Source organism: Neoarius graeffei, chromosome 9 (genome assembly GCF_027579695.1).
Source record: "Neoarius graeffei isolate fNeoGra1 chromosome 9, fNeoGra1.pri, whole genome shotgun sequence".
Classification (NCBI taxonomy): domain Eukaryota; kingdom Metazoa; phylum Chordata; class Actinopteri; order Siluriformes; family Ariidae; genus Neoarius; species Neoarius graeffei.
Genome location: NC_083577.1, coordinates 45,855,334 through 45,916,281, shown reverse-complemented (window position 1 = coordinate 45,916,281; position 60,948 = coordinate 45,855,334). Strand labels below are relative to the sequence as shown.

The following is a 60,948-nucleotide window of genomic DNA, read 5'->3' as shown; positions in this document are numbered from 1 at the left end:
GATGAGATTTTGAAGGAATCTTGGTATAGTGGTTAGCGCTGTCGCCTCACAGCAAGAAGGTCCGGGTTCGAGCCCTGTGGCCGGCGAGGGCCTTTCTGTGCGGAGTTTGCCTGTTCTCCCCGTGTCTGCGTGGGTTTCCTCCGGGTGCTCCGGTTTCAGTCCAAAGACATGCAGGTTAGGTTAACTGGTGACTCTAAATTGACCGTAGGTGTGAATGTGAATGGTTGTCTGTGTCTATGTGTCAGCCCTGTGATGACCTGGCGACTTGTCCAGGGTGTACCCCACCTTTCACCCGTAGTCAGCTGGGATAGGCTCCAGCTTGCCTGCGACCCTGTAGAACAGGATAAAGCGGCTAGAGATAATGGATGAGATGAGATGAAGGGATCTTTGCTCAAACTTCAGTCTTTTAAAAATCTTCTCTTAATGTGTAGCTAGCATAAGGCTTTTGTACAGGATGTAACCGGGATAAAACTTGTATGTGTTTGTGGATCTCACTAGCGTGCTCGGTTTTACTCATGATGGTTACTGGGGCCAGACTGGTAGAAAGAACCCGCCCACGGAGGGAGGCGAGGCTCCGCCCCGCCCCTCCTCCACTTTAACCAGAACGGCTCCCCTCCTGCTCTCCAGAGTTGTATGTTAAGGCGAGGTCTTTACTGTAATGCTGTTTTTGTAGCAAGTTAAGACGGTTGGGTTTTTACCTTACACATATACAAAATGGATTCCGGCGTAGAGAGAGCGGACCCTGGGGACAGCGAACAGGATGAAGAAGAGGATGTGTATGAAGTGGAAAGGATTATTGACATGCGAGTGGAAGATGTGAGTGTGGACGACTGGCTCGAGCTAGTTGGCTAGTCCCTCTCCTGCTAGCTCAGGGTGCCATCTTGTTAGCTGGCGCAGCAGCTCTTTCAGCAGTGAAAGCGATGAGAGAAATAAGCTTTGCGTTACAGTTTTTCTTGCGGAAAAGTGATGAAATTGCATGGATGCGCGAGCAGGTGAAAAACAGGCTGACTTTTCTATACCGAATTGTTGCTAAGACTTGCTTGGTGGAGTTAGCTTAGCCGACGTAAGCTTGGCTAACTTTCCTAGCGTTAGCCGCAGGCTAGCTTCAAGGTTCACTTCATTGCTGACTGGAAGCCGCAGATTATTATGGAAACAACTATGCCGTGCCTATTTTTGGTTCTTTGTCCGTTCTTTGCGTAGTTTAAAATACGCAATACTTGGCCTTTTTTTTGTGAAAGACATGGTTTATTTTGGTTATGATTTGAGGTAGAAAAAAGGTAAAAGACTTGAAACGTCTCCTGCTTTGCCAACTCTGTTGACTTGAGTGACCTGCCGTGAGGGAACAGTGCCACAGAGATCGTTTAGGGAGCAGTAGTAATGCTATGATATGATATTTACGGGGTGAGTGAACGTAACACTCGTAGTAAAGTACTTTTCCTGTCCTGGTCGTGTTTGTTTTCGGCTTGTAAAGCGATGTAAGCGGAGAGTCGCAGCTGCACTAATCTAAAGTATGCAAAGCATCAGACAGCACATGCATCAGTCCACGGATTAACTACCTCACTGTTTGTTTTATTAAGTGCAACAGGGTGATTCAGCACTCTCTCAGATGAGCTCTGAACCCCACACACATCTGTACATGAACCAGATGTGGTGTATTTCTACCTGAGGGGTGTGTGTTTAGGTAGGCCTGAGATTTCACTGGACATTAGAGACCAATTTAGGAGGCTTTAGCTGTTTTGAAGAGTCCTACTGTAATCTCTTGGTCTCAGTCTGTCTCTCAACATTTTCCCTTCCTGTTGAGAGGCTTTATGAACTGTCTGGCATTGATGGCGATCACATTACAACTTGACACAATACCGCGGAGCAGAAGTGCTCTGTCCAAATGGTAGCTGATTGCTCGGAGCCTGTGCCCTACTTCACAGCAGGCCTTGTTCTTACTTTAGCTGCCATGTTAACATTTTATGTGTAACTGCATTGTGCACTGCTGTGTCTGGTTATTGCAGTGTTTCCCACTTTAGTAACAGGCTGACACTCATGTGGGTGTGGGAAACTGGCGTCTGGATTTTGTTTTTGCTTGCTTTTTTTTTTTTTTTAAGTGTATTGTGTATGCTGTGCTTTGTATCAATTTAGCTTGGAAAAGAGTGAGAGATGGAAAGGAACAGGAAAAGAAAGCTTGGCATGAGAGTTATGTCAGGATCAGACTACACACCATCGGCCTGATTTTGACATGATTCCAGCGTCGGGTATGAGTATGAATGACAAATGGGCTGTGTAATGTGATAATCGAAGAGCAGAAATGTGGCATCTGGGACGCCTAACAAAATGTCCAGCATGTCAATTCTTTGTATTTTCTTGCCTACGTTTACAACGTTTTTCCTTGGTGGCCATGACTTGATTTCTGGACCGTCCTCCCTGATGACACACAAGGACGTGAACAATGAATGGTCGGGGTCAAACTTGTAGTGTTGCCCGTCTCCTGACCAAGACATGGCAAGAATTTATGGCACATGACTGCCTAATCTGACATGACATGACCATCGTGAAGGACAAAAATATCATGTAGTCTGATCCTGGCATTAGAGGAAAGGGAGCGAAATTCAGTGATGTGAGGTTGAGAGGCTGTAAGAGCATTTGCTGGAGATCAGAGATTCCTCACTTATGTGCGTGTTTGAGCTCCTCTGGGTCTTGCTGCATGAACACTGGTGCTTTAGAGCCATGTGATGTGCCAAATGGGGCACAGTAACAGTAAAATCCAATAGTTTGCACACAGCACTGTTGTGAGTCGGTGTACTGTCCTCCCTGTTGAACCATTCTCTATATTTGCAAGCATTGACTAAGTCATTGGCACTGTATGTGTGTGCATATGACATGGGTTTGATGTAAATCAGGTTGCAAACAAACGCAACAGAGATATGTTCAAAATGAATGGCAAGTTATTTGCAGTATAGTTGCATTTACGTTTAGCTATATTATATGATAAAGTGCCCAAGAACTCATCCTCTGTCTGAGTAGTAAAAGATACCCCTAAATATTTCAAATTTTTTAAATTCTTGGTCCATTATAGCAATCAGATTTACTTCAGTGTCTGTTCAATTACAGTCTGTGAAACTGGTGGCTAATCAAAAATGTAAAAATGATCCTGCATGAGGAAATGCATCAATTGGCATACCATGTGACATAGATGGCTGCTTATGCTATCTGCTCAGTTTATCATCGACCCAGTCATTTGTAAACAGTAGTTGGGTAATGAGACAGGAGCCAATTCAGCCTTTCAAGGTTCAACAGACTGTGGCATTGTGTGACTGTGAACATGCATGACACAACACACTTTTACTTTCCTTGTTCATAAGACATTAATTCCCACAGTCAGTCCCAGGTGTGTATAAGAGAAATATGTTGTATAACTTAAGTTATACAGAAATGTACACTGAAAGAGGGAATAGGCCTGATCTGTAAGCATATCACTTTTAATTAGATGGCAGATGTTGGGGCTTACCTTTCATAATGAAAAGATGGGACTGAGTGCTGTTATTAGAGGAAAAATAATTTGAGCACCATGGAAAAGAGGCTAGTGAGATAAGCAGTAAGAGGAAACAGTAGTGCAACTGACAGGGAAGCAGAGGCCCACCCACTCTGATCCAGATGAATGCAAATCTTTGTGTTCAAGCTGTAGTGATTAGTCAAGTGCTACCCAGAAACACAGGCAGAAGAGTAGTCCAATTAGTTACTGTTACTAAGCAACATGGGGGGGGAAGAATGATGAACATCCATAACATTCACCTGTGTAACATAATGTCAGCTTAATATTATTTGCACTAATGCATTGTACAACTTTATTGTTTCTTTCATCATGTAGAATTTAAAAATGAAAACTAATGTCGCTACTGTGTGCGTTTAATGCATGCAATTTTAGTTAACTGACTCTGCCTTTGTGATTTTTACCCCGTTTTTGTTTTTTTTTAAGGGAGAGGTGCTATACCGTGTGCGGTGGAAGAACTATTCATCAGATGATGATACCTGGGAGCCCAAAGCTCACCTGGAGGACTGTAGTGAGGTGTTGCTGGCCTACGAGAGGTCCTTGGCTGAGAAAAAACTTAAGAAAGACTGCAGCATGGTGAGACTTAAGATATTTTCCCACATAGCCTTAAAAAACATCCTGTTGATCCATTTAATAGCTGATGAAACATTACACTAAAAGACAAATCTGTTGCATAATAAAACATGATTAAGTGACTTGACGTTTTGTGAACAGCGTAATATTATTGCCATTGTTTTTCCTCAGAAGCTGCCTATGAAGAGCGACCTGTTCGATGCAAACTCTGAGAGTGACAGCGATAAAGAGAGACCGAAAGAGTCCCCTAGTAAAAAAAAGAAAAAGAAGAAGAAACACACAGAGGACTCGGAGGACGAGAAGTCTGAAAAGGACAAGAAGAAAAAGAAAAAGAAGGAGAAATGGAAAGAGGACAAACCGTTGCCTGCTCCCGAGTCTGATGAAGAGGAGGACAGGGCTCCGACACCACCACCTTCTAAGAAAGAGAAGGCCACAGATTCCAAGAAGAGAGCTATTGAAAAGGAAGAGGATGACAATGATGATGCTCCTGCAAAGAAACACAAAAAAGAAAGCAAAGTGAAAGACGGAGGAAAGCAAAAGAAAGACAATGTTGATGAAAGGAAGAAAAAAAAAGTTAAGTCACAAAAAGAGATTGAGACCTCAGAAGATGAGACAGACAAGAGTGATGCACCATCAGAATTCTACACCGATGACACTTCTTCAACAGGCAACCTTAGTATCACAGCAAAACCTACAACTCCCAAAACCACAGAGAAATCCACTCGGAGTGAAAGCGGGAGTGACCGTTCCAAGGCAAAACAGAAGAAGAACAAATCTGAACTGAAGTTGCAAGGTTTCAAAGACTTGGCTCCGGACAAGAACCCCAAAAAGACAGATAGTTCAGCTCTGCTGCTCAAAGAGAGTGGCCTAAATAAGTTGAAGAGCCTGGCTAGCAGTAAGGGCAGCAGCAAGTCGTCTCGCAGTGAGGATGAGCCTGACTCCAGTGACACGGGGGCCACAGCAAGAGCAAAATACAAGGCTAAAGGTCTGGACTCAAACTTGACTCCTCCAAAGGATTCATCCGTATCATCATCCTCTACAGTCGTAGCTGCTCCCAGCAAGCCAAGAGAGGAGGAGTTGAAGGAGTCAAAGGAAGAAGCTGGAGAGAAGGGTGCTGCTCCGAATAATCTCTTTGAGAAGTTTTTGCTCAACTGTGAGGCAAAGGATCGTGTGCCTAGGAAACAGGCAGCTCACACAACACCAAAGGTCCAGGGCAGTTATTTACTTACTTGTTGACAAGTGTACTTGGAGACATTGTTTATTTAGGCTTTTGTGTCATGTTACAGAATTCAGGGAAGACTGACAGAAAAGCGAGAAAGGAGTCTCCAGTGCAGAAGCCTGAGTTTGAAAAGGCAAAGGAGGGTAAGTGGTACAGATTCCTCAAACTTTAACTCGTGTTCTAAAATTCCCCCCCACTTATTATTATTATTATTATTATTATGCTCACCTCCAGGCACTGTTGTCATGGAGACGGACGAAAGACAGGAAAAGACCACACAAGAGTCAGAAAAGAGTGACCGGTCAAATGAACCTGTGGCCAAGACAAAGGAGGATCTACAACGGGAACAGAAAGAAGAAGAGCAGAGAAGAAGGAAAGAGAGGCTTGAGGAGGAGGAGAAAAAGAGAAAAGAGCGGCTCGAGGAGTCCCAGAGAGAACGGAAGCTGAGGATGGAAGAGGCACAGAGAGAGAGACAGAGACTGGCAGAGGAGGCTCGGTTAGATCGGCTGGACAGGAGGTCTATGATGGAAGCTATGGCATCTGCTGAGTCTACTGAAGATTTGAGGTGGAAGGAGAGGAGAAGGAAGAGGCGGGAGGACAGCGAGTCTCGCCTCCTTATCACCTGCGATGACAATCAGGACTCTCAGGACCCCCTGGAACGCTCTGACAAAACGCCTGGTTTGTATTGACAGGGTTGCATCAACATTTTTATAATCGGGCACTCTTTACCCACTTCTATTGGTCTCTAAGCCTTTTTACATTGAGTTGTATAATAATAGAATATGATCAAATATTGCTTTAAAATACAGAGATTCAGTTTCAGGCTATATCAAAGAGCCTGTTAGTTGTAGGTGATATGGCAAAACATCAAATTAATAGCTTACAAATTGTGAGCAAAAGGAAACATTCAGTGAAACTGTGATTCGCTGCCATTTTGCTGTGTTGCCCAAGGCGATTATCCAGAAATAGTCCAAATTTCTCGACCAATCAGCATGCTCGATTTCTCATAATGGTCTGCATATTTATACTAAAAATGGCGTATTGCCCAGCTCTACACCTTATGGATTCATACGGACTCAGTGGCAATCTGAACGCTGTGTAATATCTTCTCGTCTGTATGCAATTGTTCTTGTAGAGTAACAGGTTTTGTTTGTATGTACTGTACATCCTGGTGCTGCACAGTGTATTGTGAATGTTGTTAATGTCTGGCCCAAAGAGCACTCGTTTAGCCATACTTAAATGCTGTGGCTTTGTGTAACAGACAGGGGCCCGCCTTCTCTCAATCTTGGCGTTGAGCTGAAGCTGGACTGGATGACACTGGAAGACTTTCAAAAACACTTGAATGGAGAGGATGAGAATCTCTCCCCGTTAGCCTTAACTCCCAGTGAGTTTTAGACACACTACCACATAGCTAATAATCTCAGATAAATATTTGAACTCTTTTTATCAACACAATTTACGCTTTCTTCTATTTTCAAATGCAGCCGAGTTGCGGGATGCCGTAAAAAATGGGAATTATCTGGCTGTGAAACGTGCACTCAGTTCCAAAGAGGACTATAATCTGGACCAGGAGGTAAGACATGGCTAGAGCATTTTAGGTTTTATGACCGAAATGTTAATCTTGAGTCATGTCACAGTTTTAGTAAACAATATGCACATCAACTAGATTGCAAACAAAATGCTGGTTAATAGAATACTGTTCTGTATTGTAAACTACAGTTTTCCTTCTGTGTTTAATCCACACCCCATATGATCATACAGTGGCTGAAAGGATATTATTTGTTTGTGCAAATAATTTTGGGCAGTATTTAAATCCTTCATATCCTGACTGTTAATGTAATTCAGGACATTAATGTTCCGGCCACTTCAAAAGAGCCTACTGCATTTGTACAAAGTGGTTTTGTTTCTCAACCTACACAAAACGCAGACCTGTTTTGTGCAACCTTGATGGGTTACTGAGAGACATTACAGGTCATACAATGTGCGGTATCGTGTTACAAAAATATAAAAAGTGTGTTTACAGTTTAAATATAGCACAAAATAAATAGAAATTCTTCTGATTATTCCCATGCTGTTTTAACTGCCCTGATGCTATCCTTACCATGCATTTTTTACAATGTATTTTCAACGTTTGTCAACGATCAGTGGAAATTAGTGTGGTTTTGTTTATTTGAGAACTTTGTAAATAAGCAGTTTGTCTATAGTATAGCTGAAAAAAAATAACATTGCTGCATTTCAGTACAGAGTGACGTTACTGTTTTCACAAAGTGCAATTCATTAACTTCTGAGATGAAGCCATACTGAAAATCTAGCTGTATATCTGTGTATTGTAATTGCTGTCTTGCGTTCAGTTGTGTTGATGACCTTTTATGTAGTGTCAGCTTCATTGCATATCCTCCATTGTTTTAAAAATCATTTAGATTAACTGCATATCTTTTTGTGGTCTCCTTTTTGTGTGTATGGGGGTCCACTCTCTGTCCCCTGCAGGACTCCAGTGGTATGTCTCTGTCTATGCTGGCTGCTGCCGGTGGACAGGATGATATCCTCCGGCTGCTGATTAAGAAAGGAGTGAAGGTTAATGGGCGGCAGAAAAATGGCACCACAGCCCTTATGCATGCTGCTGATAAGGTAATTATTGCTTTGCTGCTAAAACTGTTCTGCAGCTGTTCTGCTGCTTTACACTCGCCACAGAAGACATCTGCTCATGTCTCTCACTGTGTCTTACAATCTTATTGGGGTAAAAAGGTCTACAATAACTTCATAATTCTCTCTTCCTCCAGAATTTCCTCACCACTGTGGCCGTTCTTCTCGAGGCAGGATCTTGCTTAAATGCTCAGACTGTGGGTGGGGAAACGGCTCTTATGAAGGTAAGAATGGCAAAGAGCAAGGGAGACTCATTCCCTTATTTGCAAAGTGAGACCTCGTGATAAAATAAACAGCTTGTTTTTCCTTTTTGAAAACAGAATTGACTTGTGTGTCTGGGTATATTTCTTATGTCCTCTGGCTTTTATGAACGAGTAGTTTCACATTTATTATTGTTGGCCTCGTTAGGCATGTAGGAGAGGAAATGCAGATATAGTGCGCCTCCTACTGGAGTACGGAGCTGACTGCAACATCCTCTCCAAGCACAAAACAACAGCCTTGCAGTCTGCCAAGCTCAGCAACAACATGATGGTGTATGACCTCATCAAAGACCACATCCAGACGTGAGTGCTTTTAAAACATCGAATAGCCAAAAAAATTACATTTAGCTTTCATACACCATCAGAAATTTACTTCAGTGAATGAACAACTTATGAATGCAATTCCCAGGTTATCAACAGTGGCAGAGGAGACGATCAGAGCGTATTTCGAGACACGTTTGGCTCTGCTTGAGCCTGTGTTTCCTCTGGCCTGCCATCGCCTATGTGAGGGACCAGACTTCTCACTGGAATTCAGTTACAAACCCCCACAGCACGCACCTGGAGAGGGTAGGACTCAGCACTATGATGTCAAAGAAATGGCAACAGTATATTAGCACTGAGGCAAATAGTGAAAATATTGCTTCTTCTGTCAGGATCTGGTATCCTTCTCTTCATCTTCCATGCTAACTTCATGACTGAGATCACAGCCAGGCTCTGTGGGCCCTGTAGCGTTCATGCTGTCATCCTTAATGACAAGTTCCAGCTGCCTATCTTCCTTGTAAGTCACTTTTTATTCAAAAGTGTGCTTTTTTTGCGCCATATTAGCACTGTAAACTGTATTACCTTAACAAGAAATTGCTGTACGTATCTGTCGTCCAACTGATTGTGTTCTTTCCCTGACAGGATAGCCACTTTATTTATTCCTTCAGTCCTGTTCAAGGAGCCAACAAACTCTTTATTCGCCTAGCTGAGTCCCCCACAGCAAAGGTGAGGGCATTACAGCAGTGCCAGACACACAAACATGCAGAGCGCCTCTTGAGATAGTTATTTTAATCAGTGTCTATGTATTTCCACAGGTTAAACTTCTCATTGGTGCATATAGAGTCCAGCTACAGTGATGCCTATCCGTCCCTTCAAGGTCAAAGTTCAGCAGAGAATCTTTACCATGCTAAGAGCCAAGAGTAATTTCCCAAAACCTGTCCTCTGTGTGTCATTAGACATGCCAAGAAGAGGAGATTATTTGTATTCAGTTTAATGACTTGGAAATGAAGGCCCAAATACACTAGCCAGACTTTTATAGCAGACGTTGGAGTGTGACTTCAGGATACACCATCAAACTGTCAGTGTTCTATGAGGTTTACAGGATTCCTGGGTTGTTGTTTTTTTTTGAGTATGTACATCCAGGCATAGTTGAGATAAGCGGGAGGGATTGGCATTTGTAAAGGCTCATTTGTAAATCTTGTTTGTAAAGGTTTTTCTTGTTTTAAATACAATAATTTATCACTCCAGCTTTACCCATAGTTCATATGTTATTGCCTTATCACCTAGTACTTGCTGTGTGTGTGGAATAGAGAGCAGGTGTCAGTTGTTCTTGCTACTAGTTTTGTTTTTGTGGGACCAAGATGAGACTGGACCTTTTAAACACCAGAGATGCTTCCCTACCCACTGCTTTCCTATTCAGCTGTTTTACACTGAATTTGGATCTCTGGGGTAAATGGAGTGTAGGATCATTTGTTTAGAAAATGTACTATATCTATGAATATTGGGTTTGTTCAACAGTATAGGGGAAGTATTATCCAAGCATGTGTGTGTTGGGGATGTCTGTTTTTAGGGCTAGTATCTGCTCAGAGGCTGGAGGAACCAAGTGTGATGCCTTTTGTTTAGGACTGAACATCTTGCCTCCATTCGTCATTAGGACTAATGACCATGTATATTAGTTGATTAATTCTTGCTCATACACCATGCATTTGGGTTGTATGACTATGTTGACAGCCAAAATGAATGGAGCGAACCTAATCTGGCAGAGATAATTGTCACGCGAGTACAGATTAAGATCAAGATTAGAATAGGTCATATTGGGAATTTGTAACCACAATTGAGTTACTAGATGGGAGATTCTTCTGGAAACAGTGTGCTGGACAACATGGGTTTTTAATTTATTTCCCCTGACTGTTAAGAGTAACTTTATGACTTGTTTTTGTTTGCTACCTTACTGTGTGATAAAATGGAAGAGTGAGAGAATATCCATTTTGGCTTCCTCTTCAAATAAACTGTACATATTTCCATAACACTTAAATTGTTTTATTTTTTTAAGGCTATCATTGTGATGCAGCTGCTATATGAATTACTTTGATTTATATGAATGATTTTGCTCCTTTTCCTGAGCATGACTCATACATTTTATTTTTATATAAAATCCTGTTGAATTTGTCCTAGTTTCCTATAGGCATAACCCTAGGACATTTAGGATACAGTACTGGAATCTGTGTAAGCAAATAATATTGGCTCTTGAGTAAGTGATCACCTGGCACATCACGGACAAAAACAAAGCAAGCTTCATACTCTAACATTTACTATTTTAGTAGTTTCTTCGCCTTTCAAGACAGCAAATCTTCTCCCTCGTGGTACCTTACATGGAAATTTCTTGTGGTGTTTGAAGGACAAACTTCCAAATTCCATCCTATAAATAATGCAAGCACGCAAAGATGTTTTATATTTATTGAAGAAAAGAGGGCCACCCTGAACCTATTGCAAGTTAGTTTCTCTTTAGCACCAGAGAATCACTAATCCTCTGGGCTTGTATAGAATCTAGCAAAATCACCTAATACATTTTAAAAATGGCCATGCAATCTACTTTTTCATGTCTGTGCAATACAGAGAAAAAATAATTTACAGCCACTTGCTGTATCCTTAAGACAATAGTAGCTGAATTCTAGGTATCATTACAAGTGGAGGATTTGGTGTTAGTGTGATTAGCTTGATATGCTTGAACAAAACTCTTACACCAGGCTAAGAGAAAAATAATATATAAGAGTGAATGATGTACCATCATCCAGAGGCATGAGTTGAGCTCTTTCAATAGCCTGAAAAGTGAACAAATACGGAGCATTATAAAGATGGGGGGGGAAACAGATAGATAAATGAATGAAAATAAGAGTCATATGGGAGAGACCCATACAGTGCAACTCTACCTAGATGTCAGTTTTGATTAAAACATTCAGCATCAGGTTTTTGTTTTTTTTTATCTTTTCTGAACAAATCAAGCATACATTTCCCCCCCCCCCCAAAAAAAAAGTAACAATAACCTAACTAAAATGGTTTTCTATGATTTAAAGGATTGATTAGATGCTAAATAAGTTACTGACATAACACTTTTACCTCTGGTATTACATGGAGGAAACATGCAAAAGAGGATTTTTTTTTTCTTTTAAATATATAAAAATCTGAAATATTTGGTCATGTGGTTGACGGCATACACATTCCGACACCTTGATAATACATAACTTTACTGAACATCCCGATCAACTTGAAAGCATGAACAGTGATGTGATCACTGCAAATTTGTCAAATACACCATTTTTATATATACAGTTAATGTTCATATCAAATTGAAGAAAGTGTGATCTCTGTGACTTTAACCATGGAATGGTTTGAGTGTTTCAGAAACTGCTGATGATCTGGGGTTTTCTCACACAACAGTCTTGAGAGTTAGACAGAATGGTGCGAAAAACATCCTATGTGTGGAGAGACTGCAGACTGAAAACACCTTGTCGAGAGAGATCAGAGGAGAATGACCAGGCCTGAGTTTCCCAAAAGCATTATCATTGTGCTGCAATCATTAAATGGTAGAGCGAGCAGCACACTGAACACACTCTCCTAGTTAAGATACTCTTAGCGTTAAGAGGCTTTTGGGAAACCCACCCCAGGCTGGTTTTAGCCAACATTAAGCTCATAGTAACACAAATAAGCACTCTTTACAACCATGGTGAAAGGAAAAGCATCTCAGCATGCACAGAAACCTCAAACGTTGAGGTGGATGGGCTACAACAGCTGAAGACTACAACTGAAGCCAAAAACAGGAATCGAAACCCATCATGGGTACAGACTCACTTGAACTGGACCACTGTATCAAGTTTCAAAGTGTTTGTCATATGCACAGTAAGCAACATGTCCTCTTGCACAATGAAATTCTTAGTTCACCGTCCACCATGAATGTCAAATTACAACAATAAATAGGTGGAAGAAATAATAGAAAGTAAAGGCAATATAGTGCAAAATAAAAGTAAAAAAAAAAACCTCAGTATAGTACAAAAAAGATAATGTAGTGCAAAATAGGCAGTATGATAAAAATAAGGCAATGATAGAATGTAGCAGCGAAAAAGGGCAGTAGTGTGTAAACAGTCAAGGACAGTTTACAGGAAGGTAGTCCGTGGTTATAGACTCCTGTCAGCTGTTCAGGAGTCTGATGGCGGTGGGAAAGAAAGAGTTCTTTAGTCTGACAGTCTTACATTTCACACTACTGTACCTCCGGCCTGAGGGTAGAAGTGGGAACAGTCCATGCTGGGGGTGGGTGTGGTCTTTGAGAATGGAGGCAGCTCTCCTGTGGACTCTGCAGTGGTAGATGCTATGCAGAGAGGGCAGTGGAGTTCTGGTGATCCTCTCAGCAGTCTTCACCACCCTCTGCAGGCGTTTGCGGTCCATAGCCATAGTGCTGCTGTACCACACAGTGAGCCAGCATTCAGCAGCGGAGTGAGCGAGCACGTCTGCCTCAAGGGGCGCCATGTGCCACCATGTAACCAGTTGTAGACTGGAAAATGACCAGATGATCCTGTTCTTGACTGATAGACGTGGAACCCAATATGGTTTCTGCATTCTGAGATGCTTTTCTACTCAGCGTGATTGTAAAGAGTCTCTTTTCTATAGCATTTAAATTTGAGTTCCTTCCTAGCAGCTCAAAACAATTGTTCCTCTTACATTTCTGATTAAAAACTTTTCACCCACAGAACTGCTGTTCATTAAGGTTTTTTTGTTGATCACGCCATTCTGTGCAAACTCCAGAGACTGTTGTGTCTGAAAATCCCAGGAAATCAGCAGGTTCTGAAATAGTCAAAACCTTCCGGAACCAACATCCATGCCACGATCACAGTCACAGAGATCACAATTTGGTTGATGTGAACATTACCTGAAGATCTTTATCTGTATTTATATGACTTTATTGCATTGCACTACGGCTGCCACACTATTTACTTATTAGATAACTGTACAGGTGTTCCTATTAAAGTGGACAGTGTCTTTTCTATAGAATATGTTGTTCATGGAGAACTCAGTAAAACTGGTCACACACAGGAGCTTCTTTGTAAAAGACTCAAGGAGTCGATTCAGAGTCAGGAGAACCGACTCCTGAGTGAAATGGGCATCATTACTGTCTGTTCATTAAAATTAACCTTTAATCCTCTGCGTGTATAAATGCATTAATAAATGTATTAAACTCGAGCAATTAATCAAACATTAATGAACTCAGATATGTAAACCAGGAACCGTATTTTCCTCAGAAGTTCGGGTTGTACTTTATTTCTGCTGCCTTTTGTGTCTAGATGAAGAATGAGAGCCTCGAGTCATTTAGAAAGCCGTTACAGAAAAAGTATTTACAATAATCCGAATTTATTCATTAATAGTAACAGTGAAAGGCATTTATACACGCAGAGGATTAAAGGTTAATTTTAATGAACAGACAGTAATGATGCCCATTTCACTCAGGAGTCGGTTCTCCTGACTCCGAATCGACTCCTTGAGTCTTTTACAAAGAAGCTCCTGTGTGTGACCAGTTTTACTGAGTTCTCCATGAACAACATTAAACTCGAGCAATTAATCAAACATTAATGAACTCAGACATGTAAACCAGGAACCGTATTTTCCTCAGAAGTTCGGGTTGTACTTTATTTCTGCTGCCTTTTGTGTCTAGATGAAGAATGAGAGCCTCGAGTCATTTAGAAAGCCGTTACAGAAAAAGTGTTTACAATAATCCGAATTTATTCATTTAAATCATCGCCACATTCGGCGAAGAAATAACTATTTTTTAGTTTGAATTATATGTAAATAAATCTATAACAGAACCGCCTCCATCACTGATTCACCAGCTTTCAGATCAGTGTAATCAACCATCACAAGAAACTTGCAGCAACGTGCACGCGTCCTAACCACGAGTCATGGGCCTGTCAAAATAAAAGCTCTACAATATTCTGATGGCAGACAGATAGTAATGGTTATGTCGATGTGCTGCCTATTAACACACACACGTGTGTTTTATATATATATATATAAGCAGGATAACCTGGTTAAGCGAAAACGAAGTCTATGAGAAGAGGTGCACATGCAGTACACAGGGGACAGGATGCAAAAAAAAAAAAAAATCATGTAGTCTGTCAGATTATACCGCATAAACGGTAGGAAATTTATTTCTATTGAAAAGGCGATATATCGAAGCGTCTCTCGAGTACATTGATATGAAACCACAAAGTGGCTCCTCGATTCAGGCTTGGTGTAATTTGATCTAGTTTAATTGAGGGTGAAAATCAGCCTGTTGAACATTAAAGCCTGGAGGAGGAGAAGGAGGAGGTTTCTAACCGGGCTTTTGGAATAGACGGTAAGGTCCGAACACGTGATTCCAAACCCACAGCAAACGAGAAACTTCTCTGAAGGAGGTGCACTGCATGAGTTTTAATTTTCACTGCAGCTTCAATTTTGTACGTGTGCCGCCATATTTTGACACCTTTCTAAAGTTAAGGGCTGCAGTATGCATTGTACTCAAATTGACAGGAGTTTCACAAGCCATTAGTATCCGTGCTTTGGCCACAGGCCCTGCGCAAAGTTACTGCGTGCGTGTGTACTTCCTGAGAGAGTATGGAGCAGTGCCAGTGTTCAGATCTGTAAATAACTTACAAGCGACAGATGAACAAATAGAAGACAGACAGTGGATATAATTAAACAAACAAACAAAAATAGCACTTTTTTCATAATTCATACGAAAAATTATTCATAATTCAGGGTACAGTGTTAGAACCTTAACATCACTATAATAACCGTGTATGTGATGGACTACTTACAAATATGCCTTCTTTGGTTGGATTTCAATTTTTAAGTTGATCGGAGAGCAGTGCGCATGCGCGATAACGAGCGGCAAAGGACCTCGTTGGCAGTATCCTCCCACGCGCCTGGAACGTCCGTACGTTTTCGCGCATGCGCGCCTGAATTTATGTCAAGGCACAAAACTGGCGCTATATCGTTTCCAGCTCTCTACTCGGGTAAGAATTTTTCACTGGTGGTTTTTGATGCTATAGCTACTGGGTTTAATTGGCCAAAGTTATCACAACTGTCTGTAGTGTGTAGCTCGTGCTAAAAGGCATAATTCGGGTCACCTGCGTGGTTCTTAAATCTAATTTAACCAGGAGAGAGGCAGGCAATTTCTTACCCCGCCTGAGATTTTCTCCCCCTCTGTGCTGTGGTAGAGGGTGCTGTTGCCGCTGCGCGTCCGCGTATTGTTTCTGTAGCTCTCTAATGGCGGACAGAGACAGTAGTGCTACCCACTGAGGGGGAAATTACTGCTCAACTACCGAGTGCTCGTTACTTTCATAGCTGGTTATTGTGTGTGCTTGACCGCGTCCTCGGTTCAGAATCTCTCCTCATGACCCGGTCGGTTCGGTACATTTGTGTACCGAGGCGTTATTCGTTGATGCTCTGGACTGTATAGCGCCCCCTCAGGTAGCCACATGTAATGTCCTTTTGATTGCCCGGGGTAAAAGCTTAGGGGTAACTACTTCCGAATTAAATGTTCATCCAAGACACTAAAACTCATTCCAAGTCTTCTACACTGTGTTATTACTTGAATATCTGCTTTGCTTATTTGTAACGTTTATTAGTAATCTTCTAATATGGTTAATGAAGATACCATAACAAAGAGTCTAAATTGATCATGGTTTATGATAAATTGAATTGCTTGGACCTTTTTAATGGTCATTTGTGCACTTAATGGGTGTATAGATGCTACGATTATTCGCGAATAACTTGCGACGTTTCTCTGTAGCTAATAACAATGGCGCAGTCTCACAGGCTCTCCTCCTCCCTCCCTCCTCCACTTCCACTTCCACGCTAATCCAATGGCTGTATGCGCCAGGCAGAGAGAGGCCAGGGGTGGGAACACGGTGAACTGAAACACGGCCACACTTCAGCCTGGAAAACACACGCTTTTCACACTGCGTTCTTAAGTAGAGTCCGTGTCTTTTATTTATACTTCTGTGAGGAGGGGTGGTGTGTTGTGGTTTTTTTCCCTACCCTTTTCCGTGTTAAAAATGGGACTTGTGTAGCGCATGCTGTCGGGGCCGTGGAGCTGCGGCCCTGGTCCAGTCCCAAACCCCACAGAGCCTCGACTCGAGTGCACAGTAAAGAGTCCAGCTCTAGTGGGCCTCACTCACTCACCACCTCTTCAGACCAACCAAGAGCATTTTCTGGATTTGTCTCATCTGGAAATGCTGAAGTTAGAGAACATGGAGCAACTTTAAAGCAGGGAAGACTTCCTTAGAAACACATTGTCCAGCACCTTCCTGGTCACGTGGCATGAACGTGATGATTATCGATTAATTCTGTCCCTCGCCCCTGCTAGCACGTGTGAAGACTTCCCACCCATAGCACATGTTCCACTAACAGTAACAACAGACATGGATGGTTTTTAAACCCTGCAGATACTGAATATGAAGTCTTTTGAGTTGACTTAAATTTTGTGTAAACAAATGTACTTGAAAAATTTCGGCCATTGCGAGCTCTGATTAATTTCAGTATTTATACATTTCCATTTCTCAACATGTGGATTTTTTTTTTTAAATTATTGTTCACCTCTTTGAGCAGCATACCTGAAAGCAGGCTGAGCTTAAAGGAGATACGCAGGACCTTTATTTGTAAATAAATTTGTGAGCGGATAGTATCTCCATCCTTGACTCTTGTATGCTGCGTAAATGGGAATAAAAGATGTATATTTTTGAGAGTTAAACTCGACCACAAAGTTGGCATTGGAGCTGCCCCGCTGTGCCAGCCATGCCTGAGTACGTGACGTCACAGCAGGAACCGGTTTTAAGGCCGAGGCCTTTTACAGCTATAGACCAAAGTCATATAAATAAACATTTATGGTGAAAGTAAGAAATACCGTTACCAACTTGCTCAACTAAGACTGATTTGACGTCATTGATTGTGGGTTGACTCTCATTAAAACAGGATAGGTGTTATAATTTGTGCAATGCACATGCATGCATTTTCACTGATAAAAGGCTAATTAAATAATCAGATGAACTGAGACAATCACATTCTGAAGCAAATTAAATAATCTTATACCGGTAACTTAAACACACAATAGATAGTTTTCACTGACGTCACGGCATTCCGGGGAACGCCCCCCAGCTGCCATCTTGGAGGGCAAACAAAACGGACCATCGCCACTACTGGCTACATTATCTCGGACGAATTTATGAAGTTATATAGTCAGTTTTCTAAAATAAAGATCAATGTCGGCAAAATCAAGCAAACAGAAGTATATAGATACACATCTCACGGTATGCAGCCAAACTGGCCTTGATTGGGGGAATTGACCCCTACGAAGTGGACAAAGATGCATTTTCAAGTGTCTATGCAGGGCTGCCAAAGCCTGAAACTGCCAAAGCCTGAAACTGACTTCATCAAACTTTAAAGGCTCTCTGATATATACAACTTTATATATTCACAGCGCGCCTTTTGGCGGATGCCGCCTGAATCGCGCAGATCCAATTTTTTTTTGGGGGGGGGTTGGAGTGTCTGATTATAATTTCAAAGTAAATTCTGTATTAAAATTACTAAATAAGCAAATCCGTTACAGTCCATGAAACAGGAAGTATAAGGATGAGAAAAAAACAGTTTAAATCGGGAAGCTGTGCACATTTGCGCAGTCCTGCACACCGCTCAGGACTACAGAATAGACCTAAAATGTTTTTCGAAATGACCCTTGCGTGAGTGAAGTGACAAGTGTCAAATAGAAACGTGACAAACGAGCGATATTAAGTGTACATTACAATGTAAACGTACACTCAGCGGTTCCAGTTAGGCAGTCTCCAGAGATTGTTCACATGATGTTTTGGTTTCCAAAAACAAACTTAAACACGATTGTTTATTTAAGCAACTTATCACTTATAAAATGATCGGCGCAGACTTTGCTGTGTTTGGAAGGCTGATAATCCTTGCGGTTGATTCTCGCAAGCCATAGATTTCTCCTTTGTATGCTGAGTTTCTTTGTCTGCTCGCCTTCGTGCTCCCGTACAGTGGGAAATGCATAAAAGCTCCGCTTGACTTCATCATCTGACCTATTACGACAGCCGTGAATACAACAAGTTTGCACCATTGCTAGCTTTAAATAAATGTAAATAATATATAAATGAATGTAACTCGCGCGCTACAATGTGTGCTCAGTGATCCATACGGTAAGCTTACCCTCCAAGATGGCCGGCACCAGGGAATCCCCGACTCTGTGACATCATGTGAAAACTATCTATACAAGTTGTGTATTCATCTAAATGCAGGTAAACGATAAGTGGTGGTGGGGGTTTTTTTTGTTTTTTTTTTTATTTATCCAAATGAGAGTTGGAGCTTGCCCGTCTGTGTTCTCGCTTCTTGAAGGCCGATCTTGTGGCTGATTGTTTTTGAAACAATCTGACTTTCAATTGTTCGTTCAGTTGTTCGTTCAGTTCTCTGTTCATTCACTTCTTCCACGTAAGGGCGAGATGGCAGCGATATCCAGTTTAGAAATCAGATGGCTGCTCCACTCATTCACTTTTCTTCATACTGTGTATTCCGCCATTACTGCTCAGCTCAGGCAGTTACTAAAACCTGGGGTGGAACGGGATGGAACCGGTTTTAGCAACAACTGCGGGGAGGTCACTGCCCGAGCAATATGTCCCGTTCCGCCCCGGGTTTTAGCAACAACCCTAGGCTCACACTCCGGGAGGACTGGTGCAACTAAACTCACTTTCCTTTAAAACAAAAATAATAATAAATAAATACTTTCCTTTTCTTGTAGTTTTCTTTAATTGTTGATACTGCACCCTCTTTCAATACAGGCTTATAGCCAACGCTCCTCAACTGATGATAGATACTTTATTAATCCCAGAGGGAAATTCAAGGTATCCAGTAACACTTCCGTGTTGCACATGAGTCTTCAGTAAAATGCGCAGAGCAGAGGAGAGACCATTTCATAGGCGCCCAATGTGCCTGTGAACTTCTCGCAAAGCGCGTCCAAATCATTGCAGTTTGAACATTCTTGGGCCATGAATGCAACGTAAATCCAGCTTCTGTCATGTTGCTGCACCGGTCAGCAACACATCTACGTGGCATGGTGATAAATTAGCTCAAAATGGAGGATCGGAGCTGCAGTCGGCTCTGTGTTTTAGTATAGCGGAAATGGCGATGAGACCGATAGACTTCCTGCTGTGATGTTATGGACGTCAAGGTCATTCACTCAGACCGCTACCTATATGAATCACTTTAATCGTAAAAATTACTATATTGGATTTATTGTTAACGCTTAAAACTATTCTTGTGCCATTCTTGAGGTCTCAAGGCATTTATAAACGAAAGTGAGGCCATGGCTCTGTGTATATGCCTTAAGCTTCTAGCAGGTGGTATGATTGAAATTTTGTTGACTCACAAACACTTGTTAGATTCTAAGCAGGTTTTTCTTTTTTGCTGACACTTTAAAAGCTAGGGTAGGCAACGTTGGTGAAACCAGCAAGAGTATGCTAGATTTTGAAAGTATCCAACTTAAAAAATCCCACCCCTCCATTCAGCCCTTCCTCCAAAACGCATGAATGCGCAGTGCCCGAGTACTGCTGGAGGATGAGTCCATGAGAGCGTAGCGCGTCATTGTCATATCCAAATACCTCATGTCTCATTCACATGTAAGAAAGCACCTAGCATTGTTGTTATGAATGTAAACAACGAATGTGGCTATTGTTGGTACTCCCAACTGTTGACTAGCTCGCTTGCTTTAGCAGTAGGTCTGCAATATGTATGCCTAGCCTTGTGGAAGAGTGGTCACATGTAGTGTACAGGCAAGTAAGCCATCTAGTCCTTTCACTATGGCCAGATGAAATGATTGGATGGGATTTTTACAGCCCTGCAACTGCTGCAGATGAGTGGCTTTATTTATTAATTAATTGTCAGAGCAAGATTTACTCATTATAGTTGGTATATAAAACGAAAGAAGTAAACGATTAGCCAACATAACGTTACACGGGGCTAGCTGGTAGCCAGCCACTGTGTGATGATGGTGCTAAGGCAGCATGGTGGTGTAGTGGTTAACACTCACTTCACAGCAAGAAGGTTCTGAGTTTGAACCCAGTGGCCAATGGGGGCCTTTCTGTGTGGAGTTTGTATGTTCTCCCCGTGTCTGCGTGGGGTTCCTCCAGGTGCTCTGGTTTCCCCCACAGTTCAAAGACGTGGTTAGGTTAACCTGGGGCAGCCATGGCCTGAAGGTTGGGATGAGGTGCCCTTGAGCAAGGGCACCTAACCCCCAACTGCTTCCCGGGCACTGTAGTATAGCTGCCCACTGCTCTGGGTGTGTGGGTGTGTTCACTGCATCAGATGGGTTAAATGCAGAGGACTAATTTCACTGTGCTTAAAGGAGATACGCAGAGCCTTTATTTGAAAATAAATTTCTATGTGGATAGTATCTCCATCCTTGACTCTTGTATGCTGCGTAAATGGGAATAAAAAGTAAATATTTATATGAGTTAAAATGGACCGCAAAGTTGGCATTCGAGCTGCCCCACTGAGCCAGCCAGCCCTGGGTGCTGTACACCAAAGTCATATAAATAAACATTTATAGAAGAAACCTTTATTTGTCACATGCACACTTCAAGCACAGTGAAATTCATCCTTTGCATTTAACCCATCTGAAGCAGTGAACACATGCGCGCGCACACACCCAGAGCAGTGGGCGGCCCAGAGCGCCCGGGGAGCAGTCAGGGGTTCGGTACCTTGCTCAAGGGTACCTCAGCCCAAGGCCGCCCCACGTCAACCTAACTGCATGTCTTTGGGTTGTGGGGGAAACCGGAGCACCCGGAGGAAACCCACGCAGACACGGGGAGAACATGCAAACTCCACACAGAAAGGCCCACGCTGGGTTCGAACCCGGAACCTTCTTGCTGTGAGGCGACCATGCTAACCACTACACCACCGTGCCACCCTCATGAAAGGTGAAAGTAAGAAATACTGTTACTGACTCGCTCAACTAAGACTGATTTGACTTCATTGATTGTGGGTTGACTCTCATTAAAACAGGATAGGTGTTATAACTTGTGCAACAGACATGTACATGCATGCATTTTCACTGATAAACCGTAAAAGGCTAATTAAATAATCAGATGAACTGAGACAATCACATTCTGAAGCAAATTAAATAATCTTATACCGGTAACTTAAACACACAATACAAGTTACATGTATTAATCTAAATGCAGGTAAACAACGAGTGTGGTTTTTTTTGTTTGTTTGTTTTTAAATATATATAATCCAAATGAGAGTCGGAGCTTACCCATCTGTGTTCTCACTTCTTGAAGGCCATCTTGTGGCTGATTGTTTTTGAAACAACCTGACTGTCAGTTGTTCGTTCAGTTCTCCGTTCATTCACGTCTTCCACGTAAGGACGAGATGGCAGCGATATCCAGTTTAGAAATCAGATGGCTGCTCCACTCATTCACTTTTCTTCATACTGTGTATTCCGCCATTACTGCTCGGCTCAGGCAATTACTAAAATCCGGGATGGAATGGGATGTAACCGGTTTTAGCAACAACTGCGGGGAGGTCACTGCCCGAGCGATATGTCCCGTCCTGGGTTTTAGCAACAACCCTCGGCTCACACTCCGGGAGGACTGGTGCAACTGAACTCACTTTCCTTTAAAACAAAATATAATAAATAAATAAAATGAATACTTTCCTTTTCTTGTAGTTTTCGTTTTCTTTAATTGTTGGCACTGCACCCTCTTTCAATACAGGCTTATAGCCAACGCTCCTCAACAGATCAGAGGTTTCGTACGAGTCTTCAGTAAAATGTGCAGAGCAGAGGAGAGACCACTTCGTAGGCACCCAATGTGCCTGTGAACTTCTCACAAAATGCACCCGAATCTTTGCGGTTTGAACATTCTTGGGGCATGAATGCAACGTAAATCCACCTTCTGTCGTGTTGCTGGCGGGTTACATTAACTCAAAATGGAGGATCGGAGTTGGCAGTCAGCTCTGTGTTTTAGTATAGCAGAAATGACGATGAGACAGATGGACTTCCTGTTGTGACGTTACGGATGTCAAGGTCATTCACTCAGACCATTACCTAATATAAATTGCTTTAATTGTAAAAATCACTATATTAGATTTATTGTTAACGCTTAAAACTATTCCTGTGCCATTCTTGAGGTCTCAAGGCCATGAAAGTGAGGCCATGGCTCTGTGTATATGTTTTAAGTCTGTACTTGAGTGTCTGTGATCGATAAAGACTTCTTGTCTTGTCTTTCCCCTTTGTCGTCTTAGCCTCATTAACAGTCTACTACTTAATGAATTCATGAATGAAAGAATAATGAGGCTATAGAACTAACCTTAGTCAGATATTTGTAAGATTAGCCTACTTTTATAAATCCTTCTTTCTACACCTATTATGTGTAGACAGACAAGCAGGAAGTCAGTTTCTCTCATTTAATGCAGTGTTAAAACAATACAACTTTTGATGTTTATTAATTTTATCAGTTTGTATAAATGTGTTTTTATTTATTGCCTTGGTACTGAACTAGTACCATTTTACCATGCCGAGCACAGTACCGAACCCAAAATTTTGGGATTGAACCAACCCTAGCATATTGTACTCCTACTGTTTTATGCCACTGTTGTTTATTTCTCACATCTGGTCAGAAGGTGTTGTCTGTACTCCTACTGTATTACCAGGGTGTTGCTGTTCTCACATTAGTTAGGTAAAAGACTGTGGAGAACAGAACACTCCTTGTTACATCTGTTGTATGTATTTTGTTTTCTGACTGGTGTATTTTTAAAACCTAATCTGGTTTGTATTTGCCAGTCTGTATCTTACATATACTCGGCAACCCCCAGAAAATGAAAAGTAGTAGATCAGATTCTGTGACAGTCACGCCTTTCTAGGGGGGTCTGGGGGCATGCTCCCCTGAAAAATTGTTTTAAAAAAAAAAAAAAGTGTAAAATGGTGTCTTCTCCTGCATTCAGAGTGCCATATTTGAAGAAAATTGATTGGGAAATCGAGCCGATGTACTTCACAAAACGCATGCTTCTCACCTTGCCTCAGTACTTTGATGCTGGGATGATCCAATGACCAAGTCGCCTTGAAATTGTCATAGCGAATTATTTTTTTTCTTAGGCGTTTTCATTGTTTGCGATCACCAGTGTTTTTTTTTTGTTGGGTTTTTTTTTTTTTTTTTACACATAGTGGTGCAATTTGTTGTAACATGTGACCTCATTGCCAGTTGGCTAGAACCATAACGAGAACCAGTGGAATGGTGCAATAGAGTGATACAATTTAGATTCAACATCATTATCGTGCTGTACCGTTGACTCTCGGCTTCACTTACTGACTATTTGATGCTATGTACTTGTATCCCGTCTGCTGAAAACAGCTGAAACGAGGTCAGAAGAGTGAATCCAACTGTGTTCACTGATTTATTTTGTAATGCGCTAGTTTTTAGAACTAAAAGCAGTAGACTACTGCATGAATCGGTAGAGTTGGCCACGTAACTTTCTACTGTTGCTTCTTGTATGATGTCAGACTGGTGGATGGACCCTGCAATAGCATGTGACGTAGGCATCTGAAAAGTGCCATCAGATGCAACCTGGCAGCTCTGACTGATGTTTGATCCGATTTGACTGGTTTGCTCTGACTGATGTTGGCATACCCTTTGGTGTGCTTTCTTTTGAAGTGGTTAAACAAGTTGGTAATTTTTCTTCAACGTGCCAGTCTTACGTTTGGATATTTTTTTTCTTTTTTAAACAATTGTTTGTGCCATGAATGTTGCGTAAAATCCAGCAGTTAGCTATTATTGGTTTGTTCGTGTCTTTCAAGGAGAATACAAAGTAGACTAGTGAATAAAGTCCCTTCTGGTTTGTAAACCAATTTGGGGGGCCATGTTTGGGTTTTTTCACCCCACCTGACATTGTGTTTAGTCTAACAGTACTTGTAATTTCTCTGTAAAAACGGATCATGGAGAACTTTTCACGTAAAATTCATCTAAAATTGTTGTATTGCACCCTGCTAAGTGCCATTGTTTATCACGGTGGAAGGAAAGGAATTGTTTGTATGCCAACTCTTAACAAAAAAAAAAAACCGCACAAGATGTACATGTTGTGTGACTGAATTAAATGCTGTATGATGTAATATTGTAAGGTGTACTGCGGCATTGCTTTACCTGGCCTATGTATTGTAGAAACGCAGCGAAACAAAAGTCATGTGGAATTCAACTTGTGCCGAGGCTGTTTCTTTCTCTCTCTCTCTCTCTCTCTCTCTCTCTCTCTCTCCACCCCCCCAATTACTCTTCCGGTGCTCGCGCTTAAGTATTTCTGGGGAAAATTTTTTTTTAGGTTTTTAAAATAAGGTTAGCACTTTAGATGACACATACGGTCTTAACTACTGTAGCCAGATTGTAATAATTAGTGTCTGTCTGGTAGCTGATTTAACTCCTTCCCTAAAGAATGATTAACCAGTTGTAGCTTAGCAACTGTAACCAGGTGCAGGCACCTTCTGAAAAGCTTTGAGCATTTTACAGTATGCTGCAGCGTGTGAAGTGGAAATGAAATTTTTACTTATTTCCTGTACCTGAGACAAATGAGATGCGTCGCATCTGGATTAAACAGTGTGTAACAGTTAAACGTCAAAATCACACCTTCTTTCGGCCGCTCCCGTTAGGGGTCGCCACAGCAGATCGTCCTTCCCAATTTATGAACCACATATTTGATTTTTACACTGGATGCCCTTCCTGATGTAACCCTCCCCAATCTATCCGGGCTTGGGACCGGCACCAAGTATGCACCAGCTTGTACAACCCCAGTGGCTGGGTATTTTACCTAATCTGCATGTCTTTGAACTGTGGGGGAAACCGGATCACCTGGAGGAAACCCACGTAGCCATGGAGAGAACATGTGCAAACTCCACACAGAAAGACCCCCGTCGGCTGCGAGGTTCGAACCCAGAACCTTCTTGCTGTGAGGTGACAATGCTAACCACTGCACCACCATGCTGCCCACACATAAGTACACCTGCTTTAAGATATTCAGCTAACTAGCTAGGATGTCAGGGTAACCGATTTCTTTTCCTCGTCAACATGTTGAATTTACTCCCATGTAATTGAAGAAAAAGAAATGTAATTGCATTCTGTGTGGTAATTGGTGGAAGAACGTGGACGCATTCTAACAGGGAATTTCACGTCAAAATCCTTGTGAGCTGTAGAGTGAAATGGAGACTGGTGTGGCTAGCAGACACAGGAAGTTAGTATTTTAAACGTTATCCTTGTATATAATCATGCTGTTTAATTTCCATGATCAGCCGTGTCCTCAGACATTTTACTGCTCAAGACGAGATGCACTTTTGCTTGTCGTGGGTACTTTTGCGCTGCTATTTTGTGTGTCAAAACCCAACACATGCACTTTGGTGATCCAAAGATATTTATTGGAATATGTGTTTTTCAAGGTGCTCTTTGGACCATGGTTGCTACAGCATGTTTGCGAGTTAGGACTACCAGTCAACTTGCTGTATTATGGATGGGTGGGTGGGGGGGATAACGTCACTTGATGTTTACAGATAAATAGTGCCTTTAAGGCTAGGGTAGGTAATTTTTAATTTAGAAGCATTTTTGTTTCTTGAAATTCTCTTTACATTCTAACAGCAGTGGGGGGGAAAAAATCAAATGCTCTGACGAAATTCTGTCTGAATGAAATGATCCGATGGTCTACCTGCGTGCACGCTACCCATTTTGTTTGTTTACATTCGTTTTGTTTACATTCATTATGATGAATGTAAACAGCTCGTTCTCTCACACACACACACATTTGTGGACTTGTCCCCCAGCAGTAATCAGGCAGTGCGCCTTCATTTGTATTGGAGGTGTGGCTTTAAAGGGAGTGCTGAAGGGAGGGTTTGGGTGGGTTTTTTTTTTTTTTTTTTTGGTTGATGCATACTTTCAAAATCTAGCTTACGCTTGCTGGTTTCTCCAAAATTATCCACCCTGCCTTTAATTATAGTCTTTTTTAAATTTAGTTGTTGATGAAAGCCATTGTTGCAGCCATTTTAGCATCCTGTCTGCTTTACCCAGACCCAAGGGATAAGTGTACTGTATGGCTCTTAGTGAAGCATTAGGATGTTGCGTTAACTTAAAGGACTGAGTTGTTAGGAAGCCCTGTTGGTAATTAGTTTTTTAAAAAATGGTCTAATCTTTTACCTCTAAAACACACAACCTAGTGAACACTGTAACAGATCACATTGACAAACTGTCCCTTGATGCTCTTATTACCATGGTAACCATAGATGCGAAGTAACCAAGATACATACGTGTGGGGTTGCAGGAATGCTGTTTAACATGAGATCACAGCAGCATCAAAAACATGAAATTGGAATAGAAAAATGAGTGAGACGGTAATGAGGCCAGTTAGACTCATAAGCACTAGATGAAAGAAGATGGCTGTTCAGTTGGTGCTTTAAAACTCAAATATCAGTATACTAGTCATCACGTTGTCAGTTTTTTTCCAGGCGTATGCCTCACTTCTTTATTTGTGATAACAGGTGGTTGGTTACCTAAGCAATGGATGGAGAGTTGGAGCCCAGGACAGATGTGGAGGAGGGATTAAACACAGGGGATGAGCCCATGGAAACCACACCCTCAACAGAACTGTGCTCAGATGGGCAGCATCAAGAAACTGGTGTCATGACAACAGATGTATCCAAGGCTCCAGAGGATGATGACGTTGTGCTGGTGGAGGGGCCTCCGCTTCAGGAGGGGAAAAAAGCAGCAAGCCCTTCTACCACCCCTGCACCTGCTGAGACCACAGACGGTGCAGAGCCAGCCACCACAGCAACAGCATCCTCTGACACTCCTCCTCCCTCCTCCACAGCTGCAGCAACCATGGCTCCCAAAAGCCAGACTGAGCCCATTGTTATAGACGATGAAGAAGATTCTGAGCAAAGAGACTCTTCCTCCTCCTCACTGGCATCGAGTCAGACCAGGGAAGCATTGAGCAGCACAGAACCAGACTCAGAAATCAAAATTGCCAGCGTCACCACGCTGGGAGGGACATGTTCATCAGAGGTGGCTATGTCAACATCAGCAGAGACATCCACAGCACCGTCTGATGAGGAAAGCATCAACCTCAAAATCACAAGTGTGACATCATTGAAGGGGAATGACGAAGCAGAGGATGGTGGAGAGATGGAAGCTGCAGAAAACGGCTTACAGATCAGTAGCACGTTCAGCCTAAACCCAGAGGCCCAAGGGTCAGCCAGCAAACCTTCACCAACGTTCAACCCAGGACGTGTTAACTCTGCTACCCAGCCAGTTCAAAATGGCGAGATGGGGACTCATCAGAGACCTGGTAATGCACAGACAAATCTTATACCATTCATTTTATCTGATAACAGGGATGAGTGTTTTCCGCTTTTCGACGGGTTTCCACTTTTTCTGAGTAAAAAACCCCAACCTTTTTTATTATGCCAAATCTGTTGAGAATTTTAATTAATTGAGGGGGGTTGGGGTATGTTCCTTCATGTTGTTCAAACTTAATTAACTCCAATGATGTTTACACATTATTTGTAAGTTGCCATCTTTAGTCTCGTTTAATCTCATTGAATGTGATGTAAAATTCGTGTTATCTACATTGTTATTGGTCAAAACATCGATGTCGAGACCATAATAGCCAATCAAAACAGTTTTTACAAAGACACCCACAGCCGTTTTCTTTTATCAAAACTTACACGTTCGTGAGCTGCATATCAAAAATACGCTCCTCTAATCGGCGTGTTTTCTCAAGATGCCGAATACTATTGACAAGCGAGATGAAGCAAAGGTACATGAAATTGATGCTGGTATAAAAAAAACAAGTTTAGCAAAGCAAAAGGAAAGCAAGAGAGGAGTGTGAGAGAGAGCAGAAGAGAGCTAGGTTAGAGCATGTAAAAACACAGGAGGAGCTGGCTAATGAAAGAAAAAGGAAAAAAGAGAGGACTGATGAGCTTTTGGCTTTGGCCAAGAAGCTGAAGAAGAATTCTAAATGATCTACTGAAAATTTGTTTCAAAAATAACTGGGAATTGTAAACAACTTGACTGTAAAAAGTGTGAATAGACATGTGCTCTTCCTTTTGAAGAAAACATACAAGTGATGTGGACAATAAGATAAAGACAGTCCCCGTAAATGAATTCTAGCTGACAGTGTTTAACTGTGTAACTTTAAAGTTTGAATAGACATTGTGAATAAATCATATACAAGGACATTAGGAAAAGGTCAGTTTCCATAAGATATGAATGTTTTTATTTAATTCAATATATTGAATATATGAAAATTTGAGTTATTAATGGAACTGTAAATAACTATGGATTTTAATGGACATTTTTTAGAAAAACAAGTGATGTTGACAATGAGTAATAACCAGTCCCCATAAAATGTACATATTATTTTGAATTAATGCAATACACATTGATTTTGATACATATTGTTCTATATAATAGTGTTTTTATTTCAAGAAGTATGAAAATAGGCATCAGGTGTTTTAATTAATTACAGCTCAGATTGCAGGAAATGGGGTGTGTAAGGTCTCATTTTGAAAAAAATTTCACGGGGGTGTCCCCCTAGACCGACCCCCCCTTATTACTTTACTTTGGGCGCCTTCAGCGCCCTCAGGACGTTTTACAGATTTTCTGCTTTTTTTTCATCAGGACCCACTCTCATCCCTGCTGATAAATTGTGAATTGATTTAAAACTAGGTTTTTTTGTGTGTGTATGTGTGCCATGTTTGACTCATTGTTGAGCCATTTTAAATGATGAAGCAATACATTAATATGTGCTTCAGGTATAGTTGGAATGAGAGGACATTCTTGTTAATGGGACACTTTATATTGTTGCTTTGAATTTTGAGCCTGGGCTGAATTTATTCCTCTTTCTATCCTTAATGGATTTTAGGGTTAATGTAATGGAAATATGCTGTCAATATTTTTCTTGTGTTTGAAGTTGGGTTTGTTAACTGGGTTTTGCACACAAAGTAAATCTAAGCATATTACCTTTTCGCAGTTGATTTATGTGAATGCTCCAATATCGCCTAATACAATTAATCATTTGAATGCTTTAGCTTTGCACTTTATTCCCCTTCAGTAATTTACTGATAAATTGTCACTGACAAGTGTCCTGTCTACTGATAACCTAGATATTTATCTTCCTAGGACATCATAAGCCCTGTAGTTCAGTCCAGAATTTCTTGCATCGATATCTTTTACACGGCCTGGCAAAAAAAAAAAGTTGCCATTTGGATTTAAATAAGCAAATACACAAGAGCCTTTGATTGGATAAATTACTACAGTGATTTAATGTGTTTTTCAGATGGCAACAATTCTTGTAACCCTAACTGATACAGTGAGTAGCTTCTCATTTATTTAACAATCATGTCAAAAGATGTATCCTGTGGTCATGGAATGGATGTTACTGTGTTTTCAAAAGGGTCAAATTATTGGCCTGCATCAAGCAAAGAAAACAAAGGAGATTGCTGAAATTAGTGGAATTGGGTTAAGAACTGTCCAATGCATTATTAAAATCTGGAAGGATAGTGATGAACCGTCAGCTCTGGCAGAAATGTGGTCGGAAAAAAATCTTGACTGACCATGATCAGAGATCACTTACACTACGTTCACACTGCAGGCTGAAGTAACTCAAATCCGATTTTTTCGCCCATATGTGACCTGTATCCGATCTTTTATTGACAATATGAACGACACAGATCCGATTTTTTTCAAATCCGACCCAGGCCGTTTGGATATGTGGTCCTAATTCCGATTCCTATCCGATCTTTTCATATGCGACTTCAGTCTGAACCGCCAGGTCGCATTCATCCGACTTGCACGTCATCAACAAGCCACAAATGTCACTATTCTGCGCTGAAGTAGGCGGCGGGTCTCTCAAAAAAAGTTACAACATGGCTTTGATGTTCCTTTGAACGGAGGTTGCAGTCACTACCCTGCAGAACGCCTGAGCCAAAACCCTTGCCCTCTTCCTTCTCAACCTCCTCCTTAACATCAGGCTATTGTGCATGTTCTGGCTCCGTCGCAACAACAACTGCATCATCGCCAGGTACTCCATGCTGGCTACTGTCATACACAGGAAACTTTAGGTTACTTCCGTAAACACTGGCCATGCTCACTGTGTGTGACGTCGTCGTATCCTGCAATGCGCATGCGGAACACTTTTAGGTCGCTTTTCGTTCATACTGAGGATCACATACAAGTCGCATATATTTGTTAATGTGAACGACCTCACAAAAAAATCGGATTTCACAAAGAAATCGGAATTGAGCATTAAGCCTTGCAGTGTGAACGTAGTGTTAAATGCTTGAAGTCGAATCATTAAAAAAATCAACAGTAGAACTGACGGCTATGTTTAATAGTGAAGTTAAGAGCATTTTCACACTCAGTGCGACGAGAACTCTCAGGATTGGGACTAAACAGCTGTGTGGCCATTAGAAAACCACTTGTTAGTGAGACTAATCGGAAGAAAAGGCTTCAGTTTGCTAGGGAGCATAAAGACTGGACTCTGGAGCAATGGAAAAAGGTCATGCGGTCTGAGGAGTCCAGATTTACCCTGTTCCAGAGTGATGGGCGTGTCGGGGTAAGAAGGGAAGCTCATGAAGTGATGAACCCATCATGCACAGTGCCCACTGTACAATCCTCTGGAGGCAGTGTTGTGATCTGGAGTTGCTTCACTTGGTCAGATCGAGGCTCAGCAACGTTATGGGGCAATAAAATGAAGTCAGCTGATGACCTGAATGTACTGAATGACCAAGTTATCCCATCAGTGGATTTGTTTTTTCTACCCTGATGGCACGGGTATAAATTTAGGGCTCAGATTGTGAAAGAATGGTTCAGGGAGCATGAGGAATCATTTTCATACATGAATTGGCCACCACAGAGTCCCGACCTTAACCCCACTGAAAGTCTTTGGGATGTGCTGGAGAAGACTTTACGGAGTGATTTGACTCTCCTGTCATCAAGACAAGATCTCGGTGAAAAATTAATACAACTTTTGATGGAAATAAATGTTGTGACATTTGCATAAAGTTGTTGAAACAATGCCACGGTGAATGCGTGCCATAAAGCTAAAGGTGGTTCAACAAAATATTAATGTGCACTTTTTTTTTTGGCCAGGCAGTGTATATCAATATATAGAAGCTGAGTAAACTGTCTTAGTTTTCTTACAGAATTTCCTCTTCTCAATTTAAAAAAAAAAAAAACTCAAGTCAATTTGACATTTTTCTCAGATTCCTGGATCTCTCAGTCCGCATCTTTTCCCCGCAATCAGAAGCAGCCAGGGGTGGACTCTCCCTCTCCTACGGCATCTCTTCCCAAAGCACCAGGCCAGTCTTCCTCAGGCTCCCAGCAGCCACCACGCACCATGAAGGTCACTTGTGCTAACTGTAAAAAGCCTTTAAAGAAAGGTCAGACTGCTTATCAGCGCAAAGGCTCCTCCCACCTGTTTTGCTCTACGACCTGCCTCTCTGCCTTCTCCCACAAACCCACACCCAAAAAGAGCTGTACCATGTGCAAGAAGTAAGACTTAAAAATGTGAAATGCTTTGTGCTTATATCATTCTCTCAGGTGACTATTGTGATGATAACCTGGCCAAATGTTCTTTCTCATTAAATTAGGGACATTACTAGTATGAAAGGAACGATTGTGGCTCAGGTGGACTCAAGTGAATCATTTCAGGAGTTCTGCAGCACCGGTTGTCTGGCTGCGTATGAAAATAAACAAAATCCCCCGAAGAACACCCTCAAAACCAAGTGTACTGTCTGTGGAAAACTCACAGAGGTCAGTTAAACAGTTTAAGTGGTTTTGATTTTATTTACTATATTACAGTCCTGTCTTAAATTTTATATCTAATATTTTTAGGTCATATGTAATGATAATGAGAGAAATAGCAATGTTCTGAAATTTTTACTTGTCCATCTGTCTCGTCTCTTGTTTGTCTATATATGTTTGTATGAAAATCCATTTGTGTCTCATTTATTCCTTTAGATTCGCCATGAAGTTAGCTTCAAGAACATCACCCATAAAATCTGCAGTGATGCCTGTTTTAACCGTTACCGCATGGCTAATGGCCTGATCATGAACTGTTGTGAGCAGTGTGGGAACTACCTGCCCAGCCGGGCCACGGCAAATCATTTCTTACTTATTGATGGGCAGCAGAAACGGTTCTGTTGTCAGAACTGTGTCAGGGACTACAAACAGGTGAATGAGACAGCTAACACATCCATTTTTGAACAGTGATATCACTGGTTTATTATTGTATCTGGATATAGAGGTGTGCACAATATATTTTCATCCCACTTCAAACAGCTTTTAAAGGTTTTCTGACTAATTAACATGGCAACTCCAATTATTTTTGCTTGTACTGGTCTGCAATATATTGTAAGGAAATTAGTTTGGTGTTATTTCCCCAAAATATGAACTACAAAGTCATTTAAACCACAAAGACCAAGAGTGGAGTAGGCTAAAGGGGTCACTGATGATAGATGAATGATGCTGATGTTATGTTAAGTGTGTTGCAGCACATGAGTATCCAATACGTTAGATTTTTCTTTGTCCCACGTTCTTCACATCTGAGCGGTAGCTTCTACCCTGTGGGGGTAAGACTTGCCCACTCCAGTAATGTTTCTGTTAGGTCCCTGCACACCTCTGCTTGGAGGTGAAGTCTACAAAAAGCTGCTTCTAGAAGCTTTGCCTTGAATCTACATAATAGATGCTGTATCAGTAATTTCCATTACATCAACCTGTTTTGGCATGTTTTACTTTGGTTAATGGCTAACAGGTAATTGGCACTTACTGCCTGAAATAAATCTTTAATCTGAATTTTTTTCCCCCAAAACAAAAATACAATGCTAAAGGTTCTAGCCTGATTTAGTCTTCCACCGGTGTTCATCGCTATCCCTCGAGCAATACAGGAATTCTGCTTCAGAGCCACTGAGACCACTGTTCCACTGGTGTCACCATCTTTCAGGTGTTCCCCCTTTCAGTTATTTCGTACAGGGAAATTACCCAGCAACCCAAGAAACTTGTCAAGAATGCATCTAATTTAATTGAGTCTCTTATTATTGAAATACTAGCCTTAATTGAATGAATTTTTCTTCTTTTTACCCTAGACGCATGGAAAGATGACACAGTGTAGTGGCTGTAAGGTGATGTGCAGGTCTTTTGATGTTACTCATGGTATTGGTCCCACTGGAATCATGGAGCCTTACTGTTCTTCATCCTGTATGAATAAAAGCAAAATTGCAGCTGTTTCACAGAGTAAGTACTGTTACAACTCTGGGGCGACCTACTCATTGTTGCCTGTTTCTTATATGCTGGGTTTTAGATTGTACCGTTTCGTTTACTTTATGTGCAGTCAGTAAATGAGGCTTTACGTCTGCAGTGACGGAAAACAAACATTTAATTGTTAAAAGATTTGAGATTATTTTGCTCGCTAATTATAAATGAGTCCTCTTGAAGAAATTTCTCTTGAATGGCTTATTCTGATTACATGCATTGTGTGTTGAAGGTCATCACAACACCATTTTTCTATTTATACCAGATTCTCGGGTTTTAGTATAATACATTGCATGAGGTGTGTGGGTTAAGTTAGTACACCTTTTTTGGATACAGGCATCAAAATGTTCAACATTGGAATCTCTCTTCACTTTCAGCTGCTGGTTTCAGGTCTCAAAGCAAACTTTTGAACACCATGACAATATTTTTGACACAAGATGGTCACTGGACTAAAGTTCACAGAATTTTTGCCTTTAAACATTGTTTGAAAAGTTGTGTTTGAAGCAAGTCAAGTCAACTTTGTCAAATATGCTATACATGCTCGACATACAGCACAGATGAAATTTCAGTCCTCTCTGACCCATGGTGCAAACAGGCAATGTAATAAATAAAAATAGAATAATTGAAAAAACAAACAATATAAACACTCTAGATAGGAACTAGACATAGACTAAACACTCAGACAATATAAACAGTATAAACACTAGATAAGAAGAACTAGACATAGACTAAACACTCAGACAATATAAACAGTGTAAGCAGTTTGTGGTACTAAAATGCCATGTCCGTCCAATTGTCTGAAATCTGTGAAAGTGGTTCTTGACCATTAGGAATGTAACAGTATGTCATGCGATGATAAATTGCGATACAAATTTATGATTCTTTAAATAGATGAGCTTAAAAATGAATCATGATTATCAGGCTGCATTATCCTAGGTTTTCCTAGCTGTAATTGTGTTTAGACAGCAGAGGGCACAATAGCGGGAATGCATGTGACTTTGCTTAGGGTGGAATTAACAACTAATGGCGCAAAAACGCACAAAATCTAAAATGGAAAAGAGCTGTTGTGTGATTGACTAAATAGATTTAACAAGAAATTAGAGCTCTCTTTTTACAGACTGATGAAAGCTGAAGAAAAATGGAGGTAGAGGTAAATCTTCAAAGTAAAAAAAAAAAGGCCTTTTTAAATTTTTCATTAATAAAATTAATATTTTAGTTAAGAGAATTATTTTACTCCAGCCTTTACAAAGGTGACAAATGGTTATTGTTGGCTATTAAGAAAATGATTCCTTTTGTTAAAAAGGAAAAGTTTGTTGATGAATAGCTTTTATATAGGTTATTGCTTTTTTTTTTTGGTAATTTGTTTGTCTAATATCGTAGGAAAGTTGAATCATAAAACTGATGTCGTAAATCACATCGTGAATTGTTTCCGATTGGCCATATTTGTTGACGACACATACCAGACTCTTCAGTGAATGCCTGACTTGAGACTAGTGAGAGAATGGGACTAGACTCAATGGGATTTGGACACCGGGTGTGAAGTATGAGCTAGCTTCGTTGAAGCGAGTTAGCTGGCTGGCTTGTGCAAACATAACCTACAATCCAGTACATTAGCAGAGTGCAAGATCAGTAAGTGCTGTAATAAAAGCTCATAATCAAACTTGGTGTTCTGATGCGTTATATATTTAGTAAGCGATAGGTAGTAGCTTAGCCCACTGATCATGTGTGCTGTTGCTGCTGATTTACCTTCTTGCAGAATTCATTAGGGATCTAGCTCAAATCCAACAGAGTTAATCTGGCTAATCAAGCAGACTGATTATCTGGAGCAGGTGTGCAGGATTAGGATTGGAACTGAATTCTGCAGGAAGTTAAATCTGCAGGAATAGTGTTGATTACTGGCATTGCCAAATAACAGGAGGGATGCTGTAGGGCAGGGCTGGGATGGAAACCCTTGTGTTTAGGTGTTCCTGGGCAGTTTGTTGGCCATTAGATGTTTTTATGGCTTAAAATTATTTTCAGTGATATTTTAATGCATGTGAGCGACATGGTGGTGCAGTGGTTAGCACTGTCTCCTCACAGCAAGAAGGTTCTGGGTTCAAAACTTGTGGCCAACTGGGACCTTCTTGTGTGGCGTTTGCATGTTTTCCTCGTGTCCATATGGGTTTCCTCCCAGAGACCAAAGCCATGCGGGTTAGGTCAACTGCTACTCTAAATTGCCCGTAGGTATGAATGTAAGTGTGAATAGTTGTTCATCTCTGTGTTGGCCCTGCAATAATCTGGCAACCTGCCCAGGGTGTACCACACCTCTTACCCAAAGTCATCTGAGATTGACTCAAGTTTCCCTCATGACCCTGAGAGATAAGCGGTATAGATGATGATAATAGATGGATTGTAATGCATTTTATTTGTAAAACATTTGCAGATGTTTGATTCATAGGCAACTATGCAACCTTAAGAGCATGAAACATCAACCTATGATGCGCATATGTAGCACTGAAATGTGTTGCTCTCAGACAGCACAGCTGAGTTTCATTGGCTGCTAACGGTTTCTTGATTTCAGAAATGGAAATGGTGTCGACTGACATGTTTAAGACCTACATAGATTGTATTGACACTTTACATCTGTTTTTGTAGTTGCTGAGCCCTCCTGTCATTTCTGTAAGAGAAATGCATTACCTCAGTATCAGGCAACACTGCCTGAAGGGAAGGTCTTAAACTTCTGCAGCTCTCAGTGTGTCACAAAATTCCAGGTATATGCATTGCAAACTGTACAACTTGGACATATTTGCATGGCATATGTTGCGTAAAAGCACTTCTAATAAATATAAGGGTGTTCAGGGCGATAATTGAGTCCTTAATTGCAGTCTTGTACCTGGAAAGTCAAGCTAATTTTAATGTATTTCACGTTTCCCTTTTTATTTTATTTTTTTAAATAGAACGCCACTATACAAACATCAGCCAATGGTCAGCTTCCTGCCTCAGCTTCCAGCAACATCCAACTGAAATGCAACTACTGCCGTGGCTCCTTCAGCCTGAAACCAGAGATTCTGGAGTGGGAGGTAGTGTTATCCACTAAATCTGTTCCATTGCTATTGTTTACTTTATGAACTAGACAGGACATTATGTTGGGTTGTTGTTTATTATCATTTTCAATATAATTCTTCGATATGTTCTTACTTGTTCATTTCAGGATAAAGTGTACCAGTTTTGCAGTAAGACATGTTGTGAAGACTATAAGAAGCTCCACTGTATTGTGACCTTCTGCGAATATTGCCAGGAGGAGAAGACACTTCATGAGACTGTCAAGTTTTCAGGTGTTAAAAGGCCTTTCTGTAGTGAAGGTACCTTCTTTTTTTTTTTTTTTTCCCTTGGATGAAAGCCTGAGTACTGGCCCGTGATTAGAACAGCACTGCAGTTTAAAAGCAGACGCTCTTAGCGGTCAGTTTAAAGGAACTATCCAAGTTAGTATTGCAGGGGGGAAAAAACAGCTTTTTTCATAAATGTATAAATTGAAGTTGAAGCAGAATGATTTTCACCACACTCATGAACACTGTACAGCAGGTGTTCTCAAACCTTTTTGTAGACGGGTTGTTTTGCAGTGAGGGGGTCAATCTCACCACCCCTCTGAAGATAATCCAACTGTCCAAATATTCAGCTCATTATTTGAATGTGCACAATAATATAGTGGGTAAATATTAGAGAGAGCTTTCCATCTTTCAATTTGGATGAAACACACTTTTTTTTTTTTCTTGGAGGTTTCGGTTACATCCATACAAGTCAAAAACGCTAATAACTACAAAGTTATTTTTCTTTTTTTGTGTTTTTGTAGCTTGTTTTTTGCTTGAGTGTTTTGTCCGACAATTGTGGCATCAGTTCCCTTCAGGCCTTGGTGCGCCATGGGTGATGCCTGTGTGCCTCGCTATGGACTGCAGTGAGCTTGTTGCGCTTTTTAATGTCGGGGTTGTCCAGCACTCGGTGCGGCGGTGCTTTTGTGCTTGGTGCGGTGCTCCGAGCGATGTTGCCTGGTGCCGTCACAGTGGCTGTGCAAATGGTTTGAGACATACCAGCGCTCTGTGTGGCAGTGCTTCTGTGCTCACTTTGTGGATCCATGACGCGGTGTTCCATGCAATGTTGCCCAGTGGCATCGCGGAGGCTGTGCAGGCTGTGTGGGATTTATAGTGGTGCTTGAAAGTTTGTGAACCCTTTAGAATTTTCTGTATTTCTGCATAAATATGACCTAAAGCATCAGATTTTCACACAAGTCTTAAAAGTAGATAGAGAACCCAGTTAAACAAATGAGACAAAAATATTATACTTGGTCATTTGTTTATTGAGGAAAATGATCCAATATTACATATCTGTGAGTGGCAAAAGTATGTGAACCTCTAGGATTAGCAGTTAATTTGAAGGTGAAATTAGAGTCAGGTGTTTTCAATCAATGGGATGACAATCAGGTGTGAGTGGACACCCTGTTTTATTTAAAGAACAGGGATCTATCAAAGTCTGATCTTCACAACACGTTTGTGGAAGTGTATCATGGCACGAACAAAGGAGATTTCTGAGGACCTCAGAAAAAGCGTTGTTGATGCTCATGAGGCTGGAAAAGGTTACAAAACCATCTCTAAAGAGTTTGGACTCCACCAATCCACAGTCAGACAGATTGTGTACAAATGGAGGAAATTTAAGACCATTGTTATCCTCCCCAGGAGTGGTCGACCAACAAAGATCACTCCAAGAGCAGGGCGTGTAATGGTCGGCGAGGTCACGAAGGACCCCAGGGTAACTTCTAAGCAACTGAAGGCCTCTCTCACATTGGCTAATGTTCATGAGTCCACCATCAGGAGAACACTGAACAATGGTGTGCATGGCAGGGTTGCAAGGAGAAAGCCACTGCTCTCCAAAAAGAACACTGCTGCTCGTCTGCTAAAGATCACGTGGACAAGCCAGAAGGCTATTGGAAAAATGTTTTGTGAATGGATGAGACCAAAATAGAACTTTTTGGCTTAAATGAGAAGTGTTATGTTTGGAGAAAGGAAAACACTGCATTCCAGCATAAGAACCTTATCCCATCTGTGAAACATGGTGGTGGTAGTATCATGGTTTGGGCCTGTTTTGCTGCATCTGGGTCAGGACGGCTTGCCATCATTGATGGAACAATGAATTCTGAATTATACCAGCGAATTCTCAAGGAAAATGTCAGGACATCTGTCCATGAACTGAATCTCAAGATATGGTGGGTCATGCAGCAAGACAACGACCCTAAGCACACAAGTCGTTCTACCAAAGAATGGTTAAAGAAGAATAAAGTGAATGTTTTGGAATGGTCAAGTCAAAGTCCTGACCTTAATCCAATGGAAATGTTGTGGAAGGACCTGAAGCGAGCAGTTCATGTGAGGAAACCCACCAACATCCCAGAGTTGAAGCTGTTCTGTATGGAGGAACGGGCTAAAATTCCTCCAAGCCGGTGTGCAGGACTGATCAACAATTACCGGAAACGTTTAGTTGCAGTTATTGCTGCACAAGGGGGTCACACCAGATACTGAAAGCAAAGGTTCACATACTTTTGCCACTCACTGATATGTAGTATTGGATCATTTTTCCTCAATAAATAAATAACCAAGTATAATATTTTTGTCTCATTTGTTTAACTGGGTTCTCTTTATCTACTTTTAGGACTTGTGTGAAAAATCTGATGATGTTTTAGGTCATATTTATGCAGAAATATAGAAAATTCTAAAGGATTCACAAACTTTCAAGCACCACTGTATCTTTGTGCGTCTGGTGAGACTGTGGTCGCTACGCCACTGGAAAAGGCCCTCTTTTGGTGGATTTTTTTTTTCTTCCTCCTTCCTTCTCCCCTCAATTGTAAAGTGACCTTGGGTGTGAGAAAGGCGCTGTACAAATTGAACTGATTTGATCATTTCCTTTTCATTTCCTTTTTTTTTTTTCCTTTACAATTACAGACCTTACTTTCAGTGCTACTGCTTTATATAACCTCAAATCAGGAAAAAAGTTGGGACAGTTTGGAAAATGCAAATTAAAAAAAAAATTGATTTTCTACATTTTCTTTGGCTTGTTTTATTACAGACAGGATGAACCCAATATATTTCATGTTTTGTTTGGTCAACTTAATTTCATTTGTTACATCCATTCCTGTATTTCAGGCCTGCGGCAAATTCAAAAAAAAAGTTGAGATGGCAGCAATTTAGGGCTAGTATGAGGTAAAACAATTAATGATGTGATTTGGAACGGGTGATATTAACAGGTGATTTTAAGGCCACACCAATTCAATTAGTTGGTTCAATCGCCGCTTGAAGAAAATGCAAAAAAAAAAAAATCGAAATCAAACTCCCGCCAACAGAAAAGGTCACGTGACGTCGAAAACCAATCAAATCATCCCTTTCACTTTCGATAAAGACTTGTGGAAGAAACATGCCTGTGGAGGGAAGTCCTGCAAAGCCTGTGTTTGTGACTTGTTAGGATATTCAGCGAACAGAAGCGTAAAATCTTTGACAGGTGTGTTGAAATTCTGTTTACTGGTTTGCCTGTATTGTTTGGTCTATTTTCACCTCTAATTTTACCATCAGAGCATTTTTTTAAATTTTATTTTTATTTTGCCCTCTCGCTTCATATTTTTCCTGAAAAAATCCGAGAACCAACTAATTAAATTGGTGTGGCCTAATCATGATTTGGTAAAAATCCGTTTCCAGGAAAGGCCTAGTCTTTGAGGAGCAAAGATGGGTCGAGGTTCTCAGTTTGTCAACAAATGTGTGAGAAAGTTGTTGAAATGTTTAAAAACAATGTTCCTCAAAGAAAGATGGGAAGGGATTTGGATATTTCACCCTCTACGGTGCACATCATTAAACGATTCAAGGAATTTTAGAATGTAAAGAGCAAGGGGGGCAAGCCTAAACTGAACACCTGTGATCTCCGATCCCTCAGATGGCCCTTTTTATTTATTTATATAATGTGTATTGCAAGAATCAAAATTGAAATTGTTGTTTAATTTGAAAAAATATAGTTCATGAGGTAAAACAAATAATATGCTCTTGTATTATTTTGAATGCAATATAGGTTAAAGTGCTGATGACACGTTTTTGACATCTTTGGCGATGTTTTATAACATAAGTAATTCCCGATGATCCATATATTAATTCACGAAGGCACCTATTTTACAAGTTATGATAAAAAACGCGGCTATTTGGGCAAATTTGACGGGGCTGCAGCACCCAGGAGACGAAGGAGGAGGAGGAGCTATATGACATCAGCGAAAGAACCTTCCTCCTAACTTAGCAGTTTGTTGTTAATGTGAGAGGTGTTCAGTTCGTCATTATTAGTATTATTTTATATATATATATATATATATATATATATATATATATATATATATTTTATTAGTTATGCCTTCGCGTTGTGTTGCCGGCTTTTGCTCCAAAACCCACAAGGATGGGGTAAGTTTACTCAAGTTTCCCAGAGATCCCGAGCTGCATGCGAAGTGGGTGAAGCAAGTCAGGCGCACTCGTGACAAGTGGGAGCCCTCACCAACATCCGTCCTGTGCTCTGAACACTTCGATTTGGATTGTTTTGACACCCTTCCCAGCTTAAAAGAATCTCTTGGGTGTGCAGTTCAGCACAAACGTGTGTTACTACCATCAGCAGTGCCTACACAGTGTTGCCAGATTGAGAGGTTTCCCGCCCAGTTGGGTGGTTTCAAGTGCATTTTGGTGGGTTTTGAACATATTTTGGGCTGGAAAACGTCAGCAGTATGTGTTGCCAGATACTGCTGAAGTTTCCCAGCCCAAAATATGTTCAAAACCCACCAAAATGCACTTGAAACCTCCCAATCTGGCAACACTGCAGTATTCCGGAGGGGGTCTACTAGTAGCTATGCCGGATCCAAAGACAGTCCTCCTGTCAGAACATGTGTTGTGAAACGACATAAGATAAAGGTACGTAGAGCTATAGATTCTACATGATAATCATAAATGTAATCATAAAGTCGGCGTGATATCAGTCATGTATTTGCTTGTGAAAGCTTGCGGCTTTCATGTAACTGCCGCCTAGCAACGAGAGGCAAAGGGTAAAGAGGGTAGGCTATCATAGATTCTATTCGGAAGAGATCAACACAATTCTAGACTCCCAGAAGAGGAAGAGCTAGCACTAGAGAGTTCACCGGCGTTTTCATGCGCCATTTCCATTGAGTAGAACCAGAGTAGAACAGCCAGTGAACCGCAGTGTGTTCTTCCGCTGACGTCACAACATGGCCGCGAGCCACGGACCCAGTTTTCTTGCGCTGTGTAATTAAAAGTTGGATATTCGCGTAACAACAGCTTCTTTTCACATAATTATAACAGAAATCTAACATGTTTGCCATGTTGTATAGTTTATTTAAGAAATTGCATAGAGTCATGTTCGTGTCATCAGCCCTTTAAAGATTATTTACAAATCTTTCAGTTTTCAACATACAGTCCCAACTTTTTCTGATTAGCGGTTGTAGTTTACTTGATTAATAGAATAAACATCTGCTACCTTCTTTGGCTGCAGGTTGCAAGCTGTTGTTTAAGCAGGACTTTATACACCGTCTGGGCCTCAAATGCGTCACCTGCAACCACTGCACTCAGATGTGCAAAAAATCTGTTACCAAACAGATAGATGGTGTCAGCAGAGACTTCTGCAGTGAAACTTGTGCTAAGAAGTTTCATGACTGGTACTACAAGGTCTGTGCTTCACTCTTAAGTTTTAATTACTTTTTTTTTCTGTTTTTAAAAATGTCCTATGATTACTGCTGTTCACATTCTGAACCAAACCATGTTGTTGATTTTCATTTTAATATGAGGACACAGTACAGGGATCTTATTTTTTTTAAACCTTTTTGTCCATCTGCTAAGCCTTTTTTGTTTGTTTTTGGGTTTTTTTCCCCCCCATATATAAAACACAAGCTTCTGTTGTTTGTCCACCAGGCGGCGCGCTGTGACTGCTGTAAGGTCCAGGGGCACCTGACAGAGTCTGTGCAGTGGCGTGCTGAAATGAAGCATTTTTGTGACCAAGAGTGTCTCCTCCGTTTTTACTGCCAGCAAAATCAGCCCAATATGGCAACTCAAAAAGGGCCAGAAAACACAGTATTCGGTAATGAGCAACCCAAATAAAATCAGAAGTATGTAAAACGTTTTTTTAATTAAAAAAACGTGACGTAATAATCATTTTCTCTTATAATAGGACAGACGCATGCATCGAAGTTAACTGTGAGTATTAGTCTTTTTTTTTCTCCTTATTTCATCATTTGTTTATTTTTGATGGAAGACAGGAGAAAGAAGCATACAGTATAATCTCCCTCTATTTGGACAACTGCAATCTCTAGCAATAGCAGCAATCTCTCTTGGTCCCTTTTTCTGTGCAGCTGGTTAATCAGGGACCCGTGTCATATGCTGGAGGAGGGATTGTTAAGGATGTGAAGAATAAAGCTGTTCTTTGTAAACCTCTCACCATGACTAAAGCCACGTACTGCAAACCTCATATGCAGAGCAAACCACTGCAAACAGGTAGACTGTCACATGCGAACTGTCTGAGTGCAAGACCATCCGTGTGTTTATTATAAACAATGTCTAAAATGCATTCTGTTTGGTCTCTACAGAAGAAGATGGCTTGGAGGGCTTGGTGAAAGAGTATGTCCCTGTTCCAATTCCCGTTCCTGTTTATGTTCCACTACCCATGAATCTCTATGCTCAGGCCACACCCACCTCTGTTGCAGTCCCTATACCTGTAAGAACCTCCCTCTCAATTACTGATACTCCAGAAATACTGTTGAAATGGTCTAATATTAGTCATTTACTGTTGATGAGATGATGTAGAGAGAATCTTGTTTGGCTTTGCTGTTCTCAGGTACCTGTACCAGTGTTTCTGCCCACCACGTTGCAGAGTGCTGAGAATATTGTGAAAACCATAGATGAGCTCAAAGCCAAGGTTCCCACCGATCCCCTCGAAGCTGATCTGATAGCTATGGCTGAAATGATTGCAGAGGAGGATAAGAAATCTGACTGCTTAGGTGTGAAGCTTTTCCTGGAAATCACTTTTGTTGTTTTTCTGCCTTGATGGAGCTTAAAACTGGCTGTGAGATGGTTTAAAATTGGAACGCACTAAACATTTGTACAGTAACAGATTTTTTTTTTCACCCAAAAACAAAAGTTCAGGGGTGGGCTGCTTTTGTTTGTTTGTTTGTTTGTTTGTTTGTTTGTTTAAAATAATTGGTACAACAGCGCATAAAACGCACATTCATGTAGGTGACACATTGTTGCTCACAGTGCATGTACTCTGTTTTCATACATACAATACACTAGGCACTACCTGATCTGTACCACACATGCACACATTTTTGTCAGTGACTGGTGTTTTTTCACAGTGCTGAATTAGTATTTTGTGGGGGGGGTTGTTTGTTTGTCTTCTTAATACTATGATGGTACTTATTGTAAAAACTCAGCAGCTGGCTTTTTGTATTAGGGACAAGAATTTCATTCACATGTACTTAAAGCTTGAGTTAATATAACAGGTTTGCATTTTCCTTATATTGCTCTAAATACTGGTTCATGTGCCATATGGCACTGTAGTGTAGTCATGATGGGAGATACAGGCCAATGCTTTCGGAAAACAAAGCATTTTTTGATTGCCCCCCCCCCCCCCCCCCCCCCCCAAAAAAAAAAATCACGTATGTGATGTCATGGCTCAAATAACAAATACACAGACTTGACTGCAATTTGTAAAAAGATATGCATGTTATTTACCAGCTGGGAGGTCCGTATCGTGAAATACCGTGACCGAGGTCTTGAAAGTACTGACCGAGGCCCTCTGGGCTGAAGTCAGTATTCAAGGCCGAGGTCACGGTATTTCACCATACATACGGACCGACCTTAAGCTGGTAAATAATATATAAATTTTTTTCTTTACCAAATTCTAACAGAGAACGAGAGCGCCCGAAAGGGAAAACCGAGCCGAGCCGCCATTTTGAATCCTCATTCACGGCTGTAATGCAAATTGCTTCCTCCTTGGTATACAAGTTCACTTCCATGGCAGGGGAAAAAAAACTACATTTTGCCGCCTACGTAGTCCCCTATTTATACAAATAGGAGTCATTCAGGATTCAGCCATGTTTTTGCTCGGCGTTAGCAACAGTTACAGGTTTTTAGCTTTCTTCTGCAATGTTTTATTTCTTCTTCCTCAGGGTAGTAAAACTCACTTTCACTGTGAAGACTGTCGTTATCGCTATCCATGTTATAAAATTAATGCTATTCTCTTGGGAAATGCTGGCAAAAACGTATAAGATTTTTGATAATCTTATAAGTAAATCTTATTAAAAAAAAAGATAAATGTTGACAAATTCTACTATGTTTGTTGTTGTTGTGAACGAGCGAGTCGCCAGCGGTCTATACCCGGGGTCTGTAACTGGGGTCTGTATCGTAGGATACGGACCCGCTCGCCAGCCAATCGGTGCGTAGGATTTGATGGAAACCGGACCGCGAAAAAAAAAATGTGGCTATGTGCTGATATTTCCACAGTTTGAGGAATTGCATTTGACTTTTATCTGTTCTAGATATCAAATGTGAGAAGGAGAGTGGAGGGGTTAAAAGGGAGAGAGTAAATAGCATCAGTGGTGGTAGCACTTCAGGGGAAGAGGAAGAGGAAGAAAAGTATGAACCAGAGCTGGACCTGGAAAAAGATCTTCCTCAAGGTACCCAACTGCTGAGCTGTCAAAGCACTGATGTGATGTACATGTGAGTTGTGTAACATACTGTACCTGAGCTAGACTTGTTCTAGCTAATGTTTCCCATGACACTTGTAATGCTTGGTGTGTGTGTGTGTGTGTAAAAAAAAAAAAAAAATATATATATATATATATATATATATATATATATATATATATGAGGGGAAGTCAAAAAGTTCTAAGACAAATTGAAAAAAATCTTTATTTATGAAAATAACAAAGCTATTTCTCTACATATCCTCCATTTAAGTCTAAACACTTCTGCAAAGCGGTGTTTCTATTGGAGAATTCCTTCTTTGTAGAATTCTGGGGGATGTCTTTCACACCTTTTGAAATTCTAACATCTGTCTTAGAACTTTTTGACTTAAGTGTGTGTGTATATGAGGGAGAGAGAACTACAGTCTAATACCTTGGATTAAAATTCTCCTTTGGCTTTTACCAGTTCTTCATGGTCAGTCAGGCAGAGAAAAGCGCTATGAGCTTGTGTACACACACACTATACTATGATTTTATATATGGGAGAGGGGTAATTTGGAGCTATAATTCTCCTCAGCCTCAGAGCCTGTGCCCACCTTGGAGGAGATGGACACAGAGATGGGTTTCACACTTCCACCCATCCTGACTGAGGAGCGAGAGGAGGCATCCTGGACCAGAACCAGGAGGAAGGTACTTAACACACGCATCATGAGGTTTTTACACAAGGGTGTCCAGTGATTATAAACCATTATGCTGTTCACATGCTGATGTACACTGATTGCTGATGTTTTTATTATGAGGACATTATATAGCGCCTTTATCTACAAATTATATGTTCATTTTGAAATCGTTATCCTTAGTGCCTATCATTTGCATGTTAATTATGATTTAGGGCATCAAGAGGCGAGCCATGGAAGACGAGACTTATGCAGAGTCATCTTCATCAGCAGAACCTTTTGCAGCAGACGCCTCTTTCCCCCTGAGCTCCAGGTATGGTCTGAACGCCTGGAGGAGATGGACTGCATTATCAGCTACACAGTCCAGTGACGTAAAAGAGCAAGGGGCTTGCACACAAGGTAAGAAGGCATTCACCACCTGGTCATGAGAGATTAATTTACGAGTCAAAATGAGGTGCATTTGAACCACGTATGCAAAAGTGTCCAATGATTTTAACTTTGTTGCTGTTCACATCCTGAAACATCTGGTGTTGATCATTTAAAGTTATGAGGACACAAGCGTTTTATTTTAAGAAATATCTTGAATGTTCATGAAAGGCTAGAGATGAACATTGTCTCAAAATAGGGATGCACTGATGCCCTCTGTATCAACTTTGGTGATAAACCTTCCTATATCAGTGTTGTACAGCCAAGAGATGTTTTGTTTTGTCCTTGTTTTTATAACCACATGCAATTTTAGTGATCAGTTGAGGAATAATCATGAACCTCGTCATTGATCTTAATGTTGGAAATTAATTCTTGTTCATTAGACAGTCATGTCCCACACTAGTATTACTTTTAGGAAATCGTCTACTTAAAGCTACAGGATGTACAATTTTGGAATTTCATCCTGTCTGGAGGAAAGATGCTCTTGCAAGTCACTTGTGGCAGTACACATCATAACATGGCTTGTGCTGCACTCTTCTACCACGGCATATATTAATCTCATGGTTGTGAGGTGTGAATTACTGTTACAGTATTTTCAGTGTGACTACAGCTCAGGAACATCTTAATATTTGGGGGTTTTTTTGGTCTCCTTCTGACTCAATGATTTGTGATTTAAGTTATCTTCATTTTTAATTGTACTTCAATTTAATTTCGAGCCAACATAAGTGAGTAGATTATATGATGACATCTTTTGGCTTTTGTGTCTCTGTCCAGTGACTCCATCTCGGTTGAAAAGCAGTCTTCTCTCTCTGAGCGCAGCAGACTTGAGCAAGTCTCTAAGTCAGTTCGTCAGAGAGGTGCGTCGGCCCAACGGTGAACGCTATGCTCCTGACAGCATTCTCTACCTTTGCCTCAGCATACAGAAGGTATGTGTGACTGCTTCATATACATGTGGCTTCTGTGTTTATTGCAGTTTGAAGGATTTTATTTATTTATTTATTTATTTATTTATTTATTAAATGTAAAGCCTTTTGGGGTCCAATTTATACACTGTAGAATAGGGAGCCACATACTTGTGCAGAGTGCACATGTAATGCTAGTCTGTCCTGACACAATTATTATGTGAACGCAGTGACTACTCTGATTTAAATTTGGCTTCAGGCTAATGGTGAGAGTCTGAAGGAAATTGTGTTTAAAATTTAGTAAAACTAATGAGACAGATGAGCTTCGAAGAAGGTAGAGAAAATCCACAGAGTGGTTGCATCGGCATATTTGCGTAGCACATACCTCCTGGCTTTTTTCCTTTTTTTTTAATGTATATTCTGTTCATTGCCAAGAATTAGTAGTAAGTGCATTACATTGCATGGCTTTACTGTATGTACAGTTGAGGTCAATAGTTTACATACACTCATCATGGAAATGGCATGACACGGCAATATTGGGCTTTGAGGGTTTTTTTTTTTCTTTGAACTGTTCTTTTTTGGGGGCAGAATGATTCATACAACATGCATCTTTAATATTAAAAAAAAAAGAATTTGGAGCATCGAGAGCCTGTATTTCCAAACCGAATCAAATACACATTACACCCACGTACAGTAGATAATTCAGTGGTGCTGAAAGTTCCAAAATGTCTTAACTTGCTGAGCTCTCTTAACTTTGTGAGGGATCATGACTGTCTACATCTGCTTGCTTCTCTGTGTCAACATAAAAAGGATTTGTTTGACAGCTCTCATTGGATTGACCAACACTCAGTACAATTTAAAAGTCCAAGGAGCTGGGTGCAGATCTGAGAAAGACGATCATAGATTTACAAAACTCAGGAATGTCCCTTGAAGCCATTTCTAAACAACTGAAGATTCCAAGCTCATCAATTCAATCACTTGTGTATATAAATACAAGTTATTGAGCGGTGTACCCACTTTGCCAAGGTCTGAAAGACGACCCAAGCTGTCACCCTCAGCTGAGAGGAAATTGGTTGGATTGCCAGGAATCAACAAGGCACAGACCTGAAATGAAGTAGAAGCTGCTGCAACACCAGTGTCACTGTCGCCATTCAAGCAAGTTTTATATTGCTATGCACTGTGAGGCTCTGGTCCAAGAAAAAAAGCACTTGCTCAAAAATCAGCACCTTCAGGCTTTGACTAAAGTTTGCAGCTGACCACATGGACAAAGGGAAAAGTCTTCTGGAGGAAAGTTTGGAGGCGTATAGGTATGGCATTCAGCTCCAAGAACACTGTACCATCTGTTAAGCATGGTGGCAGTACCATCATGCTCTGAGCCTGTTTTGCTTCCAGTGGAACTGGTGCACTGCACCAGTGGCTGGAATAATGAACTATTACCTCAATTTTTCAGCATAACCTCAAACCATCAGCTGGATGGTTGAAACTTGGACTCAGTTGAGTGTTCCAACAGCACAGCTACCCAAACACACATCAAAGCTGGTTGTGGAATGTATAAAGCCTCCACTGCATTGAAAATGTGTGGACTGTACTTAAAAGTTGGGTCCATGCCAGGAAACCAGCAAATTTTAATTGAAATCTGTCAGAAGCTTGTTGATGGCTACCAAAAGCATCTGGTCAAGGTGAAACATGCTAAGGGAATTTATCCAAATATCAAGTCTGTTGTATGTATATTTTTGACCCATGTTGATTTCATAAAACCCAAAATAAATTAAAGCTTGTGCACCAAATTCGTGAGTGGGGTTTTTTTTGTTTGTTTGTTTGTTTGTTTTTTTAATAAACTTTTCCCAATTTCCCTATTAAAGATGTATGTTGTACAAATCTTTCTGCCCCAGAAAGGAACAGTCAAAGAAGTCCTTGAAAGTTCTGTATTGCCATGACGCATGTCCATGATAAGTGTATGTAGACTTCTGACCTCAACTGGAGGTACGTACATGATTTTAAGATATTAAAATCATTTTACTTTTTAGCACTTTATATACACTGCTGAATGTTGTTTTTGTTTGTTGTTGGGTTTTTTTTTCCCTTGAGACAATCTGAGACATTTTGCTGTTTTAGGGGGTATGTCAGAAGTTCTCTTTCTTACTAAAACAATCACAATACTCTGACCATTATTTGTCATGATGTTGTATTGGTGTACTTAAAGTATTTGCAGGAAAAAGGAAGGACAGATGACCTGTTTAATGACCCCTGCTACAGTGCGTTTGAGGAGGAACTTAACAAGGTTCTCAAAGGCTGGCAACCCAGCGTTCTTCCTGATGGTAAAACTTTTGGCTTCCTTGTCATTTCATGTTGCTGTTAAGTGTCCAATGATTAGAACCACTGCTGTCCACAGCCTGAACTGAAGATGTTGACTCACTACGATGAGGACATTTTATAATTAAAATGTAACTCTGGCGGCATCCTATCCCCCCCCGCTATATTATTACTGTGTGTTGCATATTATTTCATCCAAAATATACACTTGTATGAGTAAGTTCATGTGTTGTGGCTGTGTTCAGGCTCTCTCTGGGGTCGTGTACAGGAACCGTGTTTGTGGAGCAGCAGACAGTTAGGAGAACATTCCCCCTCAGTTCTCCTGCGCTCTCTTGTCTATCTCAACACAAAATACTTTGGCCTGCGCACTGTTGAGCAGCACATGCGCCTCTCTTTTGGTAACGTCTATGGGCCCAGCACTTCTAAACCTCACAATCATGACACCACTGTCTGTATTTGCATCCCCTCCATCTCGCAGGATCAACATGGTACGTTTCACTGCAGTCAGTTAACACCTGTTTGAGATCACAAGATTGCTATAAATTGTATTATGATGGTGTGGCATTTAATTGGCCTTTTTTGTGTTTTCTTTTGGGGGGGTCTGTTAAGCATTTTCAACAAAGTTTTCTTCTAAAATCCTTGAGGTTAAACAGTTTTCTAAACAGCATTGATCATTCATGCAGTTGAGGCCTTAAAGGAACAGTCCACCGTACTTCCATAATGAAATATGCTCTTATCTGAATTGAGACTAGCTGCTCCGTACCTCTCCGAGCTTTGCGCGACCTCCCAGTCAGTCAGACGCGCTGTCACTCCTGTTAGCAATGTAGCTAGGCTCAGCATGGCCAATGGTATTTTTTGGGGCTGTAGTTAGATGCGACCAAACTCTTCCGTGTTTTTCCTGTTTACATAGGTTTATATGACCAGTGATATGAAACAAGTTCAGTTACACAAATTGAAACGTGGCGATTTTCTATGCTATGGAAAGTCCGCACTATAATGACAGGCGTACTAACACCTTCTGCGCGCTTCGGCAGCGCATTGATATCTGAGCTCCGTATCAATGCGCTGCCGAAGCGCGCAGAAGGTGTTAGTACGCCTGTCATTATAGTGCGCACTTTCCATAGCATAGAAAATCGCTACGTTTCAATTTGTGTAACTGAACTTGTTTCATATCACTGGTCATATAAACCTATGTAAACAGGAAAAACGCGGAAGAGTTTGGTCGCATCTAACTACAGCCCCAAAAAATACCATTGGCCATGCTGAGCCTAGCTACATTGCTAACAGGAGTGACAGCGCGTCTGACTGACTGGGAGGTTGCGCAAAGCTCGGAGAGGTACGGAGCAGCTCGTCTCAATTCAGATAAGAGCATATTTCATTATGGAAGTACGGTGGACTGTTCCTTTAAGGTTCAGATTTATAGTGTACTTCAGCCCAGTGAAATTTCAAGTGTTTTTGCTAGTCTCTATTGGTCTTGGATTCAACTGTTATTTGTGTGTTTTCTCTCTCTCTCTCTCCCTCTCTCTCTCTCTCTCTCATCCCCATGAACAGAACCAACAAGTAAGAGGAGGCGTAAAGAGGCTAATGAGACAGACTTTGATCAGAACGATGAATTAGGAGGCTTCACTCACTGTCCTGTTAAGAAACACGAGTGCCACTTGTATGAACTCTACCTGTCTAAGTGGTGAGTCTCACTTGAATCCAGGTGTATGATCCTTTTAGAAAGTGTCGGGGGCATTCCTAATCAATGATGTTAACTGTATACATGTCTGTTAGCCAAGTTGAATATGCACTGAGAGATTGTATTTTCAAATGAGTGAATTCAGGAAGTTCTGCACTTCACTGTGACAGAAAGCAAGGGTGCTACATCTGTCGAGAGAAAGTCAAAATAGATTACAGTACTTTGTGAGATATTGGGGGGACGACACATCCAGGGGGTCAGTTAAAAACACCTGTGCAGCCAGAGGTGCTCTTTGGGTGTACAGTGGTGCTTGAAAGTTTGTGAACCCTTTAGAATTTTCTATGTTTCTGTATAAATGACCTAAAACATCAGATTTTCACACGAATCCTAAAAGTAGATAAAGAGAACCCAGTTAAACAAATGAGACAAAAATATTATACTTGCTCATTTATTTATTGGGGAAAATGATCCAATATTACATATCTTTGAGTGGCAAAAGTATGTGAACCTTTGCTTTCAGTATCTGGTGTGTGACACACACACACACACCCGTGCAGCAATAACTGCAAATAAACGTTTCTGGTATCTGTTGATCAGTTCTGCACACCGGCTTGGAGGAATTTTAGCCCATTCCTCCGTACAGAACAGCTTCAACTCTGGGATGTTGGTGGGTTTCCTCACATGAACTGCTCGCTTCAGGTCCTTCCACAACGTTTCGATTGGATTAAGGTCAGGACTTTGACTTGGCCATTCCAAAACATTAACTTTATTCTTCTTTAACCATTCTTTGGGAGAACGACTTGTGTGCTTAGGGTCGTTGTCTTGCTGCATGACCCACCTTCTCTTGAGATTCAGTTCATGGACAGATGTCCTGACATTTTCTTTTAGAATTTGCTGGTACAATTCAGAATATATTGTTCAATCAATGATGGCAAGTCGTCCTGGCCCAGATGCAGCAAAACGGGCCCAAACCTTTCTCCAAACATAACGCTTCCCATTTAAACCAAAAAGTTCTATTTTGGTCTCATCCATCCACAAAACATTTTTCCAATGGCCTTCTGGCTTGTCCACATGATCTTTAGCAAACTGCAGAGGAGCAGCAATGTTCTTTTTGGAGAGCAGTGGCTTTCTCCTTACAACCCTGCCATGCACACCATTTGTTGTTCAGTGTTCTCTTGATGGTGGACTCATGAACATTAGCCAATGTGAGAAAGGCCTTCAGTTGCTTAGAAGTTACCCTGGGGTTGTTTGTGACCTTACTGACTATTACACGCCTTGCTCTTGGAGTGATCTTTGTTGGTCGACTACTGCTGGGGAGGGTAACAATGGTCTTGAATTTCCTCCATTTGTACACAATCTGTCTGACTGTGGATTGGTGAAGTCCAAACTCTTTAGAGATGGTTTTGTAATGTTTTCCAGCCTGATGAGCATCAACAATGCTTTTTCTGAGGTCCTCAGAAATCTCCTTTGTTCATGCCATGATACACTTCCACAAACGTGTTGTGAAGATCAGACTTTGATAGATCCCTGTTCTTTAAATGAAACAGGGTGCCCACTCACACCTGATTGTCATCCCATTGATTGAAAACACCTGACTCTAATTTCACCTTCAAATTAACTGCTAATCCTAGAGGTTCACATACTTTTGCCACTCACAGATGTGCAATATTAGATCATTTTCCTCAGTAAATAAATGAGCAAGTATAATATTTGTGTCTCATTTGTTTAACTGGGTTCTCTTTATCTACATTTAGGACTTGTGTGAAAATCTGATGATGTTTTAGGTCATATTTATGCAGAAATGCAGAAAATTCTAAAGGGTTCACAAACTTTCAAGCACCAATATTTTTGCGTCTTAGTGTACTCCATCATTAAAATGTAGAAAATGCATAAAGTTTGCCAGGTCTGATGTGTTTATTTAAAATATTTATGTAATGTTTCACAATTTGTATAGCTCTGCATTGAGGTATGAAATGTTATTCCATGAAATCAAGTTGTATGTGAGCTGATAGCTGATGAGGCACATGGTGCCAAGTTGGCTATGTGCCATGTATGACGAGATTGGATAGAATAAAATGGTTATTCTACTCAGTCACTGGGTTTTGAGAAACAGAGCATTTTTATTTCTTGAAAATTCTATAAGAACTTTATACAAAATGTCCAATAGTTTCCGCTTAGAATGTAAGCAAATAGCAAAATGACAGTAGCAATTTGTGAAAAATACTGTAATAATTCTTGAAGAAAGAAAAAAAACTTATTCCGTATTTTGTTTGTTTGTTTGTTTATTTATTTAATGGTTTTGTTTTTGAGTAGAGTTTTTATTTCGTCCTCGGTTGGTTCAGCAACACACTCCGCTGTTTTGTTTTTCTCTACTCACAGTATGAGCTGATAGCCTAGTAGTAGAGTAGCCAATCGGAGCGTGCGATTGCTCATATCCAGTGAATGTGGATTGGGGGGGAGGGGTTTATATTTATTTATTTATATATATATATATATATATATATATATATATATATATATATATATATAATTTAAAAAATGCACATGCAATTTGTAAAAGGGAAAAACAAATTAACAATTCATCCAAGTTGAATTTCATGCTTGCTTTTGCTTTTCTCAGCCCGGAGTCTGTGAGACAGAGGACAGATTTCTTCTATGTGAAGCCAAATGTTGCCTCTACATCAGACAGTCCTCTGTGGTTCAGTTCAAGTCCTCTAGAAAAGTATGTGTTGGAGAGCCTACTTACTCAAGTCCTTCTGGTGAGGGATGTCTACAGAGAGAGCGACTATGAGGAAGAGGAAATTTAGGAAAAGGGGAACTGAGGCCACCATAGCACCCCTCTGCATTACATGTCACTTTCCCTTTAAACACACTGATCCCATTACAGTTATAAGCAAATACTGTATGTCAGGACTTGAGGGGTTTACGGTTTAATACTGATTTCTAAATCAGTGTTTCCAGAAGACTTGGTCTGGTGATTGGTGCTTTACGTGAAAAGCAACCCACAGACTGCTGCTTTTTCTTTTGTTTTTTTTGTTTGTTTTTCATTTGTTAGGAAATTGTGTGTATGTGATGTAGCATTACCTACGATGCCCAGATTGGGCTGCTGTGGTCTGTAAATATTTCTGAGAAGTGTGTGTGTGTGTGTACATGTGAGAGTGAGTGAAAGAAACAAAAACCATTGAAATACTATAGGTAAATAAAACAAATCAACATGAATCCAACAAGCCTTCTTAAGAGAAGATATTTATTTATTGCAGTTTATGATGTGTTTGAGTCCTTATAATGGGACTGTGTGCGTGCGTGTGTACGCTGTGCCATTTCTCTCATTTTCATTAAAGCCTGCTTCAACCCTTGACCACCCATCTCTCTCTTCTCCCCCCCCCCCCCCCCCCCCCAACTTTTCTTTCAGAGTTTGACTGTTGGGTGGCTTGCAGAGCAGGCTTATTTGAAGTAGGCTTTTTGTTGGTATTAAACTTTGTTCAGAAGAAGAGTGTCACAATCAGTTCTCTAAACGTTCATTTTTATCCCCAGTGTGGGTTGTTTTTTTTTTTTTGTCTCCCCCCCCCCCCCCCCCCCCAACTTGACTGACATTTGGATGTTTCTTTATTGCATCTGAAATAAACGAAGCACTTGACAAAAAGTGCGGTGTTGATTCCACAGTGACACATTGTTAATGGTAGAACGGAACATTTGTACTGTACTTGGTTGGGATTTGTGATTGGAAAAAATTGTATATCTGCAGAGGACAGTTTTGATCATTAAAATCCTTCGTATAGATGAAAGGAAGAAACAGCTTTATATGTTAAATGGTCTTATGTTTTCATTGTCTATTTTTATAAATTCTATTTTTTTACCAACTAATTAAAAGTCATTTTCTTTATTTTATAAAGACAACCTTTTGGAATTTCACTGATTTTTATAAGCCTCATCTCACACAGTATAAATTGATTGCTTTGAATGTTGGTGTCATGCACTTGCGGCTTTTGGGAAAGGAGTAAAATGGGAGATGGGTAATGCGAGGTGCACTTTTAGTCTTTGCTATTCAGCAAATTTATCTTTGCTCTCTACACTTTGGACACACACATGCACATGGCACCGGGTTGCTCGGCACTCTCTCTATAGTTACTGGCTTCTCCTCTGCAAGAACATGAGAGACACAAATAAAATGCCAGTAATCAAACATGGGTGAAACTCACATTACCTGCCTCCTCACCACCTGCAGCTGACACTTGATCACACCCCCACTGCAGGGTAGAGGCTGGGGAGCCATCGAACCTGCGGCTGACTCTTCCTCTACCACCCCCACCAGGGTAGGAGAGATGATCTACCACTGCCCTGTGTGCCCCCGGCCTGGGGACCACCTCAAACTTAAGGGGCTCAAGAGCTGGATACCAGCAAGTTATCTGCCTGTTGGCATTCTTCATGCAGTGGAGTGTGATGGGGCATCCCAGCAAGTAGTATCAGAGAGTGAGGACTGCCTGTTTGATGGCCAGACACTCCTCAGTGGTGCTTTCTATGTTCTCTCTCCAGAGAGCTTGCACCTGGTGTACAGCACAGGGTGCTCCTCCCCCTCCACCACCTAGGACAAAATGGCTCCCAGCCCTCTATCCAATACATTATTCTGCATGACAAAAGGGAGAGAAAAGTCAGGAGAATGCAACCGCGAGCCGGCCCCCCACCCCACACACGCAAAACTGCTTTAACCTGGGCAAAAGCCTGTTTGCACAGCTCTGTTCACTGCATCTTATCTGGTGCCCCCTTTTTAGTGAGATCTGTCAATGGGCTAGTTACATCCAGAAAATTGGCTACAAACTTCCTGTAATAGCCAGCCCCAGGAACTGCCTTTAACCCCCTTTTTGGTCTTGGTTCTTGAGCAAGCTGCAATCACTTTGGGGCTGCATCTGCCCATGACCCAAGTGGAAGCCTAGATACCATACTTCCACCTGCCAATTGCACACTTCCTTGGGTTTGCTGTGACTCCTGCTTGTCTCAAGATCTCAGGACAGCCCTTCGATGTTGTAAACACCACTGCCAGTCATTACTGTAAGTGATGCCATCTAAGTAGGGAGCGGTATGTGTTGTGCAAGGTATGGGTGGAAGAGTCTGTCCATGAGACGTTGAAACGTCGCTGGGGCTCCAAACAACACAAACGGAAGGGTGACAAATTGGTGTAACCCAAACAAATTGGAGTGGAAAAGGCCATGGGTGTGCTCCCCTTCTCTCCCCTCCCTCAGGACATTGAAGTTAAGGGAATCTGCTAATTGCCCTTGGTGTTAAGTCCAGTATCAAATACAAGCAAACTGTGCCTCACTGATCAAGCAGTTTATCGATGCTAAGCAATGGATATATATCATATTTAGACACTGCACTGATTTGACTTTAGGAAAAAAGTCTACATGGAACTAGACCAACCTGTTCGTCTTGGGAACCAAAACTACTGGACTGTTTTAATTGTGATGTGACTCTTTGATTACTCCCATGTCAAGTATAGCCTTGAGTTTGTCCCAAACCATGTTGGGTCATTCCATGCCAAATCAACAAGAGGTTATGCTTGACCATCTCAGATTTCAATGAAATTTGGAGGGCTCAGAGATACTATTAAAAGAAGTTAATCCCCAAAACTTGAGCTTCCTATCACCAATAGTTTCAGAGATACAGGCATTTGAATGTTTCGATTTTTTTGTTTTTTGCTCAAAACATGCATATTTCAAAGTGCAATATAATCTTTATTATGCAAGATAGAAACCTAAAATTTTGCACAGAGAGACGCAATGTCTTGTACTACAAGCTTCAACTTAGAATTTCAATGGTCATTGTATATTAGGTGGTGATTTTAACAAGCAAATTAAAAAGACAAATTTGCATTTTTAATTCATTCTGGGGGGCAGCACGGTGGTGTAGTGGTTAGCGCTGTCGCCTCACAGCAAGAAGGTCCTGGGTTCGAGCCCCATGGCCGGCGAGGGCCTTTCTGTGCGGAGTTTGCATGTTCTCCCCATGTCCGCGTGGGTTTCCTCCGGGTGCTCCGGTTTCCCCCACAGTCCAAAGACATGCAGGTTAGGTTAACTGGTGACTCTAAATTGACCGTAGGTGTGAATGAGAGTGTGAATGGTTGTCTGTGTCTATGTGTCAGCCCTGTGATGACCTGGCGACTTGTCCAGGGTGTACCCCGCCTTTCGCCCGTAGTCAGCTGGGATAGGCTCCAGCTTGCCTGCGACCCTGTAGAAGGATAAAGCGGCTAGAGATAATGAGATGAGATGAGAATTCATTCTGGAAGCTTGCCTGTGGCAGTAATGCTTAAACTAAGAATGTTATTCAAATCTACACAGAAATATCTACCAATTTCAGTTTTACCAAGTCTCCATTATTCCTAGTTTGTCTGTAATAGGGTTTTGAAATTCGCCGATTTCTAAAACATGCCATTTTCAGTAGCAAGAAATCCAATGATAGCAGTTAGGAACTTGTAAATTTTTTTCAGTAATCCCCAAGACCCATATTTTATATTTCCAAATTTTTGTTCTGTGTCTCTCAAATATTTTTAAACTACAGGGGTTTAAAAAATCCATTTTCACCAAATTCGAATTTTTTATATATTTTCATATAACTGATATTTGAGGGTTAATAAATGCTTCAATAAGGCTCAAGTAGGTTAGGAGACATGTTTCTTCCTCAATTTTAGATAAAATTTCAATTAATGCTCAGTATTAATTATTTGTAAATTGATTTTAATCTAAGACTGTGTAACATTAGCAATCAATGACCAGCTGTTGTGTACCAGTCAACAGCCAGCCTTATCAATATCAACACAGCACAATAGGTGACCTTTGATACCAGAACAGGTGGCTCATGTCTTATAGTTTTAGAGTCTGTAAACTGCATACTTGTTCAGATAACATTATATTGCTTGGATTATATTAAATACGTTGTAATACAGAGCACTGAGAAAATTTACCAATGTTATTAACTGAATGTGTTTCTTTGCAAGGATTGGATATTTTGAATAGTTGACTAGGGAATTTAATTGTAGTTGCTTTCAATTTGAGATCAGTATAAAGGAGTTTGTTCTTAGACATCTAGAAATGGCTGAACTTCCTTCCTCCCTGTTCTATAGGAATTGGACTAAAGAAAGATTCTGACTGCCATAAACTAACATACAACAGAAATTGTAAGTTAAGTGATTTATATGAAAAATGACTGACTTCTTTAGTTTATATATATATATATATATATATATATATATATATATATATATATATACTGAAAAATGTGAAATGTTCATATATTATTTAGCTTATTTCAAAATTATAATATTTTTAAAACCATATTTCTGTGACATGAACACAAGTAAAATGTTTCCTTATCTATACAAATCATTTAGTTGTATTTATCAGTCCTTAATCATCAATAAAATGGAAATATCAAAAATTCAAATTTGGAAAAAATGGATTTTTTTAAACACCTGTAGCTCAGAAATACTTGAGAGACACAGAACAAAAACTTGGAAATATAAAATATGGGTCTAGGAGATTACTGAAAAAAATTTACAAGTTCCTAACTGCTATCCCACATTGGAATCCATGCTACTGAAAATGGCATGTTTTAGAAATTGGTGAATTTCAAAACCCTATTACAGACAAACTAGGAATAGTGGAGACTTGGTAAAACTGAAATTGGTAGATATTTCTGTGTAGATTTGAATAACATTCTTAGTTTAAGCATTACTGCCACAGGCAAGCTTCCAGAATGAATAAAAAATGCAAATTTGTCTTTTTAATTTGCTTGTTAAAATCACCATCTAATATACAATGACCATTGAAATTCTAAGTTGAAGCTTGTAGTACAAGACATTGCAGCTCTCTGTGAAAAATTTTAGGTTTCTATCTTGCATAATAAAGATTATATTACACTTTGAAATATGTATGTTTTGAGCAAAATGCAAAAAAATCGAAAAATTCAAATGCCTGTATGTCTGAAACCGTTGGAGATAAGAAGCTCAAATTTTGGGGATTAACTTCTTTTAATAGCATCTCTGAGCCCTCCAAATTTCATTGAAATCTGAGATGGTCGAGCATAAATTTGTCAGATATTTGTTGATTTGGCATGGAATGACCCTGTTTTGTGTTTGGGGAGCCAATACAGTTGGCTGCATACCACCACCCCTGGAGGAGTCCATATGGTGCTGTATAAGGTTAACGTGACTAGGTAGCGGTAAAAACGCATTGAAGAACTCCCCCTGCATCCTGGCAACCTGTGGTCTCTGGGACAGGGAAAAGGGGGCTGCATTTTTGAGACTTGCTTCCAGTCCCAGCTCCTCCCTCTTTGGAACCACCATCACCGGAGCCACAGGAACCTCCCCTCTCTCCATAGATTCAGGAGATTTGAGGTGGTAAATCTGAAGTGCATCGCCTCTATCTGTTCACCTAACCTCACTGTTGACTTCTCCAACTCACTGCATGACCTCAAAAGGTCCTTGCCACTTTGTGAGCAATTTAGCGTTTTGGCATGGGGAGTAAAACGAGCAGTTTATCTCCTGGTGCAAATTCCCGTAGCTGAGCCTCCCTATTATACAACCAGGGTTATCATTCTTGCACCTGTAGCAAGTTCTTCTAGGGTAGATGATTCAGCGTGTGGAGTTTTGCTCTTAGATCAAGAATGTACTGAATTAAATTTTTATTTGTAGAAGGTCCTTCATCCCAATTTTCCCTAATGAGGTTGACAACATTGTATCCAGCCTGAGGAACCAACATATTTTCTTGGCTGCTCAGTCATTGTCATGTCACATGGTTCAGCAGAACCTGTAGTTAAAAGGGACTGAATTACATTGATGATTGCAATTGGTTCTGGGGATGCAGATAATTTGTTTTTAATTAATTTATTTTTTTAAAGCAGGGATGGTGTTGAGCAGAGCTGGAGTGAAAACATTTTAAAGGGCAATCATTTCACATCCTGAAACATCTGGTGTTTTTCATCTTTTTTCAAGTTTTAGTTATTGAGAACCAAGATTGTGAACATTCTAACTGTTCTGTGAACATGGCAGGCAGGCAAGGATGCAAGGTTGTTGAAGGTAACTGAAATGGATGAGAAGATGGGGAGATGTGATGTGGGGGCGGATAGGAGGATTTTTTTCCCCCAGTAAAAATGGATGAAATTCCCTGTCCATCGATCTCTACTAAACAAATTATTGCTGTGTATGAAATGTATCATTCTGGGTTGTCATTAAAGCCAAACAAAACCCAAAAACCAAGCTTCTTTTTACCGACAGATAATATCTACGCAAGACATGTTCGATGATTCATTTGTTCGTATTTGTACCCATACACTAATGCATGGATTGTTTTTGTTTTTCTTTTAAAATAAAACTTCCCT

At 40.7% G+C, this 60,948-nt stretch overlaps 2 protein-coding genes and 1 long non-coding RNA gene across 8 annotated transcripts; 2 read left to right on the top strand and 1 right to left on the bottom strand.

Moving 5' to 3' along the window:
- The first annotated feature begins 592 nt into the window (after positions 1-592).
- On the top strand, positions 593-10,523 carry mphosph8 (M-phase phosphoprotein 8). Of its 2 annotated transcripts, none has more exons than XM_060929625.1 (14): positions 593-816; positions 3,965-4,114; positions 4,286-5,317; positions 5,398-5,473; positions 5,565-6,008; positions 6,592-6,714; positions 6,815-6,903; positions 7,818-7,958; positions 8,111-8,197; positions 8,382-8,536; positions 8,643-8,800; positions 8,887-9,011; positions 9,137-9,220; positions 9,310-10,523. In XM_060929625.1, the coding sequence occupies exons 1-14, from the start codon at positions 715-717 to the stop codon at positions 9,349-9,351; spliced, it is 2,808 nt and encodes a 935-aa protein (XP_060785608.1). In that variant the 5' UTR covers positions 593-714; the 3' UTR covers positions 9,352-10,523. The 2 variants fall into 2 exon arrangements, with proteins under 2 accessions (XP_060785608.1, XP_060785607.1); XM_060929624.1 differs by having other exon boundaries at positions 594-816; positions 4,283-5,317.
- Positions 10,524-10,696: 173 nt separating this feature from the next.
- Positions 10,697-15,449, bottom strand: LOC132891738 (uncharacterized). Its single transcript, XR_009655359.1, has 3 exons — positions 15,337-15,449; positions 11,280-11,316; positions 10,697-10,913 (listed from the first exon to the last, which is right to left on the bottom strand). It is a non-coding gene; the product is annotated as an uncharacterized LOC132891738 (long non-coding RNA).
- Positions 14,857-55,479, top strand: zmym2 (zinc finger, MYM-type 2). 5 transcript variants are annotated; one of them, XM_060929620.1, is made up of 23 exons: positions 14,857-14,876; positions 27,084-27,889; positions 31,809-32,097; positions 32,196-32,358; positions 32,566-32,778; positions 33,690-33,837; positions 36,490-36,605; positions 36,792-36,914; positions 37,046-37,196; positions 42,400-42,572; positions 42,816-42,981; positions 43,072-43,097; positions 43,253-43,394; positions 43,487-43,614; positions 43,735-43,897; positions 45,437-45,574; positions 46,161-46,273; positions 46,476-46,659; positions 47,461-47,612; positions 49,792-49,906; positions 50,147-50,389; positions 51,453-51,585; positions 54,203-55,479. In XM_060929620.1, exons 2-23 carry the CDS (start codon positions 27,103-27,105, stop codon positions 54,387-54,389), a joined length of 4,053 nt encoding a protein of 1,350 aa, XP_060785603.1. In that variant the 5' UTR covers positions 14,857-14,876; positions 27,084-27,102; the 3' UTR covers positions 54,390-55,479. The 5 variants fall into 5 exon arrangements, with proteins under 5 accessions (XP_060785603.1, XP_060785605.1, XP_060785604.1 ...); XM_060929621.1 differs by lacking the exon at positions 14,857-14,876 and adding an exon at positions 15,449-15,534 and having other exon boundaries at positions 37,046-37,169; XM_060929618.1 differs by lacking the exon at positions 14,857-14,876 and adding an exon at positions 15,449-15,534.
- The last annotated feature ends 5,469 nt before the right edge of the window (positions 55,480-60,948 follow it).

Bases quoted from the DNA above. Each gene is read 5' to 3' on its own strand.
- mphosph8 (XM_060929624.1), top strand. From the start codon at position 715: ATGGATTCCGGCGTAGAGAGAGCGGACCCTGGGGACAGCGAACAGGAT. The intron at 5,474-5,564 runs GTAAGTGGTACA...GCTCACCTCCAG, and splicing joins GTTTGAAAAGGCAAAGGAGG to GCACTGTTGTCATGGAGACG. The intron at 6,715-6,814 runs GTGAGTTTTAGA...TTTCAAATGCAG, and splicing joins CCCGTTAGCCTTAACTCCCA to CCGAGTTGCGGGATGCCGTA.
- zmym2 (XM_060929620.1), top strand. From the start codon at position 27,103: ATGGATGGAGAGTTGGAGCCCAGGACAGATGTGGAGGAGGGATTAAAC. The intron at 32,779-33,689 runs GTGAATGAGACA...TTTTTACCCTAG, and splicing joins GTGTCAGGGACTACAAACAG to ACGCATGGAAAGATGACACA. The intron at 47,613-49,791 runs GTATGTGTGACT...GTGTACTTAAAG, and splicing joins TTTGCCTCAGCATACAGAAG to TATTTGCAGGAAAAAGGAAG.